At 37.6% G+C, this 72,089-nt stretch overlaps 2 protein-coding genes across 3 annotated transcripts in view; one reads left to right on the forward strand and one right to left on the reverse strand.

The window, feature by feature from the left end:
• Window positions 1–17,675: 17,675 nt before the first annotated feature.
• On the reverse strand, window positions 17,676–54,668 carry LOC128505592 (myb/SANT-like DNA-binding domain-containing protein 2). Its single transcript, XM_053476106.1, has 6 exons — window positions 54,586–54,668; window positions 53,396–53,471; window positions 25,629–26,168; window positions 23,908–24,163; window positions 21,956–22,019; window positions 17,676–19,117 (listed from the first exon to the last, which is right to left on the reverse strand). Exons 1-6 carry the CDS (start codon window positions 54,666–54,668, stop codon window positions 18,274–18,276), a joined length of 1,863 nt encoding a protein of 620 aa, XP_053332081.1. The 3' UTR covers window positions 17,676–18,273.
• Window positions 54,669–61,276: 6,608 nt separating this feature from the next.
• The window catches only part of robo3 (roundabout, axon guidance receptor, homolog 3 (Drosophila)), a 154,187-nt gene continuing 143,374 nt past the window's right edge, over window positions 61,277–72,089 (forward strand). The window contains exon 1 of one of the 2 annotated variants that reach the window (XM_053516081.1): window positions 61,277–61,590. In XM_053516081.1, the coding sequence (XP_053372056.1) occupies window positions 61,440–61,590 (151 nt within the window). In that variant the 5' untranslated portion in view covers window positions 61,277–61,439. The remainder of the gene's footprint in view (window positions 61,591–72,089) is intronic. The other variant, XM_053516082.1, reaches the window with a different exon arrangement.

The raw sequence follows: 72,089 nt of genomic DNA on the forward strand, positions 1-72,089 counted from the left end.
AGATGTAAGCCAATTTTGCCCAGGTTAGATTGATGTAGCGCCTCCCAATTGCGTAATCTCTTTTTTTCTTTTTTCCATCTCATATTTATTTAAGTCTGGGCCTAAGAAGTCTTATGCTTTCCCTTTTTTGGAGAAAGTTTGGTTTGTTCCTTTTTCTTGACCAGACCATTGACCACTGCTAGTGACTTGAGGTTTTGCTGAAGCCGCAATCAATTTTTCTGAATTTTCCTCATCAAGATGTGTAAGTGTTCTATTTAAATAATTATATTACATTTTTTATTATTCCCATCACAGTATATTTTGTCTTATTTGTTTTTAACTGTCCATTACATATATTTTAGATATTTTAGATATTTTAGAGACATTTATAGAAATTATTTGTCTATTAGTACTTTAACATATGTTCTGGTTATTCATTTAGATTATGCTTATAACTAATTAATTTAACAGATTATTTTAATGATTTTGCCCTTATATTTTAACTAAGATAAGCATTGGGGTAAATTTAATCAGCTTAAATCTGATTAAAGTATTGAAATGACTTTAATCAATTTAATTCAATCAATTGATCATGTTTGTTGATATTTAATTTTTGTTTACTTACTATTCCCATATTATGTGGGAATATAAGGTTAGTTTAAACAATCACATTAATCTGATCATTGCATGATTATTTGCTAGTTTTGAACCTACACTACTAAAATCAAGATTACGTGATTACATGTATACATATATATAAATTATTATTGTGTATATTACAATATTAGTTCAATTTGGTTACTGGTTGGTAAAGTAATAATTAATTTTTTAGTTGTGCATGTTGCAGTATGCTTTGTTTTGTTATATTTCTTTTAATATGTGCAAAGTGCATTTGTTCAGAGCAAATGCATTGCAAATGATGCAAATGATTTTCTTATTGTTCTTGTTCGCAGGCAGCGCTCTTCTCATACACCTTCTCGTCTAAGATTCCTTCTGGGAGCAGGTGGCTACACCTTCCCTTACCCAAATCGTCACAATTTGCGTCTGATTCGAGCTCTGATGGGTGAGGATGATGATACATCTGAAGATCAGTGATTTTCTTTACCAATTTACCTGATATACTTCTTATATTTTTCTTAACAATTTGGTAAATCTGATTTATGTTGTTTATCTGTTTTTTAAAGCAGAAGTTTGGATTTTTTGCACTTTGTCCCAATTAAAGCAGAACCGAAAGTTTATTTTTATATTTTGGATCACTGCCTGCACTTTCTGAATTTTCCATTCCAATAAAGTTCCTTAATTTCTTGCACTCTGTGTGTACGGGTTGTTCTTGGGTCACATTTGCATATTTTCTTAATTTACATTACCCAACCATCGTTAATCATCTTAAGCGTAAACGTAGTGAATATTATTAGTATTATTTATGCAGATTACAGGTTATTATTTTTCCTGATGTTAGTTTTATTATCTTATTGCTCTATTACCTAACTCTTGCCTTCTGCCTGCATGTTTTTCTCACTTCCTTAATTTGTCGTGCAGGCGTCTCTTTGAACAAGTGCTGCGAGGATTAAGGCCTCTTGAACTAAATCCTTCTGGGTATTTGGTACCTTCCACTCAACTTCAATTATAGATCAATAATTATTTTCCACATTCCCCCCTGAAAGCCATGAATATGGCTTTACTTAATTTTTCCACATTCCCGCCTGTTCTATGACTAAGGAGGAGCTCTAGTAACAATTTCTAGACTATGCACACATTTATGATTATTAATACATGATACCTTTAACGATTGCTACTTTTTTCTTCCCTTTCTCGGATAGACCTTGTGGTCTCTACCTTGTAATCAGGAGAAATTATAGCTAATCTTGGGTTCTCTGCTCAGGAGTAGGCGAAAAAACCTCATGGACTAAATTTAAGGAAAAATTCCCTGCCAGTGGTTTAAAACTCGACAATGCATTGGCATCTGGTCAGAGGACTCAACAGTAATGAACACAGATCATTATAGCACATAACCAGTTGCAAAACAAAATATCAGATATCAAATATTCAAAATAAAACATTAAGACAATTATTTATTTATTTTTTTTTTATGGTTCCTGCCGACTACGATATTGTTGGTAGCGACAATAGCGTTTATGCATCCAGGTTGGCAAGTTGCTTACGTGCGTTGACCAAATGTTTTTTATGCATCCATAGTCCGCTTTGTTTTTATTGGTATAGTACAGATCAGAGTTATCTCGCGTGAATGTTCTATTTGGGGAGGTTGTTGGCAGGCTTGCCAACCAGGCTTGTTGCTTTGGGTTGGAGTTCCATAGCTCAAAATCGTTGATTGAGAAAGAGACAACGTTAAATGTCCGGTATTGACGAATGTCTTCCGAGATTAAGTATACTTGATAATTTTCTGTCTCATAATATTCAGAGACAGATACTTTTCGTAAGCAGTACCATTGAGTTGTGGTATAGTTCAGGAGTGGTCTTTATGAAGTATCTTGTTACATTCTTATGTTTTACCCACGTGTCTCGATTCAATACTAGATATACAAAGTCAAGTAGGAGTTCAGTAGGCCGAAGGAGCTCATGTACCGTAGTCCGTTGTTTCAACTCTCTAAGGCTACGATCCGGTGTGTATTGTCCTCTCCAAGGTGCAAAACTTGTGTCAGAGCGATGTAGTCTTGCTTGTTGGCAGACGTAGCATATGGCGCCTTCTCCCACATTTTGGCATTCTTTGTGGATCAACTCATGTATGAACATGTCAACAGTGAGATGGCAGTCTCTGCCTCCTGTCGCCATGATAAAGTTCTGGTCCTGCACACACTAAACTACATACATACTGAACAATTTCATAATAAACGTTCAAAAACTTTAATCAAGAGTTTACATTTCATCAGGTTTATAGTCATATCAATATTTTGTCTGTGTGAAAATTCTTTTATATGTATATTTACATGGTTATACAGTTATTGGTTTACAGTGTGCTCTCCTCTCCTCTTTCCATGACCATGCTAGTCCTCTCACTAGGTATTGTGTCATAGCTATGTTCAATAGGTGGTTCATGTAATTCATGCGTTTCCGTTTCATGTATTGACATTACGTATTGTCCTAGCAAAGTACTTCCGATTTTACTAATTAACCTTCTTATTAAGGGTATAACACAACAGATTATTAGTAACGTGGCAAATAGGATTATTCCTATCATGGTACCTATTCTGATTAAGTATGCTTTCCAGTCAGTTGAGAAGAACCATGGTGTCCATGTTGTATGTGTTTCAATAGTATTTTTTACATGTTTATCTCGTAGGGCTTTCATTCTTTCGATAACTAACGTTAGAGCTCCATGTGGGCCAGTGTGTAAGGGGATTTGTGTACAGCATAAGGTTCCTATTAACTCACATACTCCCTCATCTGGGGCTCTCATCATGTCTATGGCAAACCGATTTTGTACTGCCATGAGTGTGGTAGCATGCAATTGTCCTTTAACCAAGTCTAAAGCAGAGATAGTATAATTGATAAATCGTTGTTGATTGTACCATACATAATTAATCATTTAGTATTACGTACAATTTGAAACCAGGGAAATATGCCAGTTGTGAGTCCTGTTCCTGTCATATCCATTATAATGTGTTCCTCTGGAATCCCTACTGGAGTTCCAGACCAATCGATTTTAACATTTGGATCAGGTGCCCATTTTTGAATTTGCAAAATTGTAGTTTGTCTTTGCTTACCTTATGTCCATTTTCTGCCAGCATAGTCAATACTTTTACTGTGTCCTTTTGACATTGTTCTTTTGTTGGACTGCAAATCAAAATGTCATCAACGTATATTAACAGACGACTTGGTACCGAGAGCGTCGCTAAATCGCGTGCTAACACTTGGTTAAAGAGGGAGGGAGACTTCACATATCCTTGTGGTATGGATTTGTACGTATATTGTTGTCCTTCGTAAGTGAATGCGAATAAGTACTGTGAGTCAGGATGTAGAGGAATGCTAAAAAAGGCAGAGCATAAATCAATAACTGAGTACCATTTAGTCCCCTCAGGGATATTTGACAATATTGTGTGTGGATTAGGAACTACGGGAGTGTCTGCAATGACTATATTGTTAATAGCTCTGAGGTGGTGAACTAATCTCCACTTTTGTGAGTTTTCTTTTTGAAGCGGAAAAATAGGGGTATTACAAGGACTTGAAGTAGGAATAAGTACTCCAGCTTCCACTTATCCTAGAATTGTGGGTCTGATGCCTTCAATTGCCCTGGACGACAGCGGATACTGTTTTATGTATGGGAGCCGGGCATTGGGTTTAACCAGGATTTTTACTAATCCTGCTGATTTGACTAGTCCTACATCTGTATGATGCCTTGACCATACTATTTCTGGAACTGCTTGAAGTATTTTGTCCTCTGTTTCTTTTTCTTCCTCTTTAATAACTGACATCTGTGAAATTGCCATGTCTTTATCTTGTAATTCTATGTCTACATGTGTGGCAACAACTCTGCCTATGTTTTCTTGTGATATATACATGAACTTTTTATTTATTCAGGTGATAAATGTATGCATGGATTTAAAGTTGGTTCCCTATCACTTATTTGTTTGGCTTCCTCAACCATCTTACCTAAATCTTTTTGTTCAAAGTTTTCCGCAATCATCAGAGAGACATGTGGCGCTGCATGTTCAACTTGGTACCACTCTTGAATTTTCTCGGGCAGTAGTGCAATGGCTGCCACTCCTTGTGGGCCGATTATAATCCTAATTATAATAAGTCCATTTCACGGCCTTCTATTAAGTCTCCCACAATGTAGCGAATTCTTTATCATGTTTTGAGTCATACTTTATGGTGCAATGTAGTGGTAAGTCTGTTTCTTGACAATCTGGACGTAAGTGCGTAATCCATGGTTTCCATTCTTGATAAGTATTCCAAAGACCAGATAGTTGGTTGTATTCTAACCAGTATACCACATTAACTTTTTTCGGTGTTGTATCTGGGTTATGAATGAGTAAACATTGTGTTACTAAGGTTTCTGGAAAAGTCACCCAGAGTCCCGTTGGTCCACAGTGTATTTTTGCTCCTAATTTACATAATGCGTCTCTCCCCAAGAGATTCATAGGTGCATGTGGGGAATACAGCAGTGGAGCATTAATAGTTACTCTGTCTAATGTTAGTTCTTGAGGTTCAGTAAACCGTAAAGTCTGTGTTTTTCCCGAGAAGCCCACTGTTTGTATTGCTTTACGAGTCAGGGGGAGTCTAGAGCCTGCTTGTCCAATGCTTGAGTACGTAGCTCCGGTGTCAATCATAAATGGTGCCTCTAGATACTGTCCTATTTTCACTGTCACCGTTGGTTCTTGGGTCGGATACAATGTGTTGACAAACTGCATAAGTTTCCCCTTATTGGGCTTCTCTGGGCATCTTCAATAATTGGGGTTTTGGCCTTCTGAGGGGCCTTCCCATTGTCCACTTTGAATTGGTGGAGGTAGTTGATCATGTCTTTGGTTTGGTTGGTTTTGTCCCTTCCACGTATCTGGCCAGCCAGCTTGTTGTGTAGCTGGCAATGGCGGGGACATTTGGGCTGTCTGTGGTCCTCAAAGTCCTCGGGGTCCCAATGTTTGACCTTGTTGTTCGGCTCTTTCCACTCTGTCTCCCCACAAGAATTGAACATGGGGACAGTCTCTTCTAAAGTGGCGTAAATCACCACAAGCCCAACACCCTCTTCCTCTGCCTCTGCCATATTGGGGTGGTTTCATCATTCAATATCTTGGCGCATATGGAGTCATCGTTTGCATTGGGGGGTTGTTTTGAGGATAAGGCTGAGTCACAGGTTGGGAAGTTGGTTGGGGATTTACCATAAGTGCAGTCTGCTTGGTAGCCGCTTCTTTTTCTTTCTTCTTTTCTTTTTCTTCTTGTTTGTTTCTAACAATTTTTCCCAGTTGCGATTTACACAATTGTGTCATCAAATTATTTGACATTTCTTTCGCTTCGAGTTTTGTCTTTCGATATTGATTGACAAAATGGATTATGTGGGCTTGGAAGGTTTTCCAGGCCATGGTGTTGAGGCCGATCACTCCATCCAATTTCTCCTATACTGAGAGTGGCAAAGTTTTTTTCAACATCATTCTAAACAGGCCTCTACTTGTATCATTTTCATCCCAATGACCACCAGTTTCATCTCTCCAAGCATCTTGGAAGTTTTGTATGAACTTAACTACATTTTCTTCTTCAGCCAGTTTAATAGTTTCCAATCGTCCTGGATCCATCTTTGTTGGGTACATTTTTCTTAGGGCTCCCCAGATTGCATTTCTGTTCGGTCCCAGTGGGTAATGATTATATCTAGCATCTTCGGCCTCAGGTGGCATTCCAGCTTCTTGCAAAACTTCAGTGGTTTTATTTTTTTCGATAGTTTGACCTAATATGGCCTTGATGTCTCCAAGGGCCAGTTCGTGGCCCATCGTTTTTTCTTCAAATTGGGTGATCCATCTTTGTGCTCCCTCGCATAGATCTGGAAGCCTGCCTATGAGACCAGTCACATCCATAAAGCTCCATGGCACATAGTGTAGTGCTGTTCCTTTTACTATTAGTGGACACTGGGATGAAGAGGCTGTAGGTACATCTTCATCCACTTGTCTTTTCCTTTCTTCTTCTCTTCGGCACCTTTCGTGTTGAAAGCAAGGGAGTGTCGTGCTGCTGTATCGATCTGGTTGTCTCAGAGTGGATCTGTCTCTCAGTGCTCTAGTAGTTTGAATGGCTTTTTCCCCTTCCACCTCCATATCTATCTCTACGAGACTTGTTACATTTAAGTCATGATTTTGTGCCCTTAAGCTACGTAGAAGCTTTTCTCTTCCTTGTAGGTCTTCAGTTGCACCTTCTCTGTTATTAAGTTCTGACACTTCCTTGTTTGCAGTCAAGCTATGTTCTTGCGTTGCATTTAGTCGAGTTATATTTTTAATACTGTCTGCCATTTTATTTAAAGCTTTTAATAAGCTTTGACTTTCTTTCAGGGCTTCTTTGTTTTCTTCTGTCAGTCCTATTTGTTTTGTTAATTCGGTAGCGTTTTTTCCATTAAGATCTTCAAAGATTCCATGAAGTGACCTATCTTCCTCTTCTAGTGGAGTTATCTTCACTTCTCCTTCTAGCTTGACTAATTTTCCCTGATTGTTTTCTTTCATATTCTTTCTTTCTTCCAACTCTGAATGAGTATGGGCAAAAGTCTTTGGTCTTGTGCTTGCTTTACCTTGCTGAGGGATAGGCAGTTCTTTTTTCAGGCTTGAGTTTTCACCAGGACATGAGACCCATCGAGGATGCCTTCAGTTCCTTGCCCTCGTGGTGAACTAGTACTCGGGTATTCATTCCAGTATGTCTGAGCGTTTTTATTTATCATGTTTTTCCCTGACTGCTCTTCAGGGAAAATTGAGATTTCTTCACTTGGTAACCCTTTTTCTGCAATACTTTTTGAATCTGGGGTTGAAAATTGAGCTCTTTTTCCAGCTCCTCTACCAGCAGAAATTAGATTTTGTTCCTGCTTCTTTGACCGTGCTAATCCTTTCAGTGTACCATTAACTTGTAATTCTACGTTTGTCCATTTATCTTCAATTGTTGTTACTCCCATCATAGGGATAGTAGGATATACTTTATTCTCCTGGGGCTGTTCAGTGTTATAGGGTGGTGGCCTCATGCACATCTCTGGTGGTGGCGGAAACGTTTCTTCCTGTCCATCTTGCCTTTCTGTAGTTTCTTCTTGTTTGGCTCTGTTCTTTTGTTCATTTTCCTTGATTTTCTTTTCTCTTTTTAATATCATGTTCATCATTTGTTGTTCAGTTTTCTTTGTTGTTTCAGTTGCCTTTTCTGTCTACGTTGTCCTTCTTCCTTAAAATAGTCTATTATCATTAACTTAAGTTTGAGTTTTTCTTCCATTTCTTTTTTCTTTTTTTCTGCTCCCCAGCTTATGATCTTCTGTCTCAGTTGGGTACATGTTTCTACGTTAAACGACCCATCAGTAGGCCATTGGTCTGAATATCCTTTTGTTTTATCATGCCATTTTTTCATATATTTCCTGATCTCTTTTTCGAGTAGACGGTGTTGCTCAACTATGATTTCTACTGGTTTTTCCATTCTGGGATTTTATTTATTCATTTATGATTTTATTCATTAATTATTACTATTATTGTTATCATCTATTTGAACACTTATTCATATATATATATATATTTATAGAAGTTTACTGGAATATTTTTTATAAATCCTTATTTGTTATTTAATTTTTATAAAAAAATGAAAAAATGATAATGTATTTATTCCTTTGTTAGTAACAGTATCCTCTGTTATCCACACCATGAAAGCAAGTCCCCTTTTAACTTCAACAATGATCTGCAATTCTTTCTGTGGTACACTAAAAAAACCACCAATTTACACCATAGAAAATTATAACATAGCAGTAAAAACTACATCAATTGCGCTCTATTACAGTATCCCCACGTGTTTCCTCTACTCTGCCTCTTAGACGTTTCTAAATTAAGATCTAACACACATTTTCATAGAAGCTTGTGAGCGGTTTGTTCCGGTTTGTTCTTGGCTGGTTGACTTTAACATATATTCGTGCACAATAACAGATTTAAATTTCAGTAATAAGTTTATCAGTAGCAGTCGTGGTCCTAAATTATTTATATATGCATATAAAACAACTTTTATGTTACTATGTGAAGTCTTCTCCCTTAGCAACCAAGCGTCCAAGTTGGTCGGCCAAATTGCTCCCCTTGCTTGCCACAGGAGATTTCCTTCTCTCAATGTTCGTGGTGCATGTGAGTCGTGTGCGCTGCGGTGTGCCGTTTCTTGATTCACCCACAGCCACGTCTGCTTCAACTCAAACACAATGCAATGGATAACGGTTATAATTTTAATTAGATTTTTTTTTTTTATATCAGTTATGTATTGCATAATATGAGCATTTTATTATTATTATTCTAATAAATACACATATTCAGTTCAGTTTCTCATTTCTTACACGGTTGTTTAATTAAACAAACAGTGAAGTTCACCCACCAACATTTAATATATACGTTTTCTTTTGCAGCCTTCTTTCTCTACCCAAATAATATTGCCTCACAAACATGTGTCCCCCCCCGAGTATGTGGGATTGAAAATACTATCTGCATTGGCAAGCATATCAAATCTACGTTCATAGCAGTTAATGCAAGAGCTATTAAATGTTCTAGAAATGGTGCGTTCCTAAATAATTGTTCTTCCATCATTCGCTCCGTTCCTCGTGATATTCTGAGTAAGTGCTGGTTGGACGTGGGTGCTTGTGAGGGAACCATTTGGTAATAATATGGAATCAAAAAATTGGCATGTGTGTGTACAGGGTTGGTGCTTGGTCTCTGTGTTCCTCGTCTCCTTCTTCTCAGATTATTGTGTGCTCTATTATCTCCCATTACTTTATTTGTCTCTGGATTATCTCTCCAGAGCTCATATAATATATTAATGTGTTTTTCTATGTCTCTGGATTATCTCTCCAGAGCTCATGCAGCCTCTGCCCTCGTGCGCAAATACTTTTATCCAACTCTGCCAGATCCCACTTAAGAGATGTTCCAGGAGTGGTATAGCTGTATTTGTCACCACAGACAGGAAGCTATTCTACCTACGTCTCCGGATTATTTCTCCGGAGCTCATGTAACTTCTGTCCTCGTGCATAAGCACGTCTATCCAACTCTGCCAGATCCCACTTAAAGGTCGTACACATCAGATTTTTCATTAAATGTTAATATGATCTTTAGGGTCCTAATGAAAAGTTTGTATTATACGTTAATTAAAAATAAAAAATTATTGTGTAAAAAAAACACAAATTTTACCTGGTAAAGATTAGCTCTGTTCTCAGCAACCTGTTTCAGTACATGCTAATTTAAATGCTCATGACCTCTGCTGAGCCCCCCCCCCCCCCCCCCAGTTCTGTGGGGCGTGTCTTCACAACACACGTGGGGGGTATAGCCACGGAAGTGTAGTCCAGTGCGGGCAATGCTTTGGACTGCATTACCCACAATGCATTGCCCACAACGCAGTGCTTTGCTGGTAATGCAGTCCAAACTGGAGAACGCTGAAATATGGAGCCTGAGCCTGTTTTCTTCAGTCGTTTTTGGTTTGATTTAAGTACGAAACCTACGCGGAAGTTTGTAATATCGCCTGACAACGCAGAAATTAAAAGAATGGACATGCATCGACTCGATTTGTCTTTCTCATCACTGCATGGGCATGAATTAACGGGCTGTTGCGCTGCCGCGAGCAACAACAACAAAAACCGGAGAAGCTTACTTAGAGAGATACGGACGTGATGTGTTTACTAATGTGTTTACATGACTTCTTAATCTTCGACAGACATCGTTATAAACCATCTAGTAGTTTTCCGACTACGTACACAGTTTGCAACTAGACAATCACCTTAATGCATTGTTTATTATAAACGGGCGATTAGGGATTATATAGAGACGGATGTACACAGAGAAGAAGCCATAACCATGTTCTATGAGAGTATAAGTTAACTTACACTCCACATTCATCGTGATTATTAGAAAAGGCGATCTGCAAATACTCATAGTAAAATAAATCACACTCACCGAGCCTGGTAAAGATGAAGCAGGAACACGAAGCGTTAGTACAGATCTGATTTTTAGGAGCAGCTTCCTAGTAAAACCTGCTTTATATTGACCCGCGTTTATAAAGCAGTCTGGTGAAAAATGATTATCGCAAACCTGAACACATTTAGGTAAATCGGCGGGGACGTTAGCTTTAAAAACTAAATTCAGCCACTGCGTCCTCAGTGGCTCAGATACCTAACCCTAGGTAGGTACCCTAGGTCACTAACCCTAGGTAGTGAATGACGACTGCTGTGTTCGCTATTACACCCAACAACTGTACACAACACTCGCTTAGGCGCCATTTTGCTCCAGCAACGAAAAACAATGGCCGACAGCGTCTTCTCACTCGGGGCGGGTCTTTGCTAAAACACCAGTGTCAATCAACTAGTGTAGGAGCGTCCTCTGTCGGTGTGGCGTCACATCGACAGGCATTTGTGATTGGCCTGATTTCAGAAGGGGGATGTTATTGTAATAAATGAAAAGAAAACCACTGGGCGGCTCTTTATCATCGTAGAGTGGTTGTGTACGCACTCTCCTAACACACAGTTCAGTCCAAACAGCTTAAAAAAGTGCATGTAGGCCTGTATGACCCCTTTAAGGGATGTTCCAGGAGTGGTATAGCCGCACTTGCCACCACAGACAGAAAGTTATTCTACTTATGTTACTTATTTTACTAATATTACTCTTATTTCTATGCATGTATGTGCTAATACACTTGTATATGTATATTTGTATGTATGGAAGTATATGCAAATAATAAGTACAGTATGAATATGTTTACATTAAATTTATTACATAACAGTAATACTTATATTTTTATAGCACTATATGAGTGTAATTAACCAATTTAACCAATAACCATCTTCCGCTACCACATATTCAGAAATTCTATTTTTGTCCGGTTCTTCCTTCACTTGCCACACGTTTCACAATTCAATTCAAGACATTATACAAATCACAACATCATAAAATCAAAATACAAGAATTACAATCACAAATCAAACCTATCTATTCTAATTTTCTAATCATGCATTCCCACCAGCCACCTGATGCATTCCCACCAGGACTTTTCCACCTGTCACCCTAGCCCTGCTAAAGGAATTTTCCAGTCCCTAGAGCAGCGGTTATACAGGAATTTTCCGCTGGAATTTTTCCACTCGCCCGTTCAGCCCTATCTATCATGCCAATCATTATACCTGGAAGTACTATGGTATCATGATGATAGCGGTATCCACGAGATTTCCTTTCACACCGTAGTTGTATACTACATATTACCATGGTACCTAGGTATATTGTAGTACACGGTTACTTGTTCCATGCCAACGCATGCATGCACTTACACAATCACGCACCCTACCTACCAGTATTTCTTATAACCACTCTTCCAATCAACACTATTTGTTAATTGAAGGCAGCCCTACTTGTAAAATGTTACACGCTTACACAATACAAATAACAACAACCTCAGCTCAGCAAGCACAAAAGCACATCAACATCAACTTATAAGCGCATACTTTTTTGCTATTTCTTCAAATTGCATTTAACATTACATTACACATTACAATTACTCAATTTCCACATAATTTGGTTCCCAGGGCCAGCCAGTACGTCCCCCAAGAATCACCTGACCCTCACAGACAGCAGAAAAACTATAGCAGAATTTGAATAACAGGTTTCTGCTTACCTTGTCCCTTTTGCCGGCAGTTCCACTGTCTGCGTAGGGCCGCCGACCCCAAGGGGCTGCAATGACCAGCCGGGGTATCCTATGCCGACAACGCCAATATGTCGTGGCAAATTTGCTGTGTACTTTGCCAATTTTCCAAAACAAAATCAATAACTACTCAAGCACTGAAATAGCAAAAGAGTTTATTGCAGCCAAAAGTAAATGGACAGCACTGGGCCAGCCAGACAAAAGACAAACCGACAAACTGCGAAGCTGTCTATCTCTCACCTCCTCTAACTTCCCTAATTTTACATGGTTTATATACCTTAATTTAACACTTACATCATTGTTTGCTCCTCCTTAAGTCAAGAAATCACTTAATATTTATAAGATGTAAGCCAATTTTGCCCAGGTTAGATTGATGTAGCGCCTCCCAATTGCGTAATCTCTTTTTTTCTTTTTTCCATCTCATATTTATTTAAGTCTGGGCCTAAGAAGTCTTATGCTTTCCCTTTTTTGGAGAAAATTTGGTTTGTTCCTTTTTCTTGACCAGACCATTGACCACCGCTAGTGACTTGAGGTTTTGCTGAAGCCGCAATCAATTTTTCTGAATTTTCCTCATCAAGATGTGTAAGTGTTCTATTTAAATAATTATATTAAATTTTTTATTATTCCCATCACAGTATATTTTGTCTTATTTGTTTTTAACTGTCCATTACATATATTTTAGATATTTTAGATATTTTAGAGACATTTATAGAAATTATTTGTCTATTAGTACTTTAACATATGTTCTGGTTATTCATTTAGATTATGCTTATAACTAATTAATTTAACAGATTATTTTAATGATTTTGCCCTTATATTTTAACTAAGATAGGCATTGAGGTAAATTTAATCAGCTTAAATCTGATTAAAGTATTGAAATGGCTTTAATCAATTTAATTCAATTAATTGATCATGTTTGTTGATATTTAATTTTTGTTTACTTACTATTCCCATATTATGTGGGAATATAAGGTTAGTTTAAACAATCACATTAATCTGATCATTGCATGATTATTTGCTAGTTTTGAACCTACACTACTAAAATCAAGATTACGTGATTACATGTATACATATATATAAATTATTATTGTGTATATTACAATATTAGTTCAATTTTGTTACTGGTTGGTAAAGTAATAATTAATTTTTTAGTTGTGCATGTTGCAGTATGATTTGTTTTGTTATATTTCTTTTAATATGTGCAAAGTGCATTTGTTCAGATTTTCTTATTGTTCTTGTTCGCAGGCAGCGCTCTTCTCATACACCTTCTCGTCTAAGATTCCTTCTGGGAGCAGGTGGCTACACCTTCCCTTAATCGTCACAATTTGCGTCTGATTCGAGCTCTGATGGGTGAGGATGATGATACATCTGAAGATCAGTGATTTTCTTTACCAATTTACCTGATATACTTCTTAAATCTTAACAATTTGGTAAATCTGATTTATGTTGTTTATCTGTTTTTTAAAGCAGAAGTTTAGATTTTTTGCACTTTGTCCCAATTAAAGCAGAACCGAAAGTTTATTTTTATATTTTGGATCACTGCCTGCACTTTCTGAATTTTCCATTCCAATAAAGTTCCTTAATTTCTTGCACTCTGTGTGTACGGGTTGTTCTTGGGTCACACTTTGTATATTTTCTTAATTTACATTACCCAACCATCGTTAATCATCTTAAGCGTAAACGTAGTGAATATAATTAGTATTATTTATGCAGATTACAGGTTATTATTTTTCCTGATGTTAGTTTTATTATCTTATTGCTCTATTACCTAACTCTTGCCTTCTGCCTGCATGTTTTTCTCACTTCCTTAATTTGTCGTGCAGGCGTCTCTTTGGACAAGTGCTGCGAGGATTAAGGCCTCTTGAACTAAGGGCTTCTGGGTATTTGGTACCTTCCACTTAACTTCAATTATAGATCAATAATTTTTTTAAGTTCTACTACTACTATTAATAATAATATCACGAACAAACGTATTTGTATACAGTTTGTATTTCTATGCAAAAGAAAGGAGACGCAAGTTCTATAATAGAACAACAAATTTAAATTGTTTAAAAATAGTTTGAGTAATTTTATATAACACACTTCCAATGTCTTTTTCTATAATACATTAAAACTGTATCCATGTATAATCATGACAGTAATTATCTCAATTGAATTTTTTTTTATTAATTGAAAAAAAAAATTATTAATTAAGTTATCCCTCATACTAATGTCTAGTGTTTCTAATTCTTTCCGTTAAATTGCTTATTCTATTCTATTGCTTTTCTTTGAAATTCATATGAATTAGGGTTCATATGTTCATATGACACAGTAATAAAAAAAGGAGCTGCCGCACCCCTAACTGTTAATTCAAATACTGTAGAATTGATCTTTAGGCTTGCTCACTTTTTAAGACATTGTTATTATATGGCTATAACTATTATGTCAATCCACTGTGACATGATGTGACACACATACAGTAATTAATTAATGTTGTTAAGATAAATTAAAGAAAAAGAAAAAAGATAGATTATGCCTTTTAAAATTTACATCAATCTTAAATTAAGAAGATGTGAATCACCTGTAATCAACCAAAAATGTAACTTTATGTCAGTAGTACATGTAAGTATTATTACAGCACTTCTGCTATTTTTACTTCTGACACTGCTATCAAAACTCTGTCAACCTCCAGATTTACTTGTCCTCTTCTAAAACCATGGAGCAGACAGTCGTATTGATGAATTTAAAACGAGCATGCAGACCTGGCTTTAGGTGAACTGCTTTCACTCCTTTCACACCAGGCTGGCTAGTTGCCATGGAAACAGGGTTTAGGCCGATGCAGTGTAATGCTCGTTTATTAGTGAGGGATGTGTTCTGGTTTGCTGTTATAAAGAGGCAAATACTGTTGCTTTACTACTCAGGTAAGAAAGGAAGCTACTCACCACCTGTATTATTTAAAGCAAACAGAGTGGAGATAGGGTAAAAGGGTAACAATCACTATGGATATATTGCCTGTAGATGTTCAGTGAAACCTCGGATTGCGAGTAACACGGTTTACGAATGTTCATATGTTCATATGTTTTATTTTTACTTTACAGCAGTGGTTCGGTTAGTGTGTCGCTCAATCAAGTGTTATTAGAGAGATGTTATGTTTATATTTGCCATAAAACAGTGTTTTCATTGTGTGTGCGCACGTGTGCAAAAAGAGTGGAGGAAGGGTAACAGTGTAAAACGAGAAGGGGGGGCTCCTTACTTTAGCTTTGCGCGCACACACACGCACACACACACACACAGAGCGCCTCAAATGAAAACACTTATCTGTCGGGATTTATTTGTACATTTTTAAAGGTAAAGTGCAGATTACTTTTTTTTTTACTTTATATTTTGTATGAATTATTTTTATGTATTTATTTTTTGGGGCTGTGAAACGAATAATTTAAGTTTCCATTATTTCTTATGGGACAATTTCATTTGGTTTACAAGTGTTTTGAAATACGAGTCTGCTTCCAGAACAAATTATACTCGTAATCCAAGGTTCCACTGTACTGTCTTTACTTAGTGCCAAAATTACCCCCAAAAATAACTATTTTTCTATATATAACCTGATTCCACCAGGTAGATGAAAAAAAAATAACAACACATTTTTTATTACTTTCTGAGAGTAGTATGATTATGTAAAAAAGAAAGCAGACCCTTATTTAATATACTGTATAGCAGTATGTAACAAACACATTAAGCCACAGGAGAAGAAATAAAAAAGGTCTGCTGGTACACTTATCACCCTCTTGGTGTATGACCCAATTTCTGCCAAACTTGAAAATGTTAGAGATAACATTACTAAATGTGTATCAATGCTTCAGTAAGCATTGGTACAGAATTACAGGATTTTAAAAAATTTAGTTATTTACTTATTTACTTACTCACAGTCATGTGGCTAGAAACATTCCCTCTCAGATGCCTTAAGTTTTGTTAAAAGTATTAGTGGTAATATGCTTTATTTGTTTTCCAGCCAACATATTTTTGTCTCGTCTGTCCAGAGGATATATTGGTATGGAAATATGGAAAGTTACAGTTTAAACTAATTATACTTAATTCCTTTTTTAATAGGCTCATCTATTAGTCATTACCACATGACTTAAATATTCAACATTAATATAGGAGAGCCACAAACTAGTGTTAAGGGTATAAAAATTTACATAATGTAAAATGATTACACAATATGAGCCTTTTCAAAGCAATGAACCTTCTTTCAGAGTAACTTGCCTCACTCCCCTTACATAAATAGGGGAAACAAGGAAGCAGAATCTAGGTTTGAATAATTAATTCTCATGGTGTTAGTTTAAAGCAACACACACACACACACACACACACACACACACACACACCAATGCTGAAGGCATCCAAAATATGCAATAATCTCCTTTGAACAGTTGATATTAAGATGTGTCTGCTCCTTATGGTCCGTAAAGGCTTCATAGCAGCGGCTAATCTGAGGTTCTGTTAATTGGTGATTTTTGGTTTGCTTTCCTGGGATCGTCTTCATGAGAGACATTTTTATCATGGTGCTTGACGGGTTTCGCAAATGCAGAATGCATGTTCTTTATCATTTCTTTAATCACATTGATGTTTGGACATTGGTGCATTTTAAACTGAATGGCAAATCATACATGAGGGTTTCATTCAGGACTCCAGCATGTAACCCTACCATTTGCTAACAGGAAATGAAACACCTTATCTGGCTTTTTGGGTTTCTACTGCCATCTTATGGTCAAAAATAATATTCATAACATATATAAAAATGCAAACCAGAAAAACAAAGGTGTTTAGGAGTCATGTTTCTTAACTTTTACAGTTTATGATGCAAAATGGACAATACTGAATAATGTTATTCATTTAACTATTACTTATTATTTAACAACATAAAAGTGCAATTTATAGCTGATTTGGGGCACTCTGTTTGCTCAAGAAAATTATATTAATAGGAAGCATTGATACTAAGGTAGCATTTCATTCTTCTAACATTAGAAGAAATGCAATTAACCATTCAAAAATGTGTTAACCTACACTGCACAGCCAAAAGAATGCAGACACACGAGCTTCACACCTCTATGTGAATCTTCTCCAAACTGTTTTCATGAAGATTTAAGCACACTCTTATAATTAAGATTTCTCTTCATTAGCACTAAGGGGAACTAAAAGCATAACAATGGCCCTGTGGACAAAGCAAGCTTTATGAAGACTTGTGAAGCCTTATGAAGATATAGATTTAAATAAAAATCTAAATGAAAATATATAAATTAAATGCACCGATCAAAAATTAATAAAATCAAAAATCATGTAAAACGTTTTCATTTGACATGAACAGGAAATGATAAACAAGCATAAATTGCGTTCAATTCATTAATTTATTTTTTTCTTCCATTCATGTAAACAATACTGTGATCTGAAAACCGTTACACATAAAGACACTGCGTGAGTTCACAGGATAAAAAAAAATATACAAATAAAACAAATACTGATATACTGAAAACATCTGAATGCAATTTCCTGAAAATGCTGGAATGCTTAACATCAATATTCATAAATATATATTATATAGAACTCTACAGCAATAAACTTTCATTTTCCCCCATGTTTCTCCGAGAGGAAATTCAAAAAGTGTCATGTCTCCACATACACTTGAATCATTTGAAGCACTAATAGGATGATAAAAAATAAAGGCAGTTTTAAAATAGATGTGGCATCGTCTAGATGCCATTGGGTCCGCCATGTTAACTTAAACAAATCCTCAGCTCCCTGATTTACAGTACTGCAAGGGAGGAACATTAACCCTTCCTGAACATGTTCAACTGCTGATACAACTACACTGAAAAGATCAAGATGCTGTTCAGTTTGGGCTCTAGAGTTATTCTTTGCTGGTTGAAATAACTAGACTGAAAGCTGAGCTGTGTCAAAATCTCTTCAATGCAGTAGTGCAAATTAATTTTTTTTTTGTCACAAGTTGTCTTTTTTGTTGAACTTCAAGGCGTATCCAATTGCTGTTTCTAAACATTCCACCAGGGATCCAGCTGAGAGAAAGTCCAGCTCTACTTCAATAAATTTAATGTACACGGAACAGGAACCTGCATCCTTGGAACAGTTTTCCTGCAGAAACCTGGTGATGGCAGGCTCGGAACGACTACAACACTTGCCTGAACTCTGAAAGTGCTGGGAGAGGCATTGCTGAAGAGTGCGATCTTCTGCTATGCCGAGGTAGCAGTATGTTACTTTGGATGAAGTCCTTTTTCGCTTATTGTCACTCACACCAAGTTCTTGTTTTGGTTCACCAGTTAAAGAACCACTGCTTTCTAAGCAGAAAATATTAGTCTCTCCAGCCTCCTCATACCCAATAGCGTAGAGGCCGTAAGTTTTCGGAATGCCACCCGGAAGCAGGTACTGCGATCCATTGCTGTAACCTGAAGAGCTTGTTTGTGCAATAGAAATCCAGTCCACCTCCATGTGGAGCTCCAAGCATCGCGCTTCACTGATCGTGATGTCTAGAAATTTATAGTACACATTTTTCCAGTTCATCTTCTGCACCTTGGTCATGATCTCCCTGCCCTCTGTCTTCTCAGGGTTGAAGTACTCCCGCAGACGCTTTCCGAGAGGCACCTGGGAGCTGATCTCTGCATAGTGGTAGCGAATTTCCTCTCGCCACCGTGTATTGTAGCCCACACCAAAGATGGCCAGCTTGTTGGAGAGGTGCAAGCGTGAGAAGTCTGTCCACGTCTGGAAGTGCTCCCATTTGACGTCTACTGATTCCAGTATGCGTACCACGTTCTGCATCACTTCCTGACGCCTGCAGGAAATCACAGTATGATATGGGTTTAAAAAACTGAGCAAAAAAAAAAAATAATAATAATTTTCATGCTGCAAATAAAAGAAGAATATATACTCATGAAAGGCTTTTTTTTTTTTTTTTTTTTAAACACACACACACATATATATATATATATATATATATACATTTCATTTAATACCAAAATCTAAAGGTGGTGCTGGAATATTTTTATACCTGAGGAATTTGTTAGAGGTTTTGCAGGCACATGCTAAAATGTTTTGTTCCTTATTTCTGAGAGTAGACATTTGTGTTCTGGTAACTTACACAAATAAAACAACAATTTTAATTTAAACTACTTATGTACAGTATAATACAAACCATGCGAAGTTAAATTGAGCAAAATGTGTTTGCTGCTTATAATTAATATAAGTGATTTATTTTTAAGACACCTGACTGGCTTTTATTTTCACATGCAATGGGCAAAGCCAGGCACGGCTGCATGTACTCTAATAAAAACAAATATTTTTATACTTTTCTCTGTCGAATTTCTAAACACCTGGTGATATTACGTTTTCACATTACATATATAAAATTTGAATGAGGATTATCAGGTCATTTTGCTGTTCAACTAGATCAAACCAAGGTAAAATAATAATAATAATATTATTATTATTATTATTATTATTATTAATAATAATAATAATAAAAAATGTCAATGTCCAGAAAATATAGAGCAAATTAATTAAATCCTGTAGTTAGCATTAGCTCCAAAATATCAAGTTAGCTTAGGGATTGATGCCTGAAGGGGGAATTTCACTCTCAAGGTTTATTCTAACAGGGTTAAACATAGACTACACATTACAATTGTCCACAATGCTACATTCAATAGTTATACATGAATTGTAGAACATAGGAATCATACCCTCCACTGCTTGTTAATTAGAAGGAAAAAGTTCAGTGTAGTTGCTAATCAGAACAGCATTAGTAGTAAAACTACTTCTGCAGTTACACACATTCGGGTCTCGTGTACCAGAACGAAAAGAAAGTTCCACCTTGTGGCGGTATTTAGAATTACAGTGGAGCCACTTCACTAAACTTCTGTTAGAATACAGTGGAGCTCAAAATTAGAGAATAATTAATAAACACCAAATTTTGTCAAAAATAATATAAACTTCACTGCTCAACATTTGTAGAAATGTTTGTGGTGGCTATATATAACACAGTGATCAAAATTAGAGAACGGTAACAACTGTAGCACTGAGAAATATTACAACTGAAATTTCTAAAGGTTACAACAGTCAACAATTAGTAGGGAGTATACAGCTTTAAATGACTTCAGCACATCTGTAAGCCACAGGAGATCACTAGTCTCTCACACTGCTAGTGACTCTGGTGTGTTTTGGTCCACTCTACTTCCAGTGTCTTCTACGGTTCTGTGACTGTATTGGGTTTCTTGGCCATAATTTTGTTGCCAAGGATTTTCCAGAGGTTTATTGGGTTTAGATCAGGACTCTGGTCTGGCAATTTCATTATTCTAATGCTTTCAGCTTCAAGAAACTAAACAGTTCTCCTCTGTCCACAAAAAATGCTCCTTAGCAAAGGTTTATCTAGCCGGTCACTGCAGAATAGGCTTTAAGTCCGATTTCTATTAAACTGACAAGACAGATCATTACTCTGTTTAACGCTGGACAGCTGTAGGGTTGAACTGTTTACCCATTCTCCACATCTTGTCCTCTCTGCATTTGTCTTTCGTGGAAGACCAGCCTTTTTAAGGAACTGAATGAATTTGTCACGTTGCAAGGGTGTAATATTCTAGAAATCAGAGATTTGAAGTGACCAACTTCTCTGGCTGTGGGAGAAAGGGTCATCCCTTTTGCCTTTATCTGGACAACCTGATGCCTAAGGGTTTCAGTCACATTATAATCTTGCAAAATCAGTGAAAACTGGAAAATTAGACTACCAGTTAAATAGGGTCTGTCAGATAAAGAAATTAGCACCAAGTGCCAGATTAACACCATCAATTGGGTCTGACAGTGTTCTGTCATTTTGATCAGTGTTCCTTTTTAGATTTCATTGAGTTTTTTTCATTTTTCTTTATTCTGTGCTTCACTGTATATATGTAACTCATGAATGATGCTTAAAATGACTGCTCTTTTACGCCTGTTTAGATCATTTAAAATAGGACTAAGCAGTGATCATAACAGTGAAATTGTATAATAAATTGTTCTCTAATTTTGATTTCCACTCAATTGGATGGTATTAGGTTTAAAAACTAAACAAAATAGGCTTGTTGTGTAGTCATGGTGCGGGTCTCATTGGCCTGGCAAGGAGAAATACTACAAGCATCTGCATATTCTTCTGCTAGTTTACCGTCTGTACACTAGAATGTGTAAATGCTTTCTATTAACATATACTATGTGTTTTATTTGGAAGTTGACAATTTTAACATCTAAAATGAGCATTCAATACTAACAGCATTGTAATTATCTACCTTAATAGTTCTATGACTTAAAGTCATGAGTATCATGTCATGTTGTTATTTTTATCTGTATATCAGAATGTGATGGTCTCATCTGCTCAAACACATTTTATGACATCACACAAGCTCGTTTTCTTAATAATCTTATCTAAAATATAAATAGAAAAATGTGTTTCACACAATTTTAGTGTTGTGATAACAAATCATACATTATTCAAAATTAGCCAACCTAGAGGAGTTTGGGGGTAACAAAATGTGGGAAAATTATGTAAAGTTGATAAAACTATGTCTTCACCTGAATCAACGTGTCTGAATTCGGGGGAAAAATAGGGCTAGAGAAATATCTTCTGAAGTGACTTACAGTTAGTACTACTTACTGGGCATGCTCAGAAGCCTCTGGTCTTATCTGTACAACTCTGCTTTTGGGGAGTTGAATTTCCTCTGTAAAACACACAAGATATAGAAAAGTTACACCAGTTATAATTAACATATACTGTACACATACTGTATGTAGCATGTTGTAATGAAGTAACACTCCTTGTAAACTACATGAGAATATAGATTTTTAAATAAAGTGGTTAGATTTTGCATAGTCATCAGTCTATGTCTATAAAAAAGGATTTCAATTTATATTGACTAGGCTAATTTTATGATTTCACCAATGTGGATTTTCATAGACGACAACAGCAGTTATGAATAGAACTGGTGCGGGTCATGGTGCGGGTCTCATTGGCATGGCAAGGAGAAATACTACAAGCATCTGCATATTCTTCTGCTAGTTTACCGTTTGTGTATGACAAAAATATCAATATAATTCTTGAAGACAGTTCTATAATACAGTGCATATTATGATAAAGAGATTTGTGAACTATTATCCAGTAACAATTTAACATTAAATTCCAAAAAATAAGGTTCATTTATGCACCGCCCAGCAAAAAACAAACAAAAAAAATCATCCCATCTGGATTTAACTAAGCAAATAGTTAAAACCCTTCTACTGGATAATAACTGCAGTAATGGATAATAACCACAGAATATATATTGCACATAATATTTGATATTGCATATGTAGATTAATAATGATATTGCACACCAGATACTAATATTGCATGATATAAATTTATCAGTGCATGATAAAACTATTAACTATGCTGTCATGACAGCTCCCAAATAAAGGGGGAAGAGTTATAGAGTTTGACTGCCACTGGTATGAATGATGATCTGTGGCGTTCAGTTTTAGACTTTGGTAGGCTTAGTATGAGGTCAGCTGAAGACCTGAACATACTAAATAACCAGGTTTTTACATCAAGGGATTTTTTTTTTTCATCCCTGGTGGCACAGACGTATACCAAGATGACAACGCCGGGGTCATCAGGCTCAAATTGGGGAAAAGTGATTCACATAATTTTCATACATGGCCCCACAGAGTCCAGACCTTAACCCCATTTGAGAATCTTTAGGATGTGCTTGAGAAGACTTTACACAGCAGTCCGGCTTTCCCGTTATTAATACGGGAGTCTTGGAGAGAAATTATTGCAAATCTGAACTGAAACAAATGTTGTAGCATTGCAAAAGCGTATCATAACATTGACATAATTGAGCCATAATCTAGTGCCATTTTTTTTTTTTTTTTTGGCCTTGCACCCCATGGAGATTTGAATTTGGTCTATGTGGGTGAAGTTGGCATGTTTTTCCTGCATTTTTAAGATTTTCTCTAGCTAATCTGGTATCCCTCCACAATCCAAACATGTATTATAACCTGATTCAAGTTTACAGATTGTAGTGTATGAGTGGGTGGTTAAGTGTGTGCGTGCCTGTAATGGATCGTCACCCTATTCAGTTTGAGCCCTGCTTTGTATCCTGAGCTCTCTTGGACAGACTTACAACACCCCGCCATGCCAGTGTCCCTACACAGTAGATAAGTGGTATGCAAAATGAATGCAACTCAAGGTGAAGGCTGTTCTGAGAGGGCTGATCTGCAAGAAATATTTTTTATGCATTTTGTTGTCGACGTGAATATTAAATGAAGCTCTTCATCTGTATCTGTAGGATTTTATGCACTTCGGTCACAGGTAATAGAATTACATGAATGAGCTGGTAGACAGGTGTTCCTTATAATGTGGCCAGTGAGAGCTTTGAATTTTGAAAATATAAAAGTGAAAATCCCAAACTATTATTTGTGCCAGTATATAATCAGTCATCCTTGCTCTATGGTTTGATTTATTTTACATGAATTTGAATTGAAGGTACTTCCCATACCTCAAAACACAGTTCTGCACTCTGGCAGTTTAGCTTTTCTATCGAAGTGTACACATTACAGTTTACTTACCAGCTTCAATCTCTCCCTCCTGGAAAGCAGCAGAAAGATCCTGGCTGCACCAGTCCTCTTGAGGGTAGTCCTCCATCATACTGCCATCCGACTCCATCTCCTGATAGAGGCCGCTGCTGTTAATCAGCACGGGCTGGCAGCTCTGAGAGTCCCAGCCGCCCTGTCCAAACACCTTCTCCAGCTGCTCGATGGAGTAACTGCTCTTCCTCTTCCCAATGCCATGCTCTTTTACGCGACTGTAGCATCGCCGTAGAGTCTGTGAGCAACCAAGACAACATTCCCTATTAAAAGATCACAATAGCAATTCTTTTTTATAAACTAAGTAATACTATTAACTCTATCATGTTTCCCTGAAGTAAAAATACAAGCACACGTGTTTTATCCCTGTGTCCCATTGTAAAAGAGACAGGTTGTTTATGGCCAACACAAATCAGGCCAAGGGGTTAGAAAAAGGTACACAAGTGGGTAAAATAGCACAGTTGTGCTCATAAAACTGGCACTGGCACCCAATCCTGTGTGTCCTCTGCCTTGTCCTTACCGGGAGCTCCCTGAAACAGGGACCATACCCACATGACCATACATAGGATAACCTGAATGTAAATTAATTAAATAAACCCAAGAGTGCAAATTGTATGCTTAAACTAATTCTTGTGGACGTCACAATGTTAAATGCAACTTTTCAAACAACATGCTGTGGTAACACTGCAAGTAGGAAGCTTTTCCTGACAACACGAACTTCACAAAGCATCATTAGAATTAACACCATGTTGTGGTCAGCTGTAACCAAAAACTGAAACCACAGCCGTTTTAGTTATGCACATCATCAGCATGTGTGGCAACAAAAAGGGAACTGCATACAAACAGAAACACCTGAAACCTGATGGAAACACCTTTTGAGGCTGGTGCTTAGAAGGCTCTTATGCGAAAAAGCTGGTTGCTTCTCTTCAGAAATTAATAATTGACTATAATGGTGGTTTTTACAGGATAATAAGCCAAACAAACCTAATTCAATCCAATGTAGAAAAAAAAATATATGATCATCCCAGTTTATAGAACTGAACCCTATTATCAGGCTAAATTTAAGGTGGAAATCTCAGCTAAGAATATAAAGTAGACTAAAATGTTTTGTACATATACTGAGTGAGTTGTGTACCAAGATCACTCCACAATCATCTCTAAGCTTGTCAGATATTACAGGAAGAGACTATGTGTTTTTGATTTCTCTACAAGACGATAAAGAAATGATCTACTTTGTAAGTCTGAAACCACTGCATAACTTGTTGCGTATAGGCCGAAATGTTGTGTTATGATTTCAATAAACTAAAACAGATAAACTGGAATTACTGCATTAGGTGAAAGCACCTGCATTACTCGTTGTGGAAGGAAGAAAGGAAGGAAGCTTTCAGAGATCACTAAAAATCATTAAGCATCATACTAGATGACACAGACCACAATCAAGAGGACACATGCTACTCTAAAGTGCTAGTCTGCATAAACAACACCAGGTAACTTACACATCATAATGCTCACTGCAGCAGATTATCGGGTATTTGCATTCAATTGAGAGTTTTTATTTTTTATGATAGCACAAGTGTATTTGTATATTCCAGGGTTTATCAGTAGGTCATGAATCAATAATAAATGAAAGTCAGCAACGACGATCTGTCAGGAACTCCGGTCATGTTAAGACTGTATTTTTCTTTTCCATTGGTTGACATTACCTTCATCCTCTCCCTGCACTGAGACGGAGTCCTGTCATACCCGAGCTCTGACAACGCTCTGGAAACACGCTCATACATGGCCGGTCCGGGCGCCTTGCCGGAAAACACCGTGCCTGCAACTTCCAGCTGCTGCATGCGGGCCTCGGCGAGTCGCTCGTTGCCCCACACGGCGATGAGCGCGTTGGTTTCGGAGGGAGTCCATGACATGCCGCGACACACAGTAAAGCCGCCGCCAGCGACGCTGCCGCTGTTGTTGTTAGAGGCAGAGGCCGGGCCGCCTCCAGCCCCCAGCGTTGATATGGACACATTCAGAGAGGAAACTCTGCTGGGGGCGGATGGGTCAGAATAGTACGGGTTACCATCGCTCAGCTCGTCCGATTCAGGAGATGGGAGCTCGGTTTTCGGCGTCTTCAGCGGCGCCGACCTCTCAGGAGAGCGCTCGGCGTTACTGGAGGCAGCCATCTTTGCTGCTGCTCTGTTGCTAAGAGGAGGGGTAGAGGGAAGAGGCAACAATGCGCATGCGCAACGGATAAGACGATACTACTGACTTTGAGTTCGTATCCAATTCCAACTGATATCGCGGCACCGATTCTTTCAAAAGTCTTATTAGGACATCAGGACTTTTATGTGAAATAAATAATCAGTTATTTTGGGAGTTGGTTAATTAGAGAAAAAAATCCAGAAATAATCTTATTAACTTAATACAAGCCAACAATACATAGATAGTATTGTAGATACAGTAGATAAAAAATCTTCAGTTAGAAAAACATTTTGAAAGTCAACAGAAAATGTAGGCTAATTAATAAACTGTGGTCACGCTGCCAGCTGTGGTTCCCCAGGAAGTTCTGTGTGCCTGTTTGACAAACACACACACACACACACACACACAGAAGAAGAGGGTGAGCTGAGCAGAAGATGATAGTAAAAGGGTACAGTCTGTTAGAATAAAAAAATATATTTTATTAACATTCTATAAACACATTTTTTTTACTAATATTTAAATATTTTATAATATTTTGTTGATTTAAAGAAAGCATCTTCCTCAAACATAATAATTCTTTATACCAATAACATCAACACAAACAGTCCATGAGTAAAATTCACTTTTAGGGTGTTAAAAATTGTTAACAAAACTATATGGTGTTTGGTAATATAACAGTATTACTAGTGGAAATAAATTTTGAAAACATTACGCACACACATGCACACACTCCTTCATTCATACTGTTTCTTACATTAACAGTGCTAATTATGATTATATATCCTGTGTCGCTGCTTTCTCCTGGTTAGAGTGACAATCCAGAGCCTATTCCAGTAACATCAGGCATAAGGTGAGAGACTTTACCCAGGTTGGCTTGCCAGTTCATTGTTCAAGTCATGCTTAGATTATAATCCCACTGCCGAGTACAAACCCAAGTAAGGCATTTTCTACACATAGTACACATATGATGCAATATGATGTCATTTAAAGATTCTGGGTCAAAAATCTGGTTTAGTCAGACAGACTTTAAAAAATTTATTTAAATAGTGAGAGAGCAGATAATTCTGATAAGTGGGACTAACATGATGGCCAATTCACATTTTGTCCACTAGACGGTGATGTCATTCTTTTTTGTAAGAAGCAGGTGAGACGGCAGATCAGAATACTGTATATATAGTTTCACACAGTTTTTGGAAGTATGATCTGAGATATTTGTTCTGGTTTGGTACTGTGAATTCAGAATATTACCTGTCAAAGGTTTGGACATACGTTTTAAGTCTATTGTCTAAAATGATTTTTAAGGCTCGTAACTATAAATGAACTTCACGAAAGCCAGTTTTACTACTGAGCTATTCCAACGGACCTTGGTGTTTGGAGTGTTTTGCTAATTTATTAAAAATAAAGACCGGAAAATCTTATTTACATAAGTATTCAGACTCCTAATTATGACACTTGCAGTTGAGCTCTGGTGCATCTTAATCTTATCATTGTTCCCTGGGATGCTTTTACAACTTGGTTGCAGTCCACCTGTGTCTAACTGTATCTACACCTTGCTATATAAAGTCTTATAGGAGTGTATGTTAGAATTATCTGTAGATCTGCAAACAGGCTTGTGCCAAGAAACACATCTGAGGAAGGATAGAAGAAACTTTGTGTAGCATCAAAAGTGCATAAGAGCATGGTAGTCTCCATCTTTTTCAAATGGAAGAGATTTGGAGCAATGAACAGGTTGCTATGATCTCTAAAACTCTATAAAAGTCCTGGAATGGCTCGGCCAGTGTCTGGACCTAACCCCAATAAAGCATTTCTGGAGAGACCTAAAAATGGCTGTGCACTGATGTCGCCAATCCAACCTGGTTGAGCTTAAACACTTCTGCCAGGAAGAAACATCCAAAAGAATGGTGTGTCAACCTTGTTGCATCATTCACAAGAATTTGAATCTATTCTAAGGTAAGGTTTTAAAACATAAAAATTGGAAAACTGGAAAGGGTTTGAAAAATTTGTTGGCTCGATATATAAACAGTCCATAAAAAAAATTAATATCATAGACATGCTCTTTTTCACAATTTAATTCAAAAAGAGAGTCATATATATATAACATTAAACATTTTTTTAAAAAATTGTGGTTTATAGCTCAGAAGAGTGAATAATTTATTTAACATTCTAATTGAATTAAATTGAAGTTTAAATATGCATATATATTAGATTGCAATATGCAATATAACTGTATTCAATAGTTTATTATTGTCATCCTCTTTAATGCTTTTAATCATAGAAGACTGAATATACATTTATGTTCTGTTAAAAATGTTTTATTTTACATACAGTGGAGAAATAAATCTATTTTGCCAAACTTTATATGCTTGGCTCAAATTTTTTTTCCCCCCTCCAAGACTTGTGGCATCCAGTACATGGTTGAAAATGATTCCTTATGCTCTCAGAGCCACTTTCACTATGTGAGCCAAAGAATCTTTGCATTGTCATCTGGTAATATGCCACCAGGAAAGAAAATCTATTGATGGGATAAACTAGTTATTTACTACATGCACATAGTCAGCTGACATCACACAACTTGCTGAGTCTAAAACTAACCAACTGAAGCAACACCAGATTATAACTTTCCCCCAGAAGCTTGTACAGAGTATACTGTACTTCCCTATTACCCTGAATCATTTAAGTGTGACAAATATGCAAAAAATTAAATGCAATCTGCAAGGGCCAAATACTTTTTATGGCACTGTACACAGTAACATCTTTTCGACCTCTTCCAACTTTATTGTTTAAGAAATGAGAAGCTACTCATTGCATCAGTTATTATAAGTTGTTTTTAGCTGAACCTATTTTATCAATGCAGTAATTATCCAATTGGAGGCTTTTAAGTATTTGCTTTGTAGATCCATAGAGCAAAGTTTTTTGGCGTGTATGGAAGGATAACAGTGCCAAATTCTTTAAAGCAAAATAGCATGTTGAATTGCATGAATTGAATAAAAACTGGAATAAAACGTTTGATTTCAATGATTTTTAGCACTGCGATTTATTGTATATTTCTAATGAAATGTAATTAAATCATTTAAAACTTAATGCAAGTTACTAATCTTACTAAAAAGCTGTTCAAAAATATTTTATTTTTAAAAATACCATTTTCTTTATTTTTTAGCCACACAAATTCAGTCTGCAAAAATCAGGGTATTAAAATTAACGTCAACAAAATTTGGGTAGGAGAAATTCGGGTCTTTTACATCAAGGACAACCATGGGATATGTCTTTCAACATCTTTTGGGTCTTTACAATCATAGGAAGAGCAATAGATCGATGTGGTCTGTTCCACAGTGTAGTTTAAGGTGTGCCCCCTTCTCCCTGCTCCCAGTGCAGTCTACTTCACAGGGAACTGCTTGCCGATCGGAACGCAGCATTTGTAACTAATTATTTTTGACCGAAAACATAAACGCACGAACAGACAACTGCAAATCTGAAACTGTAACATTGAACAGAATTAAACTGGAATATAATCCTAAAATGCAATCCTTTTGTTTGTAACTGTGAATGAGCATCATTGTCCCATTATTCAAGCTCAGGAGGGGGATTAATTTATTACCCAAAGTATGTCTGACTCCACTGCAATAGGTAGCAATATGCCCCCTTTCAGCTTGATAGTATGTCAACTGGGAAAATAGTACTATGTCACAAATTAAAACAATCAACAAACAATTTATAGTAGCTAGCGGCACACTAGTAGCATGTCGAGAGGTTAAAAAATATTAAACTTTACTGCACTGTACAATTTGTGCTTGCTGGACACTTTACAAAAGCAGATGACACCCCTAACTGTGTTGTTAGCAACTTCTGCTAGAGTTGCCAACTCCCTTAAATGGAAATAAGGGGCAGTGGACAGAGGATGGATGTGCTGGGGTACCTTTTTAGGTTGATGGAGGGATACAATTAGTACAATCTGGTCTTCAGCTAGTTTGATTTGAACACCTTTTGTATATTACTGTACTTTCTCATTTTATCATATATAAGCTGTTTGGGCTTGTAAGTTATTTGCAAAATACCACATTCCCATGTAGTGGTGTCTACATGGCATGTAATGAATATTATTTGCTACATTTGGATTACCTAAATGTTTTGTAGTAAAAAATAATCGCAGGCTAATTTGCTTGATGGCACACTATTAGTTTCTGTTCTCTGTTTTGACTTTTGCTGTCATTTTTGCTCTAGTGCTGTGCCACCTCAATTTTTCCCTCGGGCAGTGTCTCTAGTGTGTATGGTGAACTCCTCTTCAGCACCTCAGAAAAAATGCCTTAAGTTTGCTAACATTATCACAAATGAAATTATGTCCAACATTTATGTAAGCTAACAACAAAACAAGGTACAGTAGGTTAACAAACACAAGTGTTACCTGCCTAATTACTATATACATATTATATTTATAAAGTGATAACAGCTGCATATCTTTTTATAATTTCTCATTTTTCCCCCCCTTCTACTTGTGCCACCTAATGGCTTTGACCTTTTCTTATTTATATATTTATTTTTATTCGACGAGCATCAGGACATTAAACACCCCAATTAAGAGTCAAGACTAAACCATTTCACCTCGGAGGTTGAAATTCTTCTTCTTAACGATTTCACACACAACATAGAAAAACATAATGCCTGTGAAACTGTACAGTATATATTCACAGTATTATGAATGAATTGTGGTTTATTTGGTAGCACTTTGTAGTGGAATTGATTTGAAAGTTAGACGTGTGCTTTTTTTTTTTGTTCTTCCTCTGCAGTCAGCTTCCAGTGGGGAAACTTAGCCCCCTCCTTGCCCATCTTATACTACTGAGTAAGAGACCTTCTCAGTCAGTACACTGCCTCGTTTACAAACCAGAATTAGGGCAATAACAGTTAATTAACCCAAATTAAATATTAATGAAAAATTTATTTATTTATATAATTGTGCCAGCTTTGTACAGGTAGGAGCATTACAGTCATTTGTGTCTCTCGGCTCTGTTAAGTGATGCGTATTATCACTCCCACTTCATGGGAAAATGCAGTAAATGAGTAAAAAAAATGATGCTGTGAGCTAATGTGGCGCATACTTGATTATTACATCCTTTCCACTCAACATTTAGTTTGAACTTATGGCTCAAGGTTCAGTCTTTTTGGGGGATTTTCAAAGGATTGACAAAGTGTCATTAAATTCTGTTTAGGCAGTTTTCTGTAATGCTGTAATAAAATTGGCTGGACAGACATGAATACATACAGACATAGTCAGATGTACAGATCAGGCAATTTTTTCTGAGGGTCCTTTAATGTATGAAATCTAGAGATATTATTAAAAGAGCTAGTTCAGAAATAACCTTCATGTTTACAGCCACATCTATATAAATAAATCATTATTTTCTCATAATAGGCGTTAAGAATTTGTTGATTTATTTAAAATTTACCTGAAACTTCAAGAAAGCTAACGTACTGTAATTTATGCTGCCTATCTAAATCTGTTCTCACAGTTTTATACCACAGCCACTAGGCTACAAAATAGTAGTTTAAAGTTAATCATTTAATAATGCAGCTTTATGTCGGTTGGGGGCCATGCATAGAAGGCTTTTAGGTGCTAGAATCTCTAGCAGCACCTATCCTGTTTTTTTTTTTATTGTTTTTGGCAGAAATGCACTCCTTACCATCACTTGAGATTATGTCTACCATGATTGATATATATCACTACCATGGTGCTATCGATTCATTTCAGGGTTCCCAAAAATGCTGCACCAATTTGTCTCAACCTCGCTGGGAGACCTTTGTTATACTAATCTCTCTTTGCAGAGAGAAATATGTCCACACATGTTCTTGTCCAGTAATTTCTGACACATTCCATGTGGTATGCATGACAGCGGGTAAGCATTTAGCTGGAAATGAAACTGTGAATGACAATATTTTCAGATAATTCTGAGACGCTTCAGCACTATTGACAAAATAACCCTGTGAACAGAAGAATGCTTACAACCTTGTAAGTATTTACACACTGTATTCTGCATAAACCATCTATCCAGTAATAAAAAACAACATTCTTTTTGAACACTTGATCGAGTAACTTAGGTGCACACATCTGTTTTGGGCAAGATCAATGAGGCTCATCCAGGCTTACTGGGGCAGTGCTAGAGATTTCAAGCGCTTAGTGAATGCAAAAGTAAAACCAGGCTGCATCATCAGACTGCACATTTAAGCAAACTGTGTGACTGAATGGATTCCTAAAAGAATGGCTTAAGTCATTAAAAAAACAAAAACAAGATTGTACACTCTAGAAATAGAAGTTGAGGGATCCTGCAAGGGAGGCTGGATGCTTCGATATTTCCAGGTGGGTATATTTGACAGGAGGTATGATGTATTAATTCCTTATGCACCTGTTATGTCGAGAGGTTTTTATGCGCAGATTTGCAGACTTAGTTTTATCAGCATGTTCCAGTATAAAGCTCATAGGTGTCTCTACAGGAAGCATTTATTTTAACCAAAATGTGGTAGTAACCAGTATGCAGGCAGCCACAGGCAGTATGGTCAGCCGCAGAAAAGAGCCTGAAGTGTGAGCCAACAGTGCTAACTGGAAAGCCATGCTGCCTATACTGTCCAAAATAAGTTGCACACTCTAATATTTTATTAACTCATTGACTCGTCAACAACCTCATGCAATGTCATATTTATTTCCATCCAGATTTGCTTTACATTTTGCCTGAGATCTTGTATTGATGGGTAAACAATCTATTCATATTCTGTCGAAACACTTTTACTTTTACTATTAAACATAGCTGTAATTTCTCCTGTCAGTTGTTTTCGTATGACACAACCTGATAAAGTGATGTGATCTCCACTCATGAATTTTTCTGACAAGATTTCTTCAATGAAGTTGATGGTTCACCACTATTACTCTGGGTTTTAATAATGCATTAGACAGTTTTTAACCCAGTTCCAGTCATTTCAGCAATCTCCTCATTTTACCTTATGAGGGTCAACTCTGGGACGTGGCACATTCCTAATAAAATAAATCTAGTTATAAATTACAGGATGATGAGTGGCTGCATAGGGCTTAAGAGTCATGTGGACTTGAGGGTGGTCCATCTGAGCAAGTTCTTTTTACTCACTCTTACTTATGATAGGCTTGACATGATGTGGCTTTATACAGTTATTTTTACAGAAACAGCATTTGTATTGTCAGGCCACAAGTTTTCTATTGGATTAGGGTCTGGGGATTGGGCTGGCCACTCCATAACATCAATCTTGTTGGTCTGGAACCAAGATGCTGCTCACTTACTGGTGTGTCTGGGGTCATTGTCTTGTTGAAACACCCATTTCAAGGGCATTTCCTCTTCGGCATAGGGCAACATGACCTCTTTAAGTATTCTAATGTACTCAAATTGATCCATGATCCCTGAAATGTAATAAATAGGCCCAACACCATGGTACGAGAAGCATCCCCATATCATGATGCTTGTGCCTCCATTAGATGTTCTTTGACCATGCTGGAACTGATCATTGGCTGAGTCTTTGCCAATTTTGTTATACTTCAATCTATTCGAATGTTAGTTTTCCGTTTTCTTCCACATCTTTCTGGTTTTAATCTACATTTTAAGGCATTTGATATCATTTTAGCAGAGCGGTCTATTATTTTCTGCACTTCTTTTATGTTTTTTTCCATCTCTAATCAACTTTTGAATCAAAGTACGCTGTTGTGAAACAACCTGTTTTGCTCTGATTTTCAGAGGGAAATGCACGGGACAACCTTTCCTGCATTTATCCTTAAATAAAGGGAACTTGTTAGACACCTGTTTTGCACAGAATAATTTACCTGTCTAATTGAACTCCACACTGCTATTATTTTAAACACACCTCATTTCAATTAATGATTAAATTACACAGAATCAGTTGCATCCAATCATGACTCTTGGGTCGGTTGGTTTTTTATTACTCCACTACACCTACTGTAAAAAAGTAAAATATTTACCATGAAGAAATATAATTTCTCCCAAAAACAATTATTGATCTGGTTACTGATGTTGGACTGCTATTATTTTGCAACACAAATCTATGTACAGTATCTCTTTTTTAAAGTTTTGTTAAAAGTATTACAAACTGATAGAGATTATGTTGAATTAAGTTTTTAGTCATGTTTCTCCAACACATTATCAGCCTCCTCCTCTACCAATTTCACTTTGGTAGTTTAAGACAAAGTCCATGCCTGGCGGAGAAATTCTCTCTCGCGCGCGCACGCGCGCACACACACACACACACACACACACACATTTATTCACACACTATGGGCAATTTGTGAATGCCAATTAATCTGTATGTCTTTGGACCATAAGAGGAAAACTTCTCAAACCCTATCTATTCCCACCGCTTTTTCACAAACATAAATGCAATCAGACACTATTACAATGACTGAATTGTTTGATCACTACACTAGCACTAACATCAGAAGTTCTTTGTTTATCTAAATTATTTTGCATATGTTGCTTTGATTAAAAACATAGAGATTTCCAAATAAGTGTAAAATACATAATTATCCAATTATTTTGAGCAACAAATAATTTTTTTCATTATACAATATAAAAATGTAAATCACAAGTACATCTTATTCTGTGTATTTCTCAGCTGCATGTGATAATTATTTTGGTAAATATGGAGAAACCTGCTAATGCTAATAAAAATGCAAATGTTGTACAACTGCTCAGCAGTGAAAGAGAAGGCAGATTCAGTTTGTCATCTCAGAGGCACGAGACGTGTCCCTGACAAAATATTACCCCTGATTGTGGAACATGTCTTAATGGAAATAATGGTTGCACTGTAAAATGTGGAGTGGATCACTCTTTTGTCCATAATTTAGGTAGAAAGAATTTTATCGTGTGTTGCAGTTACTATTCTGTGCTGAAATGCTGCTGTGATTTTATGTTTTACATATCATTAGAGTCAAACATCCTCAAAACTATAAAAATATGTGACCCTGTCTGTAAAATACCTGTAAAAAGTTTTTTTTTTTTTTTTTTTTTTGCAGTATTGACTGTTTTCTATAAAAAATCATATGTAGAATTGACCTTCTAAAAAAAGGGGGGGGGGGGAAGACTTTAGCTGGGGAAAAAGTATTTGCCTCATACTGATTATTTTTATATATATATATATATATATATATTTCAATCGAAAAAATTGACATGTATATCAGTCTTTAAAGTCTTATCAAATCATTTCAAAAGCTTTTGGACTCCAGTGAACTACAGTGAGACAAATGGAGAAAACATGGAACAGTGGTGAATCTTCCCAGGAGTGGCCGACCTACCAAAATTACTACAAGAGCACAACAAGGACACATCCTAGAGCTCATAATAAACCCATAACAACATCCAAAGAACTGCGAGCCTTACTTGCCTGAGTTAAGGTCAGTGTTCATAATTCAACAATAAGAAAGAGACTGGGCAAAAATGGCATCCATGAGAGAGTTCCAAGGTGAAAGCCACTACTGACAAAAAGAACATGAAGGCTAGTCTCACATTTGGCAAATAATAACTTGATTATTCGTAAGACTTTTGGGCATACATTCAGTGCACTGATGAGGCAAAAGTTTAAGTTTTTGGAAAGTGTGCGTACTATTACATCTCACATAAAACTAACAGAGTGTTTCATACAAATAACATCATGGGTGATTTGCCATAATTGATGGAACCATGAATTCCGTGGTATATGCAAAAATCCTAAAGGTGAATGTCCAGCCATGAGTTTGTGGTCTCAAGCTCAAGCACACTTGGATTATGCAGCAGGACAATGATAAAAAAAAAAAAAATACACCAGGAGGTCTAACTCTGAATGCTTAAAAAAAAGGTTTTGGAGTGGCCTATTCAAAGTCCGGATTTAATGATGATCTTAAACAGGTAGTTCATCCCTCAAATGTGGCTGAAATAAAATAAATCCAAAATTTCTACACAGTGATGTAAAAGGCTCATGGCGAGTTATAGCAAAAGCTTAATTGCAGTTTTTCCTGCCAAGGATAACACAAGGTATTAGGTACTGTATAGGAGGCAATTAAATGTTCATACAGGGCCATGGAAGTTTGAACAGCTTTTTCCTCTCTTAATGATATTAATGATCTTAATGATATTAATCATTAAGTCTGACAAATAGGCAAATAAAAATCAGTAGGGGAGAAATATAGTCTTATTACAGTATATAAAAGTTGAGTTACTCTTCTATCAAAAGTTACTTTTTGCAGCAAAATCAATATTTAAATTTTTTGAATTCTTATATATTTTACGAGTTGGTACTTACAGACTTTTCAGTTTGAAAAAATGTAAATATCAAAATTTACTGAGAGATAATGTGTGAAACTTTTTTAATTTAATTTTGACTGCAAATGTTAAATTTAAGTACACTGTGACTTATTCATTTTGGTCGCTTTGACTAACAGGAAAACAAAAACATAATAATAGGAAACATTTGCAGGAAAGGCTAAATGTTTCGCTGTAGCATAGGTAATGTACTGATAATTGCAAAATAAAGTGTGAGATGTGCAAGCCTGCTGTTGTAAATTTTGTTTTACCACCATATCAATATTTCTCATTTGACTCTAGCACAGGTAGACGTCTGCTATTAGGAAGTTTTGCTGTTACCCTTACATCAATTTCTTATATACACATTAGTATATTATTATATTACTGTATATACATTGTTCTGATGTTGTGTTTTGGGTGGATGACATCACAACCTAATTACTACTATATGACTGTCATACAAAGCACAGGTTCCTGCTGCATAGTCACTTACCAAGGTATCTGAAGAGTAATGATTAGTATTCTTATTTAAAATAGATAATACTCAAAAATCATTTTCCTTCAAAATTAGTTTTGATTGATTTGCTTCTATATGAAGAGTTTTTTGTTTGAGACAAATTATTAGATTTTACAACTGATTGATGTGTTGTAGTGATCGGTTCATGAATGCATTTTCCTTAAGTGGCCACTACGGAGTGAAGTGATGCTTTTGAGTTCATTTTTTGTGGTGAAGAGCTGTCATTTGTCATCCTACAGGGACTACAGCTCAATTCAGGAGCAGCCTCGCCAGCTGTCCACCACAGAGCAGTTACCTCATAAGAGGTCAGAGGGTAAGAACGGTCTGAATAGGATAGAGTTATCCTGTGTGTGTGTGTGTGTGTGTGTGTGTGTGTGTGTGGATTTGAGGTTTTGTATATTTGAGAGTATGTGTTTTTTGACAACCTCCCTGTGGTTTATGTCTCCTAAAGGTTAGATCTGAGGAATCAGGAGACATTGTAACCTTTATACACTAAAGACCTTTCTTTGGCAGGCAGCTGTGATGAGAATAATAGTTCTTAAAGGTTTTGCAGATGCTGTTCTGCAGTTGATCAATGTGCATGAAAAACTATTAAAGCTATTACATGCAACGTGGACAAATACAGCAATAAATAGCATTTCGTGTGTATGAAAAGGTAAACAAGGGATTAAAATCCATCAATAGGGTTCTATTCATGCAGTATATAACATTTGAGCAAGATGCTCAACTCAAATCAAATGCTCTTCCAGAAAGAATCACAATAACATAAATCTAGCAAAATCTCTTTAATACAGCACTGAGTGTAATATTTGTGAATGCAAATTGGCAATGTGAATCACTTCTCATGTGCATATTATACCTCTGAGATATGCACAGCCACACTTGCACATTAATGAGATGAGGTTGATGCTTGCTCATGCTCAAGACTGAGGCAGCATGATCTGACCCATTCCTCTCTGTCTTTTTCACTGCTATTTAACTGCTGTTATTCTTAGTCCGGTCACATAGATTGCAAAGATCAGACAATTCCTCTCATGATGAAACCATGCCACTACCTGTACGCTTAGAGCAGTCTGCTTATCGTGATTCTTTTTAACATGATAATGTAAGGAGAAAATATAATGAAATATTTCCAGGATGATAAAATGGATCTTTTAGAGAACTTGTTTTAAGCTATTTATGTTAATTGATGCCTAAAATGCTTTTAGTTATGGCTATCATAATTATCTGAGTCAAATTGTATAGTATTCATGTGCTGTTGGATGCAAAAACCCAACTTTCTCCCTATTTTGTTGATAACTTGTTTTGAAGTGTTTAGTGTTCCATGAGGTCACAGATGTGTTTGTGCCTTTTAAATTACAAAAATCACTCAAATCCCTTTTCACAAGTAAAGAATGCTGTAAAATTATGTATTCAATATGTCTGATACATGTGTGAAAGGTTCACTGAAATGTGACAGAGATGTAAAGGAGTGAAATGAGCTGTGCTTTTTTTCAGTGCCAATGAGCTTTGATGGTTTTAAATGAGTCATCATTGTCCAGGGCTTTTTTACACCTGCCTTCAAATTCAGTTTTATCTCAGTGGCCTAAACTGGCTCCAGATCAGATCATTATCTTAGCACCATGAATCATCATCATTATACCCACTTATCGTCATGGCTGATTGTAGATCAGATTCTAATTACACCAAAGTAATTCATTTAGTAGCATGGCTGATTGCAGCAGTTGCAGGCTCTCATTCAATTCTTTAGCACTTCTTTCAGTTTTATGATGGATAATTTTATAATAAAATCCTTAATTTGTAATTGATTTAAATAAGTTTGTTTTGATTAGAATTTAATGATCATGTCCTATATAAGGAATTTAAGTAAATAAAAAAATATAGATTTTTAAGAGATGAGACAAGTCCGGTATTAAGTTGCACAGGTTAGTTTTGTGCTCTCTCCAATAGTGTAAAACATGAAGTGTTAAATTTTTAATTTGAGCAAATATTTGTTGATAAATATCTTCCTAATCTTCCAACAGAATTGAAATGTTTAATCCTTAACATTGTTTTAAAGCATTGTAATGAATATTATTCAGCGGTGATAAAAAAACATGCATTTCTTTTTCGTTATAAAACTGCGCTATAGGAGAAGTTAGGTTAAAGTTTTTTTTGGGTTAGCAGGGAACGCCTGGTGTCAAATGAATCGAATGGTTCTGTCTTTCTTCAAATTCAAATTCAAATTTTATTTGTCACATACACAGTCATACGCAGTACGAAATGTAGTGAAATGCTTACCACATCATGCAATCCGTGTTGATTTTTTTTTTTTTAAAGAATGTTTCGACTGATTTCCCCCTTAACAGAATTGCACTTGCCACATGTCTGCAACTGGACATGATACAATAATAAACTTGGTTAAAATATAGAGCTCATTGAAGCAGGAGTCTGAAAACATGGATAACTCAAATGCAACTTAATACATGATTTGATGTGATGGGTCACATAATGTACAGTATATGGTTTGTTCTTTACACATGTTTGGTTCTAGGTGTCAAAGAGGAACATCTTAGAGGAAAAGACAAAAAACATGTATTGTGTGAAATGACAACTTGCCTTTTTGTTTATTACACAAAGAAATTTTACAAATTCTATTTTCATTTTGCTCTACTTATCAGTTCTGAATATCAAGTATATGTTAAATATGTGGAGGACAGAAAATAGCATTTTAACAAGTAATACCAATATAAAATTTTCATTATAATAATTAATAATATTACAATATTTATTTGCTGACTATATTTTCTTTTTTGACCTAAGATTTCTTTATAAAAATAAAACCTATGCATGAGTGAAAATAGTTATCTAATATTCATCATATTAAATGGCACAAAATTTGGAACATGGAAGCGCCAAATAAGAATCTCTGTGGACAAATTAAAATGGCACCACACGCCAGACAAATTCGTACGGGCTGCGTCCTTTATCTCATTAACTACTGTCCTGTCCTACTGGATTCTCCCGCATGTCTTCAAACAATAGCCACTCTTCTTCATCAAAGCACAAAAGAAAAAGCCCATCACAGCCACCCACCATCCCAATGTGGATTTACCTTCACGCCTTTCACAGCTGAGACCTAGTCTCCAAGGAGCTCCCCGCCTGTGCTTCACCCCTCCAGCGGTGAGGACCAGGTGTCTCTCCTCCATCAGACATCAGGTTAATTCATCCAAGGCTTCTGAACCACACGCGTCCCCTCATCAGTAGGCTGCAGCACATTTACATTAGAGTCCGCTATCATTAGGGCGATGTGGACACGGATATAGTTAATGAGAAGGGCTGTAATGAAGGAACGCGTCTGATCTCTGAGAGCGTAGGTAACAGGGTCAGGGCCAAAGCCATGTCATGCCTCTGTGGATATAAAGGATGGTCACATGGGAACAAGCAGTGAGGGAATCCAAGTTCAAGGCTCCAGCACTCTCTTTGTGTTGGTATTGGGACAGAGTGTACTGTGTAATGCTATTTTAATGGTTAAAATCTTGTGTAGAAAACTTATTGCCCTGTCTGCAAAGTAAAGATATTACAATTTCTGCAGCATTAGTACTGTATATATGGTTAGTTCTGTGGCCTCACACCACCATGGTTGGGGGTTTGTCTTCCACCTCTGTTTCCTCCACAAAGACATGCATATTAGAGTAATACGTGTTTTGAAAGTGCCTGTAGCAGGTGCATGTGTAGCCACGTGTCTGCTTATGCCATGTGATGGACTGGAACCCTGTCCATGGTGGCCCTGCAGTAGGCTCCAGGCCTCCCGTGACCCTGTACTGGCCAAAGGCCTTTTTATTCAGTGTCATGTTACAGTCAATGTTTCAAAAGGTAAAAAGAACAGAACATGGGAATCAAAAATCAAAGCTGCTAAGAAGGTCAGGCAATTGGGTAATTGTATTAACTACGCTAGGCAGAAACAGTAAAAGGAAAACATCTGTAGGGGCAAGACCGTAATGTCACATGGAGTAGCTTGGTAACAAATAGTAGAAACAAACAGATCAAGTATACTACACAGCATGAATATGGTAGTGAATGTTCCTTTATGCTATTTTGGCTGTGTGTGTGTGTGTGTGTGTGTGTGTGTGTGTGTGTGTGTGTGTGTGTGTGTGTGATAGAGTTTACATGCACATTCCTACTTTCTTTTTTTTTATGTCAACATGTCAATAATTCCCCAGATCTTGGGACTAAAAATGTTTTTACACTATCTTTCTGTTAATTTTACTTAATAAAATGAAGCAGATTTAAAAGATGGAAAATGGAGGACTTTTGTTATCAGCCATATGTACGAATATTTAAAATATAATAAACTTTGCATTATATTCACATTAAAAAACTCATGGACTGACTAATTGTGCTAATTTACATTATAATGAAATGTCTTTTGATGAACCTAATTGACATAGTTCAGGATCTGAAAATAACCTCAGGCTAGACCCCCAGATGTAAATGAGGGCATCAAGGGGAACAAAGGAAATGCTTAAAAATTACGGAGCAGCACCTTGGTGTCAATTAGCAATTTTAGGAAATAAGAAAAATAAGAAACATTTCTTTTTTTTTTTTTGTCATACCAAATATATACTGTATATTGAGCATAGTTGCCTTTTTTGGGTAAGAACTAATCAAATCCATCTACCGAAAATGTTAATTTTAATCACAATTTACTAATTAGCTTTTCCTAAGTAAATTAAATAAAAGATTTAATTGTTTATACTTTATTATAAATAATAAAATAGAAAAAAAGTTTTTTTTTCACTGTTTGTCTAAAGAAAAAAAATAACTGATTGTGCCACATCACTCCTTAGTTGCGGTGATGCTCCATCAATGTTCAAAATAATATTGTTGTTGAGGTGAATGTGGGAGTGAACGAAGGTTTCTTAATAAGGCTTCACTGGAGTGTGGTGAGAGTGAATAAAGCGCTGTGACACAGATTGATGTGCCATGTGAGCAATATATACGAGTGATGAGCTGGTCAGTCTGGATAGTGTGGGTGGAGGGAGGTTTTGAGGGTGGCAGGAGCAGCTCTATGGCCTATGGCCCAGGTCTATGGCCCGTGCTGGCCCAGCTGTGGCCCAGCTGTATTTTGGCCCCGGGAGCAGTGGGATCAGGCCCTGACCCCAGCACTGTCCACAACTCAATACCCCATTAGCCCCAGCAGCTGCTCTTACTGACCAGCATAACCACCATCATATTTGTCACTGGTCATTTCCATGAGGGGCGTCACAGAAAACCCGTGATTTCATAACATTCTGCCAAAACTAAGAAGCTGCAAAAAAACAATTTATGACCGAACACAAGACTTTATTTCATGCTTTCACTGATTTCTGTTTTTTTTTAACAACACTATATCTTATCACTACATCGCATTACATCTCATCATAAGAAACCGATATAGAAATGAATCGAACTTTCACAAAAATCATATAAACAAAATAAAAAAGAAACGTTACAACACCCACCCTGCTCCCCACTTACTTTACAAGTAGAAGCCACACTGATTTGAGTAAAATTGTTGTAGTAATAATTCACTTGATTAGAAGTACAAGTAGTCATCAGAAAAATTATTTAAGTAAGCTTACAGTAAATAAAGTCTAAAATTAAATAAAAAAATACTTACATATTATTTTCGCAAATGACATTTTACACATTTGAAGATATTTACACATCTTCAAATGAACTTACTAATAAAAAAATGCCTATACCCCAAAAATTTATTTTTTTTCCAATAATAAATAACAAAGTGTGCTATAATGCAATGAAAATGAACAGTATCTAAAGAAAAATATTGTTATCTAGCTAACTAAATTATGTAATAATAGCTTGCTAGGCTTGTTAGTTAGGAACCCGTTATTTTTTCTCATTATTATGTTGTGTTAGAAGTCTGTTTTGGGTCATTGTCTTGCTGTATGTTGAAGAGCCTCCCAAATATACTAGATGCATTTTCTGTAAATGTATCTGCTTGATCATTAATTAGTTCTATCAGGAATAGTGATTAATGAGGCTGCTTGAGTGTCACGCCTTGATTCTACTTCCACTGTGATTGACCAATGACCAATGACCTCATGACCAATGACCTCATATGTTTTGCAGCAAAATCCTTCCTATTTAAAAATTTTTCCATCACTCTAGTAGAAGTTCATCTTGGTTCCAAAACTTCTGTGGCTCATCTATACATGTCCTTGCCAACTCCAATCTGGTCTTCTAAATCCTACTGCTAATGAATGGTTTGCATCTTGTGGCATGACCACTATATTTTTGCTCTCAGCATCTTCTTTAAACCAGTGCTTCTCAACCCTAGTCCTGAGGGACTACTGCCCTGCATATTTAAGTGTTATCTCAGCTCCCAGCACACTTGATTTGGTTAATCAACAAATTAGTAGCATTTTCTTAATTGAAGTAGGTGTGGTAGAGCAGGGAAAAAACTAAAGTATGTGGGATGGTGGTCCTTCAGGATCAGGAATGAGAACCAGTGGATCGTAATGACTTCACAGTGTCTCTGTCATCAACTGCCATTGCAGTTGCCCCAGCAGAGTTGTGCAAATTAATATAAGAAACACACTGATATGACCTTATCCAGGCTGTTATAATATTGTAACATTAATGACTTAAACACCTTTTGTGACATATAGAGAAGTATATTTCACAAAATATTTGTTTGTGTATAATTTGCCAGAAAAAAAAGTTTTTCTTAAAACTGCAAGAATGGATTTATCTTGTTTTGCAGTTAATCCCAACACATGTTCATTACTTTCTTTTTTTATGTTTTTTTTTCTGGTTGTAGGTACTCTTTCATTTATCTAGTGAGCATCATCATTGGTGGTAGTGGTCGAGAGATCAAGCGTCAGATGAAGCCAAAAGGAAACATGTTATGCTTTCCACCTGGGGAACCATTATAAAGTTTATTTATGGGTGTTTATGTTAGAAGAAAGAAAGACCAGTCGCTGATCGTACAGTACCAGCACTGAGCAGAGCACACCGATCAGCCAAATCATTAACACCTCTGCCTAAAGAGTGAACATCAATGATCACCAAACTGGTGACAGAACCATGGGCACCCAAGCCTCACCCATGCCTCACCCATGCTCAGATCAGCTTTTCTGGTTTAAACCCCAAAAAAAAGCCAATGGAGCAGAAATCACCAAAAAAAAAAGTCACTGCTGGCCAGAATAGAAAGGCAGCAGACACCCAGTGCACCATAACCCACTGTGCATGGGGACCAGCAGGCAAAGAGCCCAAGGCTGCTGACCTGACTTCCCAGATCCCATGGGATGTGCCACACAAACACATCCCTGACCTGCAACCCAAAGCACCCAGTGGATCTGCTACCAATGTCCTGTTGAGAGACACCACAGCACACCCCCAGAGGTCCTGAAGAGCTCTGCCCCTAGGGACTAGAGCTGCCCCAGAGGCACAAGGGGAACCCAAAAACTAGGTGGTTTTAAAGTTATTTGCAATTCATTTTATTTTTTATTGTCATATATTTGTATATGACAATAACAATTGTCATTGTCGCAAAGCGGCTTTACACAATTAAAAGAATTATTTAAGTTTGTATGGAATGTAAATGTGTATGAATCAAAATGGTCATATAGTCCCTGATGAGCAAGCTGAGGGCGACAGTGGCAAGAAAAAAACTCCCTGAGATGGCAATAGGAAGAAACCTTCAGAGGAACCGGCCTCAACAGGGAACCTTATTCGATTGAAATATAAAGCAAGAATTGATCTGCATTCATACTGTGTGTTAGGCGGCAGGCAGTTTAGCATAACAGTTGATGTTAATTGATGTTAATATGGAGGCCAGGTAGTTATTGGAGGCTCAGGTAGACTTGTAAGAAATTCCAGTCCTGAGCGACTGTAGCCAAGTCAAGTCCTCAGAGAAACAGCTTTCAACATCAGTCTAGGCCAGAACCTTCTCCATGGTAGAGTGAAACCGTCCCCAGACACCAGACACATCCCAAAGAGACACATGGGGCATCTACAGTATGTGACGAGATCTCCAACCAGAAGCGGGGCACCAGGATGAGTCAGACAGGTCTGGAGGGCAGGGGGAGTATAACTGGCAGCTCAGGAACGACAAGTGTAGCTCAACAGAGGGAGGCAGAGAGAGCGGGGAAAGAGAACAGGAGAGGGGAGAGCAGAAGAGGAGAGATAACAGTTAGGTATGGTCACAGTCACACAATGTATAATGTGAATGTATATTTAGTGTACAGTACAAGCAGGAACTCTGACAGCTATAACAGCATAGCTAAAAGGGAGAGCCAGAAGGAAACACAGACATGAGGGCTCCCTGACATGTTAAGCAACCAATCACCTCACCGTCAACAAACCTGAGTGATCAATGAGAGTGAGGAAGACAGCATCCAAACATACCAGTTCACCATAATACTCTACGTCCATGAGTCCCCCAGATCTGCTCCTTTACCTATGGCAAATCTATTTATAAAAATGCTTGGCTAAATAAATAGGTTTTTAGCCTAGACTAAAACTGAGACTGTGCAAATAGTCCCGAACACTATTTGGAAGGCTATTCCATAACTTTGTAAGAAAAGGCTCTGCCCCTGCTGTAGTTTTCATAATACGCGGTACTAACGAGCAGCCTGCATCCTTTGATCGAAGTAGGCGTGGCAGATCGTAGGACACTAGCAGTTCACTCAGATACTGCGACACGAGACCATTTAATGCTTTATATGTCAAAAGTAGTATTTTAAATCAATTTCAATTATATATTTCAATAATCACAAATCAGTTATGTATGTGTACAATAAGTACAAAAATAACAGTATTTGTCTCCCCAAGATTGTTTCCATCCTTCATTTCACAAACAAAACCAAAAAGTTTTACAGCCATGTTCTAACTTTATAATAGAAAACTTCTGGTTACATAATGACTGTTGTACATACTTCAAAATATCTATTCCCTTCCCAGTGAAAATCAAGGCATAGGTGTATGTATCAACTGGATTAAGGTGTTAGGTGTGGTGTATGCATAATTAAAACCCAGTGTGTATTATGTTGACCAGCTACTTATTTTAAAAATAAAAAATTACCTTGTACTTCCAATTCTTGGGGTTTTTATCTATTAAAGAAGTATGTACAATCATTCTGCTCCTAAAAAGAAAGCATTGCAACCCAAATTTGCCATGAAACAGATGTTTATGCTCAGACATTTGCATGAAAACAAGAAGAGAAAACAACAATCATAATTATGTGTCAAATGATTTTGCAAGGCATTTTTTAAACTTTATATTTCGAGTTGTTTTCCTTTTAATGTAATTTCTTTCATAAATTAGTACAGTTCTTATAGAATGTATTTTTGAATGCAGGTAGGTCACCAATACTCAATCCAATGCTTCTATATGAAGTAAAATGGGGACCTCAGAAATAAGACCAAAATCACAGTCAATCTATAACAATAACTGAGGTTTATTCTCTCTTTCCTTCTCTTTTTCTCTCTCATGCAATGACTAAGCTAGACTTTTATGGAAACTGTCATCCTAAGGATTTTGACATAAGCATCACGTAATACATCCAGTACTGGTTAAAATGTTTATGCATTGATTACATTCTGCATGCCCATTGTTACCACCCTTCAGATAAACGATAAAATTAATTCTGAGACTGTTCTCATTTTTTATAAGCACACGATGTATGTTTGGGCAAAAAAAATAATGAATGTTTGCAATTTAGTCAGTTCAGTCTAGTTTTAAAAGGAATTTACTTACCTGCTGTATCCAGGCAACAAATCAATAGAGGTTGCTTTGTATTTGCAAAAGTATATAATTTTTCAAGTGAAAATATAACTGTTGAACATATGAACCTCTGAATTCCAATGTTTTTTCTAGAAAACTACTGGTTTTTAGAAAGGGGAAGTCAAAGAAAAATGACCCTTGGCACCATTATGTTGTACAGTACTGTACATACAGTATACACAGCATGTCTTATGGCATACAAAATGACGTATCTTTAAATTTAATTCTTTATGAAGACACATGGGATAACGATTATGGCTCTTCACATTGATTGTGATAGTTATTTTAATATACTTACTTAAATGGTACTAATGATCAATTTTAAATTTTATATACTGTTTCAAATAATATAGTTCAACTAAAATGACATTAGCTTTCATTCTAATATGTGTTTTAAATGTTTAAACACATCCCGGCTTGTGCTATTGCTTCCCAGCTCTCTAAATCTCAGCATGGTGATTCATTTAGCCGACACCTTTCAACTGCCTCGTAATGAGTGGGATCGGGGTGTGTGGAAATTGGCCTACTTGCCGTCCCCTCACTTTGTATGCTGCTGATTGATAACTGCAATAAAGGCTGGAGCTGCTTCATGGTGAGTTTGCATCTGTGTGCTCTTATAAGGGTCTGCCTAGAGTCCGTTGGGACTGATTCAAGATATGTGACACGCTCTACTAAGAGTAAGATAAAAGTTTCAGAAACTGTTTTCTGAGATGGCGATGAAGCAGTAAAGCTTATGATAGGGTCCCAGATAAGCTGGGACTTAATGTCTTCAGTTTACGTAGCGTCAGTTTCAGAAGGAAACAGAAAAGGTAAAAGAGATGTTATTTTTAACTTTACCATTTGGGAAATCTCTTACTATAACCCCTCAATAATGAATCATGTTCATTTGCAGGTGGATCCGCTTGTCAGATCTTAATTGTGTGAAGTTCCGAGGTTTAGTCCTGGGCAGAAGTCCTATAGCATGACATTTTCCTGCAGGGTTAAAGGTCTCCTGCCAAATGTCAGTGCGCTAGGGAGTGGGCAGATGGCCAGCAGCTTCTTCTAGCTTAGGAGTCCTGTTAAAATCAAACTGACAGATAACCTTATAACAAAGTGCTTTTGCCAGATCTCGCGTTTAATCCGTCCCAGTTCATAGCAATTCTAAAAGTTTCTCTAAAGTCTTTTTCAATATACATTTTTAGAAGTGTATTGAGATGAAACTGTGACATGTTTGTAACAGGTACCATGTTAACTATTCATTGGACTTCTGAATCATTTCTTAAGGTTAAGGTTGAACCCTACCTTGTTCCCTGCATATAATTCATATAGCTTTACACATTGAGAAAAACGGACAAATGGTTAATAAACTGTTAGAGAAAGTAAAAGAGATGACGAAATGAGGGAAAGGGACAGAGGCATGTGTGTGGAGTAGATAACCCTGCTGTGAACCTAATTAAAAGGTGTTTGGAACAGAGGGGCTTCTGAGGCACGCAGCGGGGCTTTACCTCTCTTGCTATGCACTATGCAGGACTACAGATTTCTTCTCTTCCCTTTCCTTCCACAGTAACCTTATCCAGTTCTTAGTTGCCAGTGCCAGAAGTTTTGCCATGTCAATTTAAAGCTGCAGTAATCTTGTCTGTAATTACACTTGTGATTACATTGTAAGGCCTCCTGGCTGTAGAGTAGTGTAACCCCTCTCAGGACCTGAAGGACTGTTTCCTATTCAACTAAAGGTCAGGCTGCTCTTCTGTGTCTCTAACTATTTACTGAACCCCTAATCCTTCTATTCAGACGTTGAAAAGACCAGATTGCATTAATCAGATGTTTTGTCTTATGTTGATGCATAAGTAAATGTTAATATGTTTTTGTCCCAGTTTCTCAAGAGAGCAGAGCTGATGGTGTGGTGTCTATTGTAAATGGTTTTGTTTAAATGACTGGCGACTTAGCAGAGCCCTGTTTTCAACATCCAGCATTGATTTTCAGGGGATAAACCACTGAACTGGAATACTTATTATCTGTCTCCCTCTTTTGTGGGAGTTTTAGTGGGGTGTTGACGAAAAGAATTGTGTGTGTGTGTGTGTATGTGTTCGGGTAAGAGAGAGATATACAGAAGCATTGATGTCCGTTCATCATCTCTGTCTACCTAAGGAGATGGTTAAATTTTAGCACATTCCATCGAGTTAGACTGTCAGCTCGACAGCTGCACACTTCCTTTTTCCTTAAAAATCCTTCTCAAATTTTGTTTTCAGCTAATTAACCACAGTTAATCTAATATTCAGTTTGTTTCTTTCGAGTGTCCGAGGATTCCTTCTCTGGGTAGCGGAACTCCCTCCCCAGTGCTGGTATGTCTCTCATTAGCATGGGACCTTCATTAGCTGTGTTAAAGTCTGGGGTACTGAAGGAAGCTTCTCTTTGTTCCCCAAAATCTCCCCCCAGATAATACCAGGTCCAGGCTCGTCCATCAAGCTGTCATGGCGCAAGGCTCTTGGGGATCAGGCCATACTAGCCCATGCATATTCAACCAGCCAACACCCCACAAGCCCCCTAAAAAAGGATAAATGTGGCCTACTGTAGGTATGGTGGCCAGTGGCATGCGCCCCCACCCATATTAATGCACTAATAAAGAGGCAGCAGATTCCTCCTCAGTGATATGTCCCACAGGACAACAAGGATAATTAAAGGCTTCATGCTGTATGTGAATAACAATCACTCACTTCCACAATAGGCAAAGTCATGCAGAATGACATAGGAAATGCGACTCCTGCAGGATAAAATAATTTCTCCTGTATTATGTTAATGTATATCCTACTATTGGTATGCAAAAGCAGTTTTCAAGGTAGACACACCAATGACACTTTTTTTAGTATTATACTACATATGCTATCTCCATTTGAAGGGCAGTTTAAATTATTTTTTTCTTTTGATTATTCACTGCAGTTGTATATACAGTACATAGAGTATCAATTTCCTAAAGACTGCACTTTAATAAATTATTATACTAAAGATAAAATTGATGCAATCAATCAGTCTGCTTCTTCGTGGTATTTCACTGCCATGTACTGCTGTGCATTATCATGTCACCACAAATTGTTTGACATACAGGGAAAGGCAAATAACTAGACTAAAATGTGATGCAGTAGTAATAATAGAACAGAGCATGTATAGTGTAGAGTACTATTAAGTGATGCTTATTCAAAAACAACTTAAGATTCCATCACTTTCAGTTGAGCATTAAATGGTGATGAAAATGTGATAATTAGGCAAATGAAAAGTTTTAAGCATAATTACAAGCCCTGCTCATTGTATTTGGAAGTGAGGGTGAGTTGGCTTTGTGTTTGGAATGAGAGGGAGCTCTCAGGGGAGTCAGGCACACTCTGGCCATCTACTTACACAATAATCAGCTTGTCAGGAGAAAGAAAGAAAAAGCGCGAGAGAGAGAGAGAGAGAGAGAGAGAGTTATTTTATAAGCTATTACTTTTAACCCCTTTGTGGAATTAATTATTATCTGCCTGTTTAGCAGTAATTCACGTTTTCTTATATGTACTATATGCTGTATTTTCCTGTGGGTCCTATGAATTTTAGTTCTTATAAATCAAAGCATTTGCTGATTTTGGGCATGAGTATATACAGTATCTTGAACTGGGATATTTCCAGCCAAAGCCAAGCTCTGTTATTTTAGATTTAAACTTTTTGTAATTGTAATTACTGTAATAGCACAAATACAAAAGCTGGTCACTAGTAGTACTAGTACTCAATAGTAGGTCCATGCTAGTCACTTATATTAGGTCCGTCCATTACATTTTTGTGAAAACAGTTCAAATTTGCAAAGATATAAACTTCGTGGCCAAAAACAAACAAACAAACAAACAAGGTCTCTCACAGGTCTCTGGGAGTCATTGATGCTCAGATCCAGCCACCCTTTGTTGTCTTTCAAACTTTTTCCCTCTGTCTGCTTTTCCTCCTGCCTGCTGTTGCCCTGCAGGATGGTCATTGCAAGCCTGTCAGATCTTGTGTCAAGCTCTTACCACTCTTACTTAACGCTCTTAATGATGCTAAGGAGGTCACCAAGGGGTCCAGTGGTTCGAGGGATCATCTGGCAGATTCTATATTTGTGATGTGTACAGTCTATGAGATGCTCAAGAGTTTTCAGTAGCATCTCATTTAAATTAAAAGCTTGGATGTTCTTCTTGAGATCAGCAGTGTAGATCCATGTTTTGCATGCTTAGACAAGCATTCATATAATAAGTGATTGCATAAGTTTGCATTTTGATCTGAGCACTTCTGTCTCTGAGCACTTCTGTAAACTAAAACTGGTGCCGATGTTTTCTGTGATATTCTGGACAGGATTTTTGGCTTGGAGTCTCTATCTGTCATGATTACTCCCAAGAACTCAAACCTCAATACAGCTTTCGGTGACTGCCCATTGACTTTGATGTCAGTGCTGAAGACATTGTTGTTAGTCAAAAAATGATTGTTGTTGTTGGGGTGTAGGGTGCTGGGTAGAGGTAACACCTTTGGATATATGGCAGGTACACAATTGGTCCTCATCCACTCCTAAAGCTGTCATGTACTGACTCCAAGAGTCACACCCTGGAAAACTGTTTTAGATGGAGGGATAAACCATGTGAGGATAAACCATGTGAGGGGTTGAAACAGCACCACTAAGCATATAAACATTCTTGATAAAGTCACCAGCTAGAGTGGAGTGGTTCTGAAAGGTCAATGACCGCTTGTCCAGGACCAAGGTGAACCACTTGTTATGTGGTCGTTGGCTGTGGTCAAAAGAGGAATAGGTGCCATCAGGCTTGCCCTTGATTAACTCATGATGATATCAGGCAGCACCTAGACAATACTGGATCAGTTACAGCCCAGGTTAACAATGACTTCACCTTTCCTGATGTTCTTAAAGCCCCAGTGGGCAACATCACAACCAAACTGACCATATCCTAGTTCAGAAGCACTTTTGATCAATTGTGAACATTGCACAGACAAGATCTTTTCCAGGAGCAGATGTAACTCGTGACCAAGACCTGATTATGATGTTTCACCCATGCCCCAAGAAGATGGGAACGCAGAAGTTCACAAGACTCAATTGCAATCTTGATAAGCACAAAGAGATGGCAGTAGAATTCAGTGTGACAATTGGATGGAAATCACCACCACTACTTGCTCTTCATGCAGAAAAAGTGAACACGAACACCATTTTATCTGGACATATCACACTATTGACACTGACATTTTGGGCAAACACTACATTAAAAAGAAACTATGGGTCATTGACAAGTTGCTAGAACTTTGTTATAAACAGTGTGAAAAAAAAAGAAAATAATACAGGAAGGAGTTGCAAAGTACAGGGAAGTGGACAGTCATAAAGACAGGCATGACGATTGCAAAACAGAACTGGATTGACAAACCAGACAATGAAAGACCTAACGACTGTTAAACAAAACAAGGTTCTACTATTCAGAACAAGACCAGAAATGGCCTCACTGAAGAGAAAGAGATCCTAGACAGATATACAGAATACTGATCAGTACGGTAGGACCACTGGTGACAAGGATTACTTAAAGTCTACAAATACATGGTAAAAAAAAAGTCAGTGTCATTGTAAAGTAGATATTTCTCTCTACTTTAGAGAGTTGTCTAAGATTGAAAAGATACTATGTGAAGCTGCATTGTGTTCCAAAGTATGGCTCTTTTGCCGCAATGATCCATCTCTCTGGGACTTCAGTTTGTTCAAAATTACTTTTAGAAGGACCTTGCTAGACTGACTTATCAGAATTACTGTGCGGTAATTTTGGCACAAGTGGAGGTTTTGTTTCTTGGGAAGTGTGATGACTAGAGACTAGGTCCATATGGTAGGCCATTCTCCTATCTGCCAGAATTTATCGCGGATAGTTGTGAGGATGCTTATAGTGTCTTGTCATCCTTCCTGGATAGGTTCTGCTGGTGTTGACTCCAGCTAATTTAACTATCCTCAAGGATTTAACTGCTGTATCAACTTCTTCACAAATGATTGGACTTCCTTATCAGTATTATAAGGGCAATTAGGAAAGTCTTTGACAGAGTATATCATATTATGGGCAATAATGAGTACCCAAAATCATACAAGTCATCAAACAACTATACAAAATGGCAACTAGTGCAGTTTTCCACAACAGGAGTGTCTACTCTTTTCCGCCACTCTTTGACATTTTTCTAGAGCAATTTAAGACAGACGCATTGGATGATCATGAGGGCATGGTCAGCATTTGAGACAAAACAATTACCAATCTTTTTACAAAACCATTTTGCTGATGACATTGATAAATTGGCAGGAAAAGAACTCCCCATCTTGGTAGAATGACTTGACACCACCACCAGGGCATGCAGAATGGAGATCAGGGCAGAATAGTGCAAGTGTACAGGGATTCAGCGGTAAAGGCACTTTTTACTTTTTTTTTTTTTTTTTTTGCTGTTGTCTTGTTAAAACATCTCTCCTGTCTATAGATTCAGTTCAGTTTTCTTTAATCCCCAGTACATGAATCCATTCATGTTTCCATCAATTATAGTTCTGCTCATTTCACTGCATATAGGAATTCTATTGCAAGATTGTTGTTAATGTGTTAATTTTTTTATTTACCTGAAATTCAGGTATTGGTAAAGAAATCAGTCCCTTAAATTTGTGACCTGAACTAAATGATAACAATGCAAAGTTATGATGCTACTATTTCCTCTTACCACCATTAGCTCTAATCTCCAGTCCAGCATCTTAATGATTTTAATGGGAGAGATCTGAAGGAGAGGTGATCGCAGCCTGAGGAAACACAGCAGGACACAGAACATTATCTGCCTTCTTCTTCATTTATTCAACTAATAAGGAGCCTTTTGCTTCTTCTCTAATGACCACCTAGCCCTTTGAATGAGGAATTAAGGGGCAAGTATGGGCGTGAATTGCGTTCTTCTCTATTTCTAAAGAGACATCAGGAGGGCAGCACAGGAGAACAGGAAACAGACAGGACCAAATGTTTTTTTTTTTTTATAATTATTATTTACATGCTACTTTTTTTTTGTCATTAGATTATTTAGATTACTTTTTAATAGTTTACATAATTTTTGTATGTATATTTTATTAATCTGTGTGTATACAATGCAGCACGATATTCGTTTTATTTACTAGTTTAGTTTTATGCAAACTTTTTAAACAAATGTTACTCAAGGATGTGTATTTGATAATGCTACTCATTTAATTTCCATTTTTATGGTTTAATGAAACTTCTCGCCACGCTGCATGAAAACCATATGGGTTAAAGCACACATACAATTTGTTAATATCACTGGAGGGCTCTTCATCGTCTGAGACTTCTAATTTTCCAGAGCCTGATCTCTGTGGACACAGTTAACCAAGCGAGTCTCCATTCGGCATTGGAATGGGGGAGCCGCTCAAAAAATCAGCAAAATAAATTGCTAAGGAAAGGCAGACAATGAGGCCAACTCATTGTGCAGTCTGTTAATCATTGTCCTGGCCCTCTGGCTTCAATAAAGGGAGTATAAAAGAGAATAAAAGAACAATTTGGGTTGCCCCAGCTGTGAATGCCCAGCCTATCAGCCACACAATGACTGAGTGACTGCTGCCGTAATTCAGCGTCTGATCTCGGAAACGCCCCCCTTCTCTCTCCATCTTTGTTTAAGTTGACTCTTGGCCGAGCATCCGTCACATGGCCAGATGGGGAAATCCATAATGCAGAATAGGGATGAGTGAAACCCCCAATCCCTCCCTCTTTCCCTCTAGTTACCCCATTCTGGCTTCACAAACTGGCCCATTACAGACCAATAGGGGCTGCCTTCAGCCTAATTAAGCTCAGCTTTGCTAGTGCCAAACGCAATGGGTTAGCGACCCCCAATGAGACTCTAGCACCTGGGGATGCTACCTGTTACTCAGCCGAACCATCAGCCCTGAGGAGGGGCTCAGCTGCCATGGGACAGCCCTGGCCAAGCCTGGCTGGTGATGCATGGTGCCTGTATCTGATTTGTCTACACTGTCTTAACAGACTCTGTGGGCGGTTTGATGTCTTTGTATTTGCAGATAAACATTTTGCTGTGTTGCTGGTGCCTTTGTTTGCTTATTGTGAGACTGTTACAGCATCATCTTAGTGTCTTCTTCTCTTTGTTTATTGATGCTTTCTTATACTCGTAATAACTATAATTTGGTCATAATGAGATTTACTCATGTATTGTTCAGTTTTAGTTCTGAAATATGATTCTCCAGTGTGCACATCATCTTGGTATAATTTTCTAGAAGCTCATAGCTGTCAAGGGTCTGTATGGTATGTTGTCAATTTGTCAAAAACAATAGATCAGAGTCAAAGACCTAAAGAACTGGAAAGCAGTCAATGCAGCATTGTAGACAGGGGGAAAAAAAGCTTTGTAAGTACTGTCACTCAATACTAAGGCCTACATTGGTGTCAGGTCAGTCTGAGAATGAGCTGATTCTTTTCTGAGGGACTTGGTCAGTCTGGCATTGATTTTCCACAAGGTTAAATGACCTGCAGACCATGGCTGTGTATTTCTGCAAGTTGCTGAATGTCACGTTCCCCTGAGCAAAGCTGATCATGCAACTCTTCTTCTCCCATTCTCAAACGGCAGAGCCAGCAAATAATTCATCTCTCTGTAACAATCAATACAGAGCACTCTTCCATCGCCCTAGTATCTCTTTGTGTTGCTGATTGAGATGAACCGTGCTCTTGTCAGGTCTAGACACTCTGATAGGTGGAAAGTGCATCTCGTAGCACATTGCCAATGTGAGGCTCAAATCCCACCGAGATGAATAATGTCCCAATGTATGTGCAGTACACACCTTGTGTGCTGTTTTAAAATTCATCGCCCTGTTTTAGTCATGCCCTATGCATATTTAAATGATTGCTTTGCAAATCTTTGCAGATTAGCTCTTTATTTAAAAAATGAATCTCAACGTAAAAAATGCATGAGAATGCAAATATCTAAACAGAAGGAATGAAGCGTGTGTATAGAGTTAATATGCATAGGGTTGTGACTAATTGTGGTTTTGTTGTGCGATTACCCAGTGTTTGCTCTGGCTTTAAGAAGGGTCGACTAAAGCTGGGGGTTTGTTTGACTTCTTAGCCCTTGGCCTCAAGTGTATCCTCAGTCTCCAGAGACTGGGTAGTCCCCTGGTACCCCTACATATTGCCCCTGTCACCTCAGCCTGCCTCCCCAATTTCCTGTCTACAAAAGAGCGAATTAGAACAAGGGCATATTAGCATGAGGGCATAATTGGAAAGTTGTGCTATGATGTTTACTTTGTTTTCCAGATTGGCAGGATTTCAATGATTGAAGCAGTGTGACTTTGATTTCTTAAAAGTGAACATTTTGCTCCTGGAGCCTCCCTTAGCGTCTGTATGGGGATCTGATCAAGTCATAAGGCTCAAATTATACAACTTGGCATATGGGCAGTGCTGCCTAATGACAAAAGAGACCAAATGCTTAAGAAGCAAAGGTTAAATTCAGTTTGTGTCAGTGCCAAAAGAAGCCCAATTACAGGAAGAGCTTTACCCTACTGGAAACTCCAGATCCAGCTGTGGGAGCGCGACATTGCACCTGCATTGCCTGCTGCCATGAAAACGCACACTATCTCTCACACACACAGACACACAGACACACAGACACACACACACACACACACGCTTAGACACAATCACACACACCTGCACTCTGGCACCTTGAGACCACCAGGCTGTCTTTCAACCACAAGCTGTTAACCATGAATAGTCACAAATACAGACACTGTATTTATGACACACTTCCAGACTCCATGGGGACACTCAAAGCAGCAGCATCGCAGCATAGTGCCATGGCTATGGCAGAAGGCCTTTGCACAGCTTGGTATGCTGGCACTGATCAGTCCCATCTCAGCTGCAGGTCTTTTGAGAGTCACACTGCCTATTACCACATGCCAAACACAGCGATCTCTACATATGGCACCATGTCCAGAGTGGCATGTGTGTGTGCATGTGTTTATCTTGGCTTCCCGTGTGTGTGCTAACATGTCAATATTGCCACCTATCGTTCCCCTCATAAATCAGTGTATATGTGAAAAAAAAACAACAACTTTAAAACAAACCCTATACAAGGTTACATACGCCGGTGTTTCACTTCCAGTGTCACGGACACAGAATCACAGCTCAGCGCAAAGTTCAATGCAATCAATCTCTCACAACAAACCACAAATTACAATGTCTGGCAGCTTCATTATGGAGAACAAGTCAAACACTTTCAAAATCAACAAAGACCTTTCACCAATTGCTTTCTGGCAAAGTTTGGTCAATGAGGTGAGGCTTTTCTATCTTTGTCATTTAATTGAGTCAGACTAATTGTTGTGGTTTCAGGGGACAAAGTGGAGGAGTGTCGTAATGAAAGTTCGATTCGGATAGTGTCCTCTGACTGGTAATGTGAAAACATTGTCTCGCGTGTCATGTGTCTTTGATGCTCTTAGAGACTTCTACTGATGCTTGCTGTGAGAAAATCAGTTGCTTTGATTTTGGGTTTGTTTGTGCATCATATTCATTACCACTGTGAGTGTAGTTTGTCCTGTTGAGTCAGTCCAGCTTTGTAATCATGAGTCTCCTAGCACTTGCACATTTGCATCACTAGATTGTATAGTCATTGCTCCATATGCAGTACCTTGTCTACACAGGAACAGAATGTCATCTATTTAAGATCACGGTGTGGCACATAATGCAGCGACATGGTACACAGGACAACATATGGGCAGGAATATTTAATAAATGCAGAACAGTTTTGTATGGAAGAAATCAGTGCAAACAGTTAGCTATAAACTGTACACTATTGTGAATTTGTGTAACAAAATCTTGTAGCAGCTCTCTTTGTAAAAAGCATGCTTACTCATCATCTATACAACTTTATTCAGGGTCGCGGGGGCTTGGAGTCTATCCCAGGAGGCTTGGGGCACGAGTCGGTGTACACCCTGGACAGGATGCCAATCCATCGCAGGGCACACACACTACTCTCAATTCTGAAATGACAATTAGCCTAATCTGCAGGTCTTTGGGCTGTGGGAGGAAACTGGAGTACCCAGAGGAATCCCACCAAGCACAGGGAGAACATGCAAACTCCATGAACGCAGAGACGGGAATCGGACGTGCAAGGCGACAGTGCTAACCACTACACCACCGCACCGCGCCGCCGTGAATAGCATGCTCTTTGTGATTTTTAAGAGCATTTTTGTACAGTAACTCATAACACTGTATCAGCTGTATCACCCAGGAACAACTAGGATTGTGTATTATATATACGGGTCAGGATATAAGAGAAAATAAAATGATGATTTGTAAGTATTGAATTAAAAGCTTTTCTTTCGGTAGAATTATAGTGCTGTATCAGGGACTTATGTGCCACTGGAGAACAATTTCCTATTCCACCTGGGACTACATTACTGTAACAAGATCATAATATTCTGCCAGCCAGTGAGTTTTTATTGTTGACTGGTTTTATTATTCTCGCACCATTCCTCAGACAGGTTGTTATTGTTTACTAGTAAAAATTAGTCAAAGCACATCACCGACTGATTTTTATTTTTATTTTTGCAACTTGACATTCCAGTATAAATATCAACTGCAATATTTCACCGCCTCTTGAGCCTCTTGGGTCACAGGAAGAAGTTGTTTTGTCGTTGACGTGCTTCGCAGACACTTGATAGTGTGAGTTTCTTTTTTTTAGTGGTTATGTATCTGTTCACACGAACTAGTATTGATTCTAGTGCAATCTATTGGGTTTGTTCAAAAATGGGTGAAATGATGTCTTCACTTCTGAAGAAGCTCCTTGATTGATTTATCAGCGCTGACATTTATATCTCATACTGCATAGAGTACTTCTGTGATGTTCAATATGATGTTTATTGTTGCAGTAACAGCTCATGATAAAGGCATGACATATGAATACTGCATCTCTGCACAAAATAATCCGTTTTTATTATCTATATCAGGTGAACATAAACAAAAGAAATGTTGCATTAAAAATATATATAAATATATATAGAAATTTGTACAATTATGAAAACCTGAAGTTGATCTTTTATTCATCTTTCATACCGCTTATTCTGTACAAGGTCATGGGGCCTGGAGCCTATCTTAAGAGACTTTGGGCACAAGGCGGGGTACACCCTGGAAAAGGTGCCAACCCATCATTGGGCCATTTTGAAAAGTCAATTAGCCTAATCGATTAGCAATGCCTTGGTACTGTGTCAGGTAACCAGAGTACCCATGTACCAGAGTACCCGTATGGGGCAGGGGTAGCTCAGTGGTTAAGGCATTAGACTACGGTTCAGAAGATCCCAGGGTCAAACCCCACAACCACCAAGTTGCCACTGTGAGATGAGATAAATGTGTATTTAATGTAAATTTTTATGAGATAAAAATGTAAGCCGCTTTGAATAAGGGCGTCTGCCAAATGGCTAGATGTAGTACCCAGATGAAACCCACCAAGGACATGCAAACTCTATGCACACAAACTCAAGGCAGGAAATGAATCCTGGAGTCCTGAAGCCACAGTGTTAACCACTACAACACCGTGCCGCCTTAAAACCTGAAATCAAATCTTCTTACAATAAGAAGACATACAGTATAAGGTAAAATTACCACTGTCTTCAGGAGGACATTACTTTACTGTGGATAAACTCAGATCTTCTTTAAAAGTAAAGAAAAGATTCTGATTGTGCATTTTTGTCATCACTGTATCATGCCCTGCTTAGACAATACTAGCAGAACGAGGGCGGACTGAATGCTTAAACTCGGTTGAACTCAAGCAGACAGACGGAAATGCCAGGAATACCTTTTTCAGGCTATGGAACAGATTCCGAACAACCAGTTCCGCTGCTCATCGCCCTAGATCTGGAAGGCCACAAGTGATAATACTAAGAAAGGCAGGCCAATTTGAGAAATTGTACAAAACATTCTACCACTACTGCAGCTGGTATTCCAGTGTTAAACATAATAACTGATGGGATGTTGCACTTGCTGGATGTGCAAGGAGGCCGTATTGTGGGCCGTATATTTGTATATATAAAATAATAATAATATATATGTTCAATACAACAGTACATAATAAAAATTTTTTCAATTGCAGTTGTTTAAAGCGCTGCATAGTGACACAGAAAGCTAGTGCTGGCACGATTGGCTCATGAATACAAAATATCAGCAGCGGAGGAGGGCACGCTTTCGGAAACTTCCTTTTCAAGAGCAGGAATGCTCGCCGGGGGTCGTCACGCCAACTTTGTAGCTGTAACGCATCTCTTTGTCCGCAAATGTGCAGGGGAAGGGCCGCACTAATGAGAATCACACTGAGACTGTCAACCAACATACACATAGCACATGGGACCAGTGCGGCCACCCAACATACACACACACACACATTCAAAGAGACACACACATATTCACATACACACATTCATATACATAGAGATGAATAGATTGCTAAGCTCTCCTGCTGTGATGCCTGGACTTTCCGATAAAGGAATTAAACCTTACACATACAGGGATATAGTGGGACGTGAAGGAAAATGATTTTATTTCTAGGATGTGATGTTTGAAAGAGATTTGTTGTTTTGATTGTATTTGCTCTGGGGGTGGGGATGCTTATTCTAAGACAAATGACTTCAGATACCAGAAAGAAAAAAAAATGCTGACTGTGACAAATGTAGCAGACAAAAGGAAGCCTAGCGTAGCTTTATGAACCCTTCAGAAAAGAGACCACATGTTCATTAAAGTTTCATTTTGTCATAGTGATTTTTAAACAACAACAACAACAACAAAAAATGACCCAATATTGTGCTTCTTAAATTAGATGGAATACAATGTAGAAATTCTTGTGACGTTAGAATCAGTTTTCATTAAATGAAGAAAATGACATAACATGGCAGTAATTAACACGTCATTGAGAGAGGGTGGAGTAGATGCTGTCTCATGTTTATTTGTGTGTGTGTGAGTAAGGAAGAAAGAGAGAGAGAGATTATCAGTCTGCCATTGTAAATAGTTTCATACACACATGTATATCTATTTTTTAAGCTAGTAGAGGACAGCGACAGTGTATCTCCTGTTTCTTTTACACCTCTAGGGATGATTATTAATCCGATAATTAAACATTTATTGCCAGACGCACCTGCTCTCGCTCTTTACTGAGCGTCTCCAGGGACTCCATCAGAGGAAGCCAGAGGACAGGAGAGAGAGAGTAGCACGGAGGGAGGGATGAGAGAGCAGGAGGGAGGTATAGAGAGAGAGAGAGTGAGAGAGTGAGGGAGGGGTGGGGAAAAAGAGCAGTGATTCAGAAGGGTCATCAGATAGCAGGATTCTTTCACACCGGCGAGGTGTTATTGTGCGGGAGGACAAACGTGTGTGGAGTTATGTGACTCCAGAACAAAAGAAACCACCAGGAGGAGGAAGGCTGGCACGTTCCACCAGAGGAGAAAAATAGAAAAGTGAAAGAGGGACTGTTGCCTCCGCCCCCCCCCCCCCAGAGAGACTGGCACCCGTTTCAGATCGGACAGCAAAACTTTTTTCTTCATCAGACGTTTTTCCCCCCCTGATTTTCATCCTGAATTTACATTTTTTTAATCATCCTAAAAAAGAGAAGATCTAATTTCAGAAGAACAACTGCTATTAACAAAGTTTTAATACACAACAAAGCGACTGAGCAAGATACCAGAGAGGAAGATCAGGACAGGGAGACGGCGTGTCCTCCTGCAGCGGGAGCCGAGATGCTGCGCTACCTGATCAAGACGCTGCTCCAGATGAACCTGTTTAGTGACACACTGCGCGACTCCAATGGCACAGACCTCATCTACAATCTCTCCATGCCTACCTTCAACAGCTCGCTGCTCGACTGGGCCAACTTCACCGGCTTCAACGGTCAGTACACACATGCTGTTTTACACCAGAGAAGGGGACGAGTTGGGTGTGTTAGGATGTGTGGAGGTGAAGGGTACATGAGAAGTATAAAATTACTTTTACCTGTAAAGAACAGTGACAAGGAAGTGCAAAATCTCCCTTTTCATTCTGTCTTGCGTGTCTTTTTTGTAAAGTTTTACTAGCAGGACATTAACATTTTTCTCTTTAAACTTTTCTCTTGGCATATTTTATTATCCATATTCTGCCTTATAAATAATATTTTTGTAATAGAAATTAAATGAATATTTTTTGCGTTCTTCAAGATTTCAGTTAAAACTAAACTGATGATGTTAAAACCTTTTAAATCTAAACGTGACACATTTTTAAGGATGTAAAGGATTCATAAAACTCAACTCATTTTTAAATACTTTTAACACTAAAATGGGAAGATACATCGGTTAAAGGATGAGTCGAGCTTTATTTATTTCTGTTATCTCCACCAATATATCAGAATTTGTAAGTGAGTAAATAAATAACTTTGAACAGCACACAGCATGTTACAATTAAAATAAAAATGGAATGTTTTTCAAATTGTCCTCAAAGTGTCTCGCATATAAAAAGACTTCTGTGTGCGCGTGTGCGTGTGTGTGCGTGTGTGTGTGTGTGTGCACCCATGTGGATGTGCGTGCTCGTTCCAGCCAGCAGTTTAACAGTGTGTGTAATGGGATGCTCCTGCTGTGTCCTCATCCTTAGACGGGCTAATGACTGAGCAGTGTGTGTGTGTGTGTGTGTGTGTGTGTGTGTGTGTGTGTAGGTAATTAACGAGTTAAGTTAGTTTACCTTGATACTGTGAGTAGGCACTGTTCAAATCAATACCACATGGTCCCAGATACACAAACAGCTCCTAAACAAGAACACATGCTGTTGTTAAGCTTTTGCTCCGTGACTCTCCTGAACATGTGCTGATGATGACTGATGTGATGATGGACGATGAACCTTTTAAATAGACATAGAAGGATTATGTAAGCTGAAGAGCTTCTTTTCAGTTTAGTCTGAATCCTTTTTGTGCATTCCCCCCACACATTGGTTCTGCATTCCGGCAGAACCAATAGGGAGGTGTGCATGTGTGTTTGATAGAGGGAGAGAGAGAGAAAAGAGAGAGAGAGAGAGAGAGAGAGAGAGAGAGAGAGAGATTATAGGAACCACATCTGCTTTTGAAATGCAGCTCAGATAAGCAGCTTATCTCTGAGGTGTTGGGAGTTTTGATAATACAGAAGAATCGCGTGAGCTCCTGTTGTTTCCCATATCGTTTACTTCTTATAGAACATTAATAACACACACACACACACACACACACACACACACACACACACACTTGGCCGGTGCTCAAAGCACCATGTCTGTTTCCACTGATTGATAGTGAAGGATAATTCTGTCCCATGCCGCGTTTGTGCTGTAGACAAAGTCTTTGCTTGTGCTTTTGTATATCTGAACATGCTGGGAAGGGTAATGACTGCTCTCTCCTTACACACACACACACACACACACACACACACACACACACACAGCTGTATGGTCACTATCACCCTAATATGCCTCTGATACAGCCACAGATGAGGAATAAAGAGCATTCCTTCTATCTATCTATCTATCTATCTATCTATCTATCTATCTATCTATCTATCTATCTGTCTATCTATCTATCTATCTGTCAATCAATCTGTCTATCTACATACTGTACATCATAGAGAATAATATGACAGGCAAAGGAGAGACAAAGAGAGTAAAGTCACAAATCTCATATACTTGCAACTTGTTTTCAAGCTGAACATTTTCATATACGTAGCTTATCAAAAGATTCAAAACTTCAGATATACTCGAGTGAAAATGTTACATGTTCATATGACTCTGATGAGTTTCATAGTGTTCCTGAGTTCCTCAAAAGAAATGTTCTGGTAACGGTGCTTATTAATGTGCAGTGTAGCGATCATGCTATAGGAATAATAATGGACTTTCTAAAACATTTTTAAAGAAAGAGTGTATGGGTGTCGTCTCATCTGATTGTGTTCAGACGCGTCTAGTAGAGCTTTTTGTAGAGGACACATGCTGAGTGTGTGTGTGTGTGTGAGACGAGTGTATGTGTGTGTGTGTGTGTGTGTATGTAAAGAGGGTGCTGAGTGCTATATTCTGACACTGCTCAGGCTCCTGCTCTTCACAGCCACTTATCATGTCTCTTACTGTATTTCTTCTGTTCTACTTTGTCTGTTTTGTTGTCTCGCTGTCTGTCTGTCTGGCTTCTCTGATCTTAGCTTCTGTGTCTCTGTTGTCTCTCTTTTTTAAAGTCTTGCTACAAATGCTGTCTTCCTGCTCCTGTATATTCTATTCCACCTCCTCTCTCTCTCTCTCTCTCTCCCTCTGCTGTTGAGTCTTTTTTCCCATCCTGTCCCTCTCACATGTCTTCATGTTGCTTTAATTTTTGTCCCCAAACTACTAACTCCTGTCTCTCTACTGCTTACCCTCTTACTTCCTGCCTCTGTAATCCAGTCCCTGAACACTTGCATTCTGTCTCTTTACTTATGTCTTTCCAGTTCAAAAGGTCCATAATGACAAGTCTATTTAAGTGAGTCTATAACACACAGACTCAATCATTGACACCCATCTATTTTTGTAGCTTCAGCACCGTCAGAGAAAGATCCAGACTCCTGGCAGAGCTAATTGAAGGTGGAGAAAATCAATATTGTCCAATCACTAATGCAGGGAATAGTGGATGAATTTACACGGACATGGACCACAGCACAATTATGGGAATTATGTGGTCAATCTCTAGGTCCTCCCCGTGTCCCGTTACTTCACGCCAGTCTTCATAAAGGCAGCTGAGGGTAATTGAGAGGAAATTCCATTTGTTTGTAATGGGATAGCTGGCATTTTTTCAGACCTCAAAGGAATGTTCTTGTCTAGGCAAAATTGTGGTCATTCCGGACCCAAACAGATTGATATTTTTAAGGTTGAACAGGCTATTACGATTCTAAATCGTCACACTGTACCACATACTGCCCTTTGAAAAGCCCTGTACACGCTGCCGGCTTTGTGTATTTGGTCGAGATCCCATCTCGTCCTTCTAATGTGCCGAGACTGAAAGGCTCACGCTGTTCAACTTTCACTTGTGTGGCCCCTGTGTGTACGGAACCGTAATTGACTCGGATCTAGAAAATCAAATTTGTGCAGACTGTCATGACAGCTTATTCCTGTGACTAATATGACGGAGAATATGAATTCATGAATTTGCAATGAATAGCAACAATAAATTACTTTAGTCACGTGCACTGCAACCATCCACCTCGGGTCATTTGCATGCCTTTGTGGCATTAGGTTGGCTGCCAACAATGCGCCAACATTCTAAATAAAATATCCATATAAATGACACAATGACAGACCAGTATGATGGTGTATTGTATACTGTAGCTATGCATTTAACCATGATGTGCATACTTACTGTATAGTATGCATTCATATTTATTTAACCATTCAATCACCACATTATATAGGATTATAACTAGTTGTATTACTTTTAAATAAAAGGCCAGCTCTGTACTAGAATTGATCGCCATCTGCTTCATTTTTTCCAAAAAATTAAATCCTTTCACACTGGGGTCTAATCCTGTGTACTCTAATTGGTGATGTTGTTGTCAGGAGCAATGGGGCATTATTCTAATCCTGCAGTGATAAGAGGTGTATTGGTGTGCTCTCAGGGGTCAAGTGGGCTTCTGCGTCATCACTTTTACATTGACTTAGATATCCTGGCTGCATTTAAAGATATACACTCATTCAAAATATCTTGGAGATTCTGTACGAAATTACACGACATCAATTTAGAGAATGATGAATTAGTAATTAAAACGAGAGCAATACAAGGGGAATGTTCTTAGTTGATCCTCAGATTATTTAAATTAGACTAGATTATATTAGATAACAGATATATCTGGTACTATTGCATTGGTAAAGTATATAGTAAGCAGATACACAGATCCAGTGCATATATATATTTTTTCATTTTCTTCTTCCACTTGTTTAAACTGCATCATTCCTGTAATCCTGTGCCCACTGCAGCCTCAGATTCCTGATGATGAATGAGAGGAGTGGAACCTGACACGGTTTTCTCCTGCTGTAGAATGTCTGCTTCACAATTCTGCATTCTAAGATGCTTTTTTTGCTCATCATGTTTCAACAGTTATTTGGTTATTCGGGTAACTTTAGACTTCCTGTCAGATCGAACCTGTCCGGCTACCTGCTCAAACTGCTGCACACTGGATGTGTTGGAGTTTTTTTATTTATTATTATTATTTCTCACATCATTCTGTGTAAAACTCTAGACGTGGTAGTGTGTGAAAATCCCAGGATATCCACAGTATCTGAAATACTCAAACTAGACCTACTGGCACTAACAACCAAGCCATGGTTAAAGTCTCTGAGATTATATTTTGCTATGAACATTAACTGCGGCTGTATCTTTTATGCTCTACACTATGCTACTGCTATGTGATTGGCTAATCGCATCACATCAAATAAACGTGAATCCTAATAAAATGAGATATATAGGTACTTACAGGAACAGTGAAGATTATGATTGAATAAATACAAGCAGTATCATGCTCAAATGATCAGATACATGTGTGTCAGCGTTTTAACATTTTATTTTAAATAAAAAGTCCTTCATTAAGTGGAATATATTTTCGATGTCAGCTTTTAAAACAATGTTTTAGTAAACTATGCTTTTTGTTTGTGCATCTTCCTAATTATGACTAAAAGCCTGGCAGTGAAAAAATAAGTAAAGTCTAAAATATTCAGCATGTTAGTGCTCTCTAATGAAGCTCTTTGTAATTGAAAAATCACATTCATAAAATAAATCCAATTAGCGAGCTACTCTTATGTGGTGAGAGAATGGCTTTGCACAAACACACTCACCCAAATCTTTTTTTTTTTTTTAAATGCCATTTTCAGGAAGAGAAAGTTATGTGTCCTTGGCACAGTCACTTCTTGATCCATTAGGTATTATTCGGGAACATCATATCTCTAAGGGACACTTATTTAATCTGTAACAGGGTGCGGTCAGTATGCATTATTAATGAAACAGTGGGGACTCCTTTCACAAATCCCAAATATGTTTATTCATAACCAGCTGAATAATTTGGAATGGAAAGTAGCCCCCAGCTGTCTGTGTGTTTAATAAATACACCAGTCCTGCTCTCTGATACCGTACAGTATGTATTGTGAGGTTAACTCATAAACTAGTCTCTTTTTACCCTGCAGTGAGTAAAAATCTGCTAGGATTGCTCTATGAATTATATAGATTTGTATACTTGTTTGTATAATTATACAAATCTATATAATTTGGTTAATGAATTAAGCCTTACACGATTTCCAGACTACTTTGAAGACATTCTATCTGATTACTGCTCAGCTCTACACAAAGCCGAATGTCATATGTTGTACAGTACATTGCTCGTAGTCAGGTTAAAGATACATCAGTTGAAACTAAATCAGTAACAAATATCAACTTGCAGTACTTATTACATAATGGTCAATACGCGTTATGCTCACAATAGTGTAATGTCTCTAAACATACAGTATATAAATATTTCCTAAGTAACTATTTATTATTAGGCTTTATTATTTGTGGCTGATCTCAGGGGACTTCCTCATACCATAGTACACTTATACATATTGCCTGCTAGTTTAGGGCTAATTCTTTGACTCATTTATTAAAATTCTGTCCATTAAGCTGACATAGACCTGCTTGCCCATTTGTAAATCTCTCTCACACACACATATACACACACACCCCCACACCCACAATCCTCTCCTCATCCAGAGTGGCAGCCGGTAAATACAGATCGAGCACAGATAGATGTGTGTGCAGCAGCAGATGACTGTCATTTCTTCTTCTGGTCACTGAAATGAGCTTTTCCCCAGCTTAATAAGACACATGGAAACACTTACAGATTCTCTATAGCTCTATACTACATACTGCCACTCACACCCACACACTCAAATTCTGTTATCAATCCTATAGCGACACACCACACACACATATATATTTCAATCTTCAGTGCAATCTTCTATAGGCACACATTTACCAATGTGCAGCATCCCAGCGTTAAACCTAAACCTCAGCAGCCGCACCACTACGCTGAATGTTAAAAGCCTTCCTCTCTGAATCTTATGCAGAATTATGTACATAATAATCGAAATATGCATGAGAATCAAACTGTAGCATGCATCTACATGCGTATTTGATGAGCCAAGAAAAGAAGGCTTGAAACTGTTTTTTTTTTTTTATACAGAAGCAAACAACATATCTCCTTAACTTTTTCAATTACTATTATGATTATGTGGATGCAGATTGGAAAGTGATGTGACTGAGAGTTAGATGGATTTATTTATTTCTACACGTGATCATATAATGCTATATGACAGCTGTGCAGTCTCCAATATTTCATTTGGCCTCTATGTAATTATTGTCAGGCTACACTTGGTGGCACTTTAATAGACAAGAGTTATTGATGGCTGAGATTAATGTAATTGTTCTTCAGTCAAGTGAAGAATATTAGTGTAGATATTTTGAGTATTAGGAGGCACATATTGTGTCCTCGGATATTTGTTTTTGAAATTAGAATTTCAAGATTTAGCTGAATCATCCTGACGTATTTACTAATCTATGGGCTCCTCGATCATATTTCATATATATATATATATATATATATATATATATATATATATATATATATATAATTTTAACTATAATTTAATGTCCACTAGGGAAAACATCTGAACAAGCATAAAGTCAATATGATTGCAGGGTTAAGTGAGCTGATGATGTGGGGATCAGGGAACAGGGTCGTGCCCCTGAAGCCTCCTCCTCATGCTCTGACACTGCTGCTGAGTTCATTAATTTTTCGGTGTCAGACACGCATGGATGCTCATTGCCCGGGTGGCCTCTAGGCAAGCAGTCCACTCAATTGTCCTCTAGCATCTGCCCTGTGCTTTCTTATTCTAATTAGGGTGATTCCCTAGTCACTGGCCCCGAGTCTTACATGTACTCACACATAGATATACACACACACTGAAAAATCGAATGTGATTCAGTTGTTCAAAGGGGGAACAAATAATCTACATGTAAATGTTTCAGATACAGTCACCTTATAAAAAATACAAATAAATGTGTTGGACAAATGACGCACATGGAGAGAAGGGTTTTGTCCTCAAACTGTTTCCAACAAGCATTTGTCAAAAGCACAGTTTTTCTTTGTGCGAAGTTGTATTGGACATAAAGGGCAACATTATACGATGGACATTAGGCTGCTTTCACACCAGGGACTTCCATATATTAGAGTAGAGTGAACACTTTGCCAGGGTTCTCTTAAAAAGTTGGTCTCAAGCATGGTACAGTGTACTGTACATGGGCATGGTTCGAATAAAACTTGAAGATTAAAAATGACATCATTGCCGAAATCTGCAGCATGAGCAGATCTCATCATCTGCACTACATGACCATGGGATGGTAAAATAGCAAGGCAGGCAAAAGGGTCAGTCCTGCCATTGTCTCCAAAATATCTATACTATTAAACGCATAGTGCTAAGGTCAACTCAGCTTCCTTGTATTTCTTTATCTTCTTTTTGTTTTTTGGCAGGTTGCAAACCAATTAGGAGCACTGCCACCTGCTGTACTGGAGTATACATTGGTATGGAAAATTTTTACCAGTTTGAAAGCTGGCCAGCAGTGGACTAAAGAGGGTGGTCTAATCATATTTAGGCACGGTATGAAGCAATTGTGCCTCGTGTGAAGGCACCCTTTCAATATTATTTTCTTATACCCTATACAGTGAGTGTATATATAGTGAAGAATAAGCCATTTATTCAAATAATTGCATTAAAGCAGTTAGCATAAGAAACTAAGTTAAATATTTACTTCAAAAGCAATACAATTGGTAAATTAAAACTAATTATGTTTTAATAGCTTAAAAAGCTAAGGGAAAATCTTCAACACAAGCCTAGATGTGTACACAAATAAGAACATTGAAATATTTGAAATATTGAATTATTTCTTTATTACTCAAGTATAAATCATTTTGTCCTTTATATTTACATAAAAAAAAAACAGAGTTCACTCACTCATCTTCTATACCGCTTTATCCTGTATTCAGGGTCGCGGGGGCCTGGAGCCTATCCCAGGAGGCTTCGGAGTACCACTTGGACAGGGTGCCAATCCATCGCAGACACTGAGTTCATTGGATATTAATACCTTTAATTACCATATGGACTTCAGTGGTGTGCATTTTCTAATGACAATCTCAGTTAACATTGTTGAGTTTGAGAATTGTTTTAATCAACTGCTGGTCAGATTTTAATTTGATTATAAAAATCCATACACTACACACAATGCTGTTTAACTATTCATTGTTCAGTGGGAATTATACCTCGTTTCATCTCTACCCAAGAGGAAAAAAAAGGGATGCGGCAGCACTTTATTCATTTACTCTGTCCATCTCTTTCACCTCTGCCTCTGGACACTCTGCTCAGATCAGCTTCCAACACTTCAACTTCCCTCTTAACTGCACTGTCAATGCCATTTCCCTTGGCATCTTATAGAGCACTAACTAGCAAAGGCAAACCTCAGCACAACTGTGTTAGATAGCTGCAATAAAAACTTCGAGTGAGTTTGCTGTCTCCACTATTTCTCAGATTTTGCCTTAATATGATACAGAAAATTACAGGAAATTTTTTTTTTTTTTTTACAGCCAGCACATTAACTCCAGAATCTCACATATTATGTTCTAAATATGCATATACAGTATCATGTGTTTTATTCTGTTTCAGGATGGACTTTTCTTTTAACCCATAAAGGCCAAAAGCTGGTTGTTACTTAAACTCCTTGTTTGATTTGCTTCTTTTTTTTTTTGCAAATACATTTCCATTTCATTTTTACTGTTTTGTCTCTCAATTATGCCATCTGTAATATTCTTTTTTTTATCCTAGAAAACATCCTCGCTTTGATTCCTGGCCAGGTTCGATTCCTGTCTCTGTGTGCATGGAGTTTGCATGTTCTCCCCATGCCCGGTGGGTTTCCTTTGGGTACTCCGGTTTCCTCCCACAGTCCAAAGAAATGCAAATTAGGCTGATTGGTGTTCTCAAATTGCCCATATTGAGTGAATGAGTGTTTGAGTATGTGTTTGTTTGTGCACCCTGCAATGGATTGGCACCCTGTCCAGGGTGTACCCCGCCTTGTGCCCTAAGTCTCCTGGGATAGTAAATGTGGCAGCCTTTCATTACCAGTGTTGGGTGTAACGCATTACAAAGTAACACGTTAGAGTACTCGGATTACCTTTTTTGATGTAATGAGTAATCTAACACGTTAGGTCCGCCATTTAAGTACTTAGTTACTTTTTCAAAAATGTAATCCGTTATTCAGACAATTTATGGAATCCGTGAGCCAGACATTAGTGTGTGTGTGTGAATGTGAAGGTCGTCCTACAAGCCCCGCCCCCTCTGTTATTCCTGCTGTTATACCTTTATCTCACCTATGCGGTTTGACTATGTGAGGACCGACGCACGGAAAGATGGAAACCTAATCACAGCGCCAAAACTCGCGGTGAATCATGATGAACCATACTTATGGCCACCGAGATTATGGGAGTGATAATAGTACAATAATTATAAAGGTCTTGACTAAAACAACATGCATGAGGAACCACAAGGGAGTTTTTATTTTCTGCAATGGAAAAGTGCTAGTTACTTTTATCAGAAAGTAACGCTGTAATGTAACTGATTACTTTTTGAAGACAGTAATTTTGTAATGTAATTAGTTACCATGTTTTACAAATTATGTCTGCTACTGAGCTAACTAGCTAAATGAAACCTGAAATTTACCAATTTGCCAGCCATATCAAAAAAATCCTGGAGTGTAATTAGTGATTGAATTAGGTTATTTGTTCAGTTTTTTAAGGCTAATTAACTGCATGCTGTGCTCCTGATATACTGTAGTCTGCCATCACCAGCAAAAATGAACAAATATTCAACACGTGTTTTTAATAAACAATCAGCAACAGTAAGTAGTTGTTGAAAAATAGCAACTTTCTTTCTAAACTAGTTTTTGCTGATTTTCCTTACTTACACTTATGACCAGTTTTTCTTTTTTTCTTATATACATCTTGCTGACATTATTTCATCTGTACATGAATGACAGTAATCGGTCTAGGCATTTATATAAAATCACAAGAGTATGAAAAACATCGACCAGCAGCATCCATCCTGACATATTAGACAAGAGCAAATTCTTGTCTTCAAAATGTATTGTGCTTGTGTAGGTTTATTGATTTTTTTTCCAACTGTTTTTTTGTTTAAATCTGTTTTACATCTAAAAAATGAGTAATGATCTTCAAAATCGAATGTTTGTTGATAACATGTAGCTAAATAAACCACAATTTATGCTCCGTCACATGCAAAGAAATGAATCAAAATTGATG

Source organism: Clarias gariepinus, chromosome 17 (genome assembly GCF_024256425.1).
Source record: "Clarias gariepinus isolate MV-2021 ecotype Netherlands chromosome 17, CGAR_prim_01v2, whole genome shotgun sequence".
Taxonomy (NCBI): Eukaryota; Metazoa; Chordata; class Actinopteri; order Siluriformes; family Clariidae; genus Clarias; species Clarias gariepinus.

Bases quoted from the DNA above. Each gene is read 5' to 3' on its own strand.
- LOC128505592 (XM_053476106.1), bottom strand. From the start codon at position 54,668: ATGCATCACCAGCCAGGCTTGGCCAGGGCTGTCCCATGGCAGCTGAGC. The intron at 53,472-54,585 runs GTAGCATCCCCA...GTGTTTCCTCAG, and splicing joins ATGGTTCGGCTGAGTAACAG to GCTGCGATCACCTCTCCTTC. The intron at 24,164-25,628 runs GTAATGTCAACC...GGTTGCTCACAG, and splicing joins AGTGCAGGGAGAGGATGAAG to ACTCTACGGCGATGCTACAG.